We start from the raw sequence: 72,089 nt of genomic DNA on the forward strand, positions 1-72,089 counted from the left end.
TATGCTGTCTGAACGTCTCTTGACACTTCAAGATCATTTAACACTTCCAGATCATTTAGGGTGTGTTTGGATTGAGAATTTTGAAAAGAAAGAGAAAAATTTTCATTGTATTTTTTTTTACAAAAATATTATTGAAAATAAAATTTTATTTTAATATAATTAAAAATATAAAAAGTCAAATATTAGTGATGAATATAATCAAATTACTTTTCATAGATTATGTGTTTCTTTTTTATTTTTTTTTCTATTTTTCTTAATAACCAAACACAAAAAATGTGAATTTTTTATTATTTTCTTTTGTTTCCTTAGTATTTGGTGAGTTCCAAAAGCCTTATGGTGTGTTTGGATTAAGAATTTTACTTACAAAAAGAAAAGAAAAGGAAAACTATATTTTCTCCCTATACCGAATATTACTAAAAATAAAAAATTATTCTAATATAATTTAAAATTAACAAAATCAAATATTAAGGATGTATAAAATTAAAATTTTGTTAATTAATTTAATATGTTTTTTAATCTATAATGTTATTAAGAATTAAAATCAATTCAAATACCACTAAAAATTAAGAATGAAAGTTAATAGTATGCAAATTTTATTTATTTATTATATATTTTCTTTATAATAAAAATTTTATTTATTTATTTAATTGACACAATTCTGAGTATTGGGGAGAAGTGTATAGGTGTAATTTTCCATTTTCATCGCTCTCCAGGGCCTTCACTGCTCAAGTTTGGACTTTTCGGGAGAAGAAATCATCATCGGATTGGAGGAGATGCCTAAAAGGTAAGGAGTTGATTCAAACAATTCGGGCTGTTCCCCGAATTATTTCTGATGGATCATTAATGAATATTCCATTTTCGGACCCATGCTCTAGGGTTCTTAATTTTTGGAAACTTTCTTATATCTCTGCTTTTCAATGGTTTTGCACTGAATTTTGGCGTTTCAGTTTTTTTTTGGTTCTTCAAGTTTGATAGTTTTTCACGTTCTTAGTGGACGCATTTTTAGGTGCTGCTGATGATCGTTCATCACTTTTAGGTCCATATGCTGATACTTCTGGTGGCTGTTACGATTCGTCGTCGAATGCGTTCATTTGGGAGTTGGTGAATACATTATGCTTGTGGGCTATGTGAATATAGACCCGTGAGCTTAACATAGCTGATGAAGGTTATTGCGTACTTAATCTTTCTGGCCTACTCACCGCCTACATGGGCGAGTCTGGTTGCTGGTGCCTTAGTCCTTATCTCTCTTTCCCTTTCAATTTACCTTCTATTCGAGCACCTCTCAGCGTACAAGAATCCCGAGGTCTTTTTCTTTCTTTCTTTCTTTTTTTTTTTCAAAAAAAGAAAAGAAAAGAAAAGAAATCCATGTGCTGCACAATTATCACTATTCATTTTGTTTTGTAAAACTATCCTTCATATGCTTTGTTCTCATTTTTTTATTTGGCCTTTCATGACAGGAGCAAAAGTTTTTGATCGGAGTAATTTTAATGGTTCCATGTTATGCAATTGAATCGGTAAGCCTACCTAAGTGAAACACACATGACATCATTTAATAAATGTTTGGGGAAGTTATATATAGAATTATTGATATGCACAGATATAATTTTTTGAAATAATTTTGATAGTTTAATATGAGGTGTTATGCACCTGCAGCACCTCACAGTTGGTACAGAGGTGAAGTTTTTCGTAACATCCTCTGGTTTGTGTTGATTTTTGCAGTTTGTGTCGTTGATAGATCCATCAATTAGCGTTGATTGTGAGATACTGCGTGATTGCTATGAAGCCTTTGCCATGTATTGCTTTGGGAGATACCTTGTTGCGTGTTTGGGTATGCCTCTTAATAGAGCTTCTGGTTTATGAACCTTTTATCTGCACTTTTTCTGATAGATTTCCCCTCCAACTTCCAGATTCTATAATGGCATTTTTTTGTTGTCTATTATTTTGCTCGTAGTCCCAAAATCTTTGTTTTGATATGCCTTGTGACACTATTTTTGCTTTTTTGAGGAAACATTTCAATACATATTGCTTTTGGAATTCAACTAGCTCAGTTAAAGTCTTTGTGTGTGTAATCTCTTGTCATGGTTGCAAATGGAGTAGTGACAAATGACAAATTTGGCTTCTAAGCATGTCATTTTACTGATTTACTCCAAACAGTCATGTAAAACCTCTTGAATGTCTGAACCATAAAATAATTCCTTCTATGTTTATTACAAAATTGGCAGGTATATTTGAACATATTAAAGATATTGTAATATGTTCATGTGGTTGTATACATGATGGGATCAGGTCATGTCATTCGTGAATGGGCAGTGATTACAATTTAGACAGATAGCAGGACAATAAATCTGGTAGCTGCTGCTGAATTTTCATTTATTGATTATGATGCTTGCACATGTACAAGCGCATACTTATTTTTTCTGTTTTCATTAGATAGCTTCTTGATTACTTATGTTTTTTTATTACTTATTTTTATTCATTGTTTTTTTAAGGCGGGGAAGAGAGGACTATCGAGTTTATGGAGAGGCAAGGACAAATGAGTTCTAAAACTCCTTTATTAGAGCATGCTTCTGAAAAGGGAACTGTAAAGCATCCTTTTCCGGTGAACTATTTCTTAAAACCGTGGAAACTTGGTGAATGGTTTTACCAAGTTGTCAAGTTTGGAATTGTTCAATATGTATGTTTGCTTTTATATATTTACCTTTTTTTGTTGTTTCTAGAGTTAGCGATTCTGCATTTTTAGTAATCTATTGAAAACAAATTATATTTTTCTTTGCAGATGATAATAAAATCTTTTAGTGCTATTTTAGCTGTATTTCTTGAAGCTTTTGGTGTATATTGTGAGGGAGACTTCAAATGGGGATGCGGGTAAGAGAATCTCATGTGATTGTTAAAGAATTTTTTGCTCGGTTAAATCTTTTTACCGCATAATAACTTTACTTAATTATTACATGACCTTTTTAGTTGTCGCGGCCCTTTATTTTCCATCTTTTAGTTTTTACTTTTGCAAGAGTTCTTTTGCTTGGTTTTGAAGTTTTCCATCAAATGCCTTCTAACAAAAGTGTATTTTTTCTTTTTTTCTAGCAATATATGGAATGTATTGTAGTTTGTTCCTAGATGTTGTCTTGGTAAGATTTTTTTTTTCTCTTAAGGATAGAAAAATAAAGATTTATTAAGCAAGAGAGAGAGAGAGAAGGATACAAAGAGGAAGATAATGCATTACATTAATTCAGGGATACAGAACAGCATCATGAAATTGCTCCTAAGGGAGAATTAGGAGTAGAGGAGAGAAGGGAAGGGGACGAACAAGAAGAAGGAAAAAGAAGAGAGGAAGAAGGGGATGAAATTAGGGGAAAGAGCACGCATTCAATTTGCAATTGAAATTCATCAACAACTAACTTTTACATGGCTTTCACAGCAATTGAAATTCATCAAAAACTAACTCTTACATGGCTTTCACACCTTATTTATAAGGAACCTAAATTACACAAATTACACATAAACCCATAAGGACACATGTAATTATAAATGAACCCCTAAAATACATAAATGTTACAAACAAACCCCCAAAATAAACTCAGCCTAATTAATTACTTCTAGATGGGCTGAAGGCCAATAGTTCCTTATCAGCCTCCAATGAGGGTCCATCCATTGCCCCACTTCTTGTACCCAAAGAAACAAAAGTGAATGCCCTTACTTGAATTTATCATTCAAACTCTTTTGAGTCTTCGAATCAATTGAGATTTGCAATTTTGCATCTTGGACTATTAAAATTGTTTGAACTTTGTAATACTATGACTTCTGATTGCCTTTTGCAATGGTTTATTTGAACGAATTTAAATGTATTAGCTTAAAATGGCCTACAAATAGTTTAGAAATTATTTTTCATTTTCTGTAATTTTTTTATTTTTATATTTCCTTTTTTAAAAATATAATTTAGTTCTATAAAATTTTTAAATTTTAAAGAAAATTAAAATTCTCAAAAGGCTCATGCCTCAACTCCACAAAGTTTAAGCCTAATGCCATAAGCCTAAAATGTCTTGCACTTTTGCCTTTTAAAAACCTTGTTCCATATTAGCGTGCCCTCTTAAGAAGGTGGTGTCATGTGGATTGTCCCTGTGATGTGTGCATGGATCTATTAAGCCGCAACAATCTCACTCAACTTCCACTCCTCCTAAATGAATTGATAAAAGGCCATTTTGTAATGACATTAAATGAAAACCAGAGTCACTATGCATTAAATGTTTCTATCTTATCTTTTCTGGTTTCCTCTTCCCCCAAATGGCTAGCTAAACTGTCATTTTTGTGATTTTTTATTAAATGAAGATTAGAGGCACTATGAGTGCATAATATTTCCCCTGTTTTTATTTTCTTGGGGTCCTGTCCCCATCTTGTGTGGCTCTGAAGCTCTCTTTTCTTTTGCGTGTATGCACATTTTTCCCCCCTGGATAGGATGAGTGGGGGGGTGGTGTGTGGCAATAGAGGTGGGATACATAAACAGTAGCATTTCTTTGTTCTTAGTTATTGATAACTTTGTTTTAGTGCTGTCATATTATCTTGATATGGTGCAAATTTAGTTCATTATTCTTATTGCTAATGTTGAAAGTTGATAGAACTAGTGACTTTGGAATTTCATTTACTAGAGATGGTTAAGATTAGATAGTTTAGACAAAACCAAGCGGACAGACACAAGGGTTTTGAGATAATTAGGGATAGGCCAAATATATGGGATGCTGTTAAAATCCCAAGTATCATTGTAAATAATAAACAAATTAGGAAAGTGGGTAAATGTGGGGGATTTGATATTATTTGGTAAGGGGATTGTTTCCTTGTTTAGAATAGATGATTGTATAATATAAGATTGGGATGTACATATGAAAAAATTAATTAAAATGTAATTCAAGGCTTCCGCTTACATGGTATCAAAGCTAGGGTTTCTTAACCTTAGCTAACAATGGCCAGCAGCACCAGCAAAGGGGCAACCTCATTTGGAAAATGCGACAAGGATTTCGAGGTTACGTCCGTTGGGGTTTGAATAGGCTGGACAATACAACCTTTCCACTCTCAGTGGAGAAATTGAACGGGAAAAACTTTCGAGAATGGGCTTAATCCATAAAGTTGGTGATTGAAGGAAAAGGGAAACTAGGTTACCTTACTAGAGAAAGGAGGAAACTCGACCCTACTAATGCTGTCGCCTTGCAAACATGGAGATTCGAAAACTCCATGGTCACGAATTAGCTCGCTAACTCGATGAAGCTAGCAATTGGTAAAATATACTTGTTCTTACCCATGATGAAGGATGTTTGGGACGCCATTCGTGAAACCTACTCCGATGTTGAGAGCTATTCACAAATCTTTGACATCAAATCTCGGTTGTGGCGGATGAGGCAAAGTGATAGGGAAGTCACAGAGTATTTCATGGAGATGACCCATCTCTGGCAAGAGCTCGATATGAGCATCGACGAGGAGTGGGAGTGCTCCGGCGACAGCTCCGGCGACAGCACACGATGCTGAAGGAGGCTCTAAAATGAAAGGGTCTTCGAGTTTCTTGCCGGCCTCAACAGAGATCTAGACGACATGAGGGGACACATCCTTGGTTGGCAACCTTTTCCTTCAACCCGAGAGGTCTTCACAAAAGTTAGGAGGGAGGAGAGTAGGAGGCGTGTGATGCTGAGGCCCCAAGGTGACTGGGTCGGGCTAGACCTATCCGTATCCGCCCCAAATTCAAATGGGAACACTGATGGGCTTGATGTCTTGGCCCTTGTATCAAAAGGCCCAGGGGGATCCAGTCAACGACCACAAAAAGGTAAATTATGGTGTGAACATTGCCGCAAAACAGGCCATTCAAAAGATACCTGCTAGGAGATTCATGGAAAACCGGCAGATTGGAAGTTGAGACAATACCAAAAAAATCGTGGGTACCAAGCGAGCACTAACAAGTCAACTGAAAAATTACAAGGAGAGAAAACCAATAATACCTCCCCAAGTAGTGCATTCAGTCCTGAGCAGTTAGATCAACTGTATAAAATGATTTCGTCAATTCAAACATCGGGTTAGTCTTCCTCTGGTTCCCTGGCTCACCGAAGTAATTATTTGTCAGCCTTAAATACTACATCCTGTTACAAATTTCCATGTATAATTGACTCGGGCACATCTGATCATATGACTGGTTTTTATCAATTGTTTTCATCCTACTCACCATATGTTGGGAATTTGAGAGTAAAAATTGCAGATGGCTCCCTCTCACCAATTGCCTTTAAAGGAAGTATTTGCATATCTGACTCTATAAATTTAAAATTTGTCCTATATGTTCCCAAGTTATCTTACAACCTATTATCCATCAACCAATTAAGAAAAGACTCAAATTGTTCTGCTAAATTTGTTTCATCTCATTGTGTTTTTCAGGACCTGTCATTAGGGAAGACAATTGGCACTGCTAAGGCATATAAGGGACTCTACTACTTTGAGGAGGCAAGCTTGAGTGAATTATGTAATATTGCAATTTGTGATTCTACATCTATTTCTAGAGATAGTGAACTTTTGTTATGGCATTCAAGGATGGGTCATCCCAATTTCCAATATTTAAAACGTTTGTTTCCTTATATTTGTTCAAATAAAATGTCTTTTGAGTTTCAATGTGAAGTGTGTGAGCTTGCAAAACACCGTCGTACTTCTTTCCCATCATTCATGTACAAACCATTTCGCCCATTTACTATGATTCACAGTGATTTGTGGGGTCCCTCACGTTCCCTTAGTCGCACCAATACAAAATGGTTCGTTAATTTTATCGATGACCATACTCGTCTTTGTTGGGTTTACTTGCTGCTGAAAGACAAAACTGAAGTCCGCTCCATTTTCATCAGTTTTCATTCCATGATTCATACACAGTTCTAGACTCATATTCAAATTACGTACTGATAATGGTACGAAATATTTTAATACTATTTTGGGAGCTAATCTTCAAGAAAATGGGATTGTTCATTAGAGTTCTTGTGTGGATACCCCTCAGCAAAATGGGGTTGTTGAACGAAAAAATAGACATATACTTGAAGTAGCCCAGACATTAATGTTCACTACCAACATGAAAAACTATTTTTGGGGAGATGCCATCTTAACAGCTACACATCTCATTAATCGAATGCCGAGTCGAGTACTTTCCTTTGCCACCCTTCTTCAGAAATTTCAGGAACACTTTCCTACCTCTCGACTCCCCTCTAGTCTCCTGCTGAAAATCTTTGGTTGTACTGCTTTTGTTCATGTTCATGCACACTATTGAGATAAATTGGATCCCCGTGCCATTAAATGTGACTTCCTTGGTTATTCCCCTACCCAGAAAGGCTACAAATGCTATGATCTTGTCTCAAAAAGGCTGTTTGTTAGTCTTGATGTTACTTTCCTTGAAACCACTCCTTATTTCCCAAAGCCCTCTTTTCAGGGGGAGAAATGGAGTGAAGATCGATTCTTTGACTTCTTTACTACTGAATCCTTGTCATTTGAACCTGTACCACCTATTGAGCCTCCCATTGCTTCATTCCCTGATCCATCTATCGAGCCTTCCATTGCATCACTTCCTGACTTGCCAAACACAACAGAACACTTAACCTCAGGGGGAGATACAGGAAAGCAAAACAATGCAGACATACTTGTTTACTCAAGAAAGCCGAATACAAAGAAAAGGGAGAATCTCATACCTGAGGCACCAAGAGCGTTGGAACCGGTGATGGCTTCGAATAACCATGAGTCCTCGCCCAATCTTGATCTGGTAATTGAGCTTTCTTCTGATAATCCTGTACCTGATGATATCAAACCTATTGCAATCATAAAACAAACCAGGTCATGTACTCAATATCCCTGGTCTAAATACATGTCTTATAAAAGCTTGTCTATAGGATATCGTGCTTTTGTCTCTAACCTTGACAGGATGAGAATTCTAAAGAACATTTAGGAAGTTTTAGAAATACCTAAATGGAGAGAGGCAGTCATGGAGGAAATGCGGACCCTAGAAAAAAATAGAACTTGGGAGTTGATAAATTTGCCGAGAGGGAAGAAGCCAGTGGGTTGTAAATGGGTCTTCACAATAAAATATAAATCTGATGGGATAGTTGAAAGATATAAAGTCAGACTTGTTGCAAAATGATTTACACTGACTTAGGACATTGACTATATGGAGACATTTGTACCAGTGGCAAACTTAAATACAGTTCGGGTCCTCTTGTCCTTGGCAGCCAACCTAGATTGGCCACTACAACAACTTGATATTGAGAATGCATTTTTAAATGGCGAGTTAGAAGAAGAAGGATACATGGCTATACCACCAAGATTCAATGGGAAAGGTGAAGAAAATAGAGTGTGTAAACTCAAGAAGTCCTTGTATGGATTCAAACAATCTCCCAAAGCATGGTTCAACAGATTTGCAAAAGTAATAAAGAATCAAGGTTATCGACAAGGGCAATCTGATCACACCTTGTGTGACAACCCAGCCCTTTACACGGACCCAGGTGTCACTCACATACATCAATTACCTATACCTGTTCAAGATATGGAAACAACCCGCTTTAAACAGGGACATACGGGTGTAAATCATACATAATTACGATGTAAATGTTGCGGAAAATCATAAACATCCATTGGGATTTCTACTAGACTTGTACCAGAGTTTACTAATACATCCATAATTTACATAAGTTCGGACTTAGAATGCTTCTCATTATTACAACCCTCCAAAAAGGAACTTCATTTAAGTTTTTCTACAAGATTCAGATGCTTACGTAAGCTGTTCAAAAACAATCTCCTAGTCCTTTTTGCTATTAGGACTGACGCACTGATGGACCTGAAAACAAAGGTTGTATGATAGGGTGAGACACCTCTCAGTAAGGAAGAAGGAGTTACAACAGTGTGTGACTGCAATACATGCATATTTTAATTCAACATCTGAAATATAAATCAAGTATTGCTAATACAGTTGTGCATCAGGTATATCATTATTCATATTACAAAATTTCCACATCTGTCTTTCGACCATTTAATGATTTATCAGATGACCAACAGCAAAATATCCCTATAACCAGTTTTACCCCGTGGCTCGGGTTGTGCACTGATACTCGTCCAATGCCCTGTTCGTGCAGACATTGCCGAGTACCTACATATGATCCGACTGCCTCCATTGGCCCAATATCAACCAATGGTTTCACCCTGCTAGCCGACCATCTTGGTACCCACATCGTTTAATACGTGTGGTTGCACGTGTACATCTAGCTACGATATTGTGCTGTATCATATAACAGTGATTTCATTTCACCCTGCAAAGAAAGTATTTTTCAACCCTCCCGAGACTCTCAAGCTGTGGTTCCGTGTATCATAAATTCAATTTATACAAATATGATAACTTGCGCAATTCCACTATTTTTTACAAATTCAAATAATAGAATTGGGTTTAAACCGGCATCTTTCCACTCAGTTTACCCCTTTTTGTTTACTGATGCGGCTCGATGTATCACCAGCCTCTGTTTATCACATTCTCAGTATAACAAATTTGGAACTTTGTTCCTATATTTTATATCAATAGTATAGAAAATTCCATTCATTTCCATTTCAACATATATCACACAAATTTACTTCAAAAACCCGCTAAATGATAGAAATTCGATATACATAGTTTAACTGAATAAATAAAGGATTCGAGCCTCTCCTATTATAGTATAAACACAAATAAACGATGTTTGTAAAATTTGGAGATTACACGTTGAAAGCCTCGTTTTTACCGAAAACTGTAAAATCGTCAAACTGGCATCTTTGCTCGGTAGAATTTCACAAATAAGCAGTTAAATCATAGATAATAACATAAACTAGCTTTTTAGCAATTTAGTTTTCCAAAATAGCTGTTGTAATCAAATTCCCCTTACCTTATACTCGAAATGAAAGTTCGTATGAAAACGGTCCAAATTGACAACCCGAGATCTCGAAAACCTAAAACCACAGAACATAACCTTACTATGTTTTCTACTGCTATCCAAATATCCAATCAAAATTAGGATCAAATTCTTATCTCGATTCTTGGGAAAACCCGAAACTCTCCGAAACGACGATCCGATCCACTAAAAGTGTAGAGTTTCCTCTTCTGATCCACGCAGTACCCTCCGTTTTTGGAAACGGACGACAAATGGCGAAGGATCTTAGAGAGAGAGAAAAAGAGAGAGAGAGAGAGAGAGAGAGAGAGAGAGAGAGAGAATAAGAGAATTTATAGAATAAAACGTAACTTAGTCCTTAAGTAATCTAAATAAATATCTCCTCCAAGATATTTATATATAAATATCTCAAAATATCTCTTTTCAAAATATCTTCTCCAAAATATTTATTTATTTATTTATTTTATGTTTATTTATTATTTATTATTATTATTTATTTTATTTTTTTAATTTTATTTATTTATTTATTATTTTATTTTATTTTTTCTCGGGGTCGGGTTACTACACCTTGTTCTTCCAACAGTCTGAAAGAGGTAAGAGAACAATTCTAATAGTATATGTTGTTGATATAATCCTTACTGGTGATGATACAGTAGAGATGGAGAGATTGAAGAAAGTTCTGGCTGCTGAATTTGAAGTTAAAGACTTGGGATAAATGCGGTATTTTTTGGGCATGGAAGTTGTGAGAACAAGAAAGGGAATTAGTATTTCTCAGCGAAAGTATGTTACTGATCTCCTAATTGAAACTGACATGCTTGGATGCAAACCCAGCGAACCCCGATTGAAGCAGTATAGAGGGTTGAAGACTGTGGAATACTAGTTGAAAAGGAAAGGTATCAGAGATTAGCTGGCAAGCTAATCTACCTATCACATACTAGACCAGATATTGCATTTGCAGTCAGTGTAGTAAGCCAACACATGCATTCACCAAAAGAAGCCCACTTAGATGCTGTGTACAAGATGCTTCGATATCTCAAGGGATCCTCGGGAAGATGACTCTTATTCAAGAAATGTGAAAGCAAGGAAGTAGATATCTTTACAGATTTAGATTGGGCAGGATCAGTGGAAGACAGAAGGTCCACCACAGGTTATTGCACATTTGTCTGGGGAAATTTGGTTATTTGGAGAGGGAAAAAACAGAATGTAGTGGCTCATAGTAGTGCTGAAGCTGAATTCAGGGTAGTTGCTCAAGGGATATGTGAAGGACTGTGGTTACGGAAACTCTTGGAAGAATTACAGGTCTCGGTAAAATTTCCTATCAAATTCTATTGTGACAGTAAGGCAGCTATCAACATCTTTCTCAATCCAGTTCAACATGATAGGACTAAGCATGTGGAAGTGGACAGACACTTTATCAAAGAGAAAATTGAAGAAGGAATTATCTGTATGACTTATGTACCTACCAAGGAACAAACTGCAGATATCTTTACTAAAAGGTTGGAATGACAGAACTTTGATGATCTCATTAGCAAGTTGGAGATGATTAATATTTACGATCCAACTTGAGGGAGAGTGTTAAAATCCCAAGTATCATTGTAAATAATAAACAAATTAGGAAAGTGGGTAAATGTGGGGGATTTGATATTATTTGGCAAGGGGATTGTTTCCTTGTTTAGAATAGGTGATTGTATTATATAAGATTGGGATGTACATATGAAAAAATTAATTAAAATGTTATTCAAGGCTTCCGCTTACATTAACCTTATTGGAGTTTGGCCATAGATTCATCACACCTTTTAACTTCTGGTCTTGATCACCGGTCCCTCTTCATGGCCCAATGCTGATTTTTTAAAACTTGCCTGGCTTGAGCTATTTGCACTGGTTTAGGGGGGATCAGGAAAAATTTTTCATGTTGGTTTTGCTTTTCCTGGCATTGACAGTTTATAAGGGACTCCAGTAATAGGTTTCAAATCCTCGTGTTCAAAGATGTAGCGTACCAAAGATGGGGGGAAAAGTAAAAAAAAAAAAAAAGAGACGCCCCTATGGTTCTATTGCATGATTTGCAATGTAAACTTGAAACCATAGGTTCATTAGTCTTAAAGCTATTGCATACAAAATCATTGTAAGAGGATATGACATGCCTTCAGCTTCCATTAGTGGAAATCAAGTTTTTTTTTTTTGAAATAACTTCCCAAATAATGTTTGTTTATAAATTTGGGTATGTGTTACGTAAAGTAAGTCATACTAATTTTTAGTGGGAATGAACAAGTTGATGGAGAACTCTGCAGATGCACCTCTTATTTTATACATGTGCCTGTGACGGCTCCTGCTTGGTAATGCTCACAAAAATACAGTTATCACTGATTTTACTTAGTTTTAACTTTTGAGATGTTCTTATACAATTGACAAAATAACATTTTTTATTCTTAAATTTATAAAATATATGCACCTTGGTTCCTTAACTGTTCTAATTAGTAATAAGACATTTTAAAAAAAATATTTATAAAATAAGATTGGCATCCTGAGTTTTTTTTCCCCCAATTAAATGCTACCCTTTTGTCTATTGATAATTAAGAGTGAGAAAATTTGACATCCATTGCAGAATTTTTAATTCAAAAATGATATTTTGAACTCAATTTGATTTCAAATTCGTTTAAGAAATTTACAACGAGCATTTTAATTAATAAATCATATTGGGTAAAATCATTCTTTAAAATGTATGATTGTGAATTTCATCATTATACTTGGTCAACAAAAGCAAATCTCAGGGGACATTAGCTCAAAGGAAGTCTATCCAATTGCTGAAGACAGCTCAAAGAAATTGTGTGTAATTTTTATTAGATTTTTGTTGTAAATAATTACTGACAATACACATCACCATTATGAGAAAATTCTAATACTTTAGTGCACTGTGAACTGGTATGAATGTTTCCAAACATGGTGTACTTTTTCTGGTCCAAAACCCCAAGTTTAGTGCTATGAAGTCCAAAGAGATGACTTGTGCTTTTTGTTAGTAAAAATGCAGCATTATTGTATTATAATTTTTGTTTGGATTATTATCAATCAACTTTACTGAAGAAAATCTCTTTTAAAGTTAGAAACAACTCTACATTCTCTCTTAAATATATAGGTGCCATCAGACATTTCAATTTTACATTTTAATAAGCATAATCCCCAACATACTGCATTTTAGAGCATGTATCAAACTGCAATGCATGGAATGTTATGCAGGTAGCATTGATAGAAACCAATGTTTTAGAAGGCTCAATTGAGGCTTGCTTGAAGGCAAGGCATGCCTAAAATGTCTTTAGACTCAACCTAAAATGCCAAATCCCAAAAATTTTAGCACATTACACATTGAGGCTTACAAATTTGTACAAAAGGCACGCCTTTTGTTCCTTTTTAGTTGAGGCTTGTGCATTCTGGTTGTGTGATTCTGAAGCCAGATTCCGCTAGAAAAGTTTGACTCCATGTTTTCATAAAAAAGAGTGTCATAATGTGAGTTGGTTTTGAAACTCTTGAACCTTGCCCAAAATAATTGAGGATTGTATGTTGGATCATGGAAATAATTTGAACATTGTAGTGTAAAGCTATCTCTTGTCATGATTTACGTAATGAATTCAAGTTAGCAATTTTTGAATGGCCAACAAGTGATTACATTACATTTGTGATTTTCTTAATTTTTTATTTATTTTAAATATATATGATTTATATATATATAAAATTCAGAATGCTTATGCCCCAATGCCTTCTTATGACTTGCCTCTTAAGGGATAGAACGCCTCGCTTTATGCCTTCACCTTTTAAAAAATTGATACAAACCATTAATAATATAATGTATTTACCTTTTTTTTTTTTTTTTGTGTATTGGTAACCACAACAAGAAGGCACCAAACGGGATGGGAGGCCCTACCACTAGGCACGGTCCGTCTTGGTCAAGGACTGACCCTCATGCAGAATCACACCTGAGGCCTCCTATTACATGGAGATTTCTCTGCACCCCAGGGGGGGCAATCTATTAGTCTTATTGATTCTAGTGAGTTTTTTCCCTGAGGCAATCATTCCCAAATGGTGAAGACACAATATTTAAAGACAATTGGGCATACAATGGTTACTCAGAGAAAAGAACTATATTCTAGGGGTCGTACATAGAGCATAAGCATATAAATCATGTGTTAAAAGTGAAGTGGTGCATAAGCCACAATTTTTTAAGATGTTGATTGCACTCTAATATCTGCAGATGCACCTCACATATTGTGCAGGGCCCAGTGTCTGATTGCCTCTTCTTGGTAATAGCTCAATGTGGCTGCCTGTAGTGCTGCTGATTTGTGTCATTTGACTTAATTTTAATTGTGAGATTTTTTTGGGTATGTGAGAAGTTCTTTTACATGTTTCTAGGAGTTTTGATTTACTTTTAATCAGGATGGTGCATATCTCTTGCTGTATATTGTATTCTGTGACTCTGGTGGTTGAATTTTTTAATTCTTCATTCTGAACAATTCTTTTATTTTCCATTTGACAAATATGTTGGAGAATAATTAAATATTGTGAAAGGGATTTCTAAGACATCTTGATTCCTTTAACCTCCTATTTTTTGTAGGTATCCTTATATGGCAGTGGTTCTAAATTTCAGTCAGTCTTGGGCTTTGTACTGTTTAGTTCAGTTTTATACTGTTACAAAGGATGAATTGGCACACATAAAACCATTGGCCAAGTTTTTGACATTCAAATCAATTGTATTTTTAACTTGGTGGCAAGGTGTGGCAATTGCTCTTCTCTATGACCTTGGTCTGTTCAAAAGTCCTCTAGCTCAAGGCTTGCAATTGAAATCAAGCGTCCAAGATTTCATTATTTGTATAGAGGTAATAGTTGTTTTTGAAAAAGTCCAGTTTGTCTATATCTTTTGATTATTTATTGCCTTTAATAGCTCCCCATTTGATATTCACTGAATTTTTAGAGTTTTGTTTTCAAGTAATTTATAATGCTGTTAAAATAATTGTTTCTCTTCAATCTGAAGGGCTTATTGGCGTGTTGGGAGTTTGCTTACTGAATGGAGATGTTTCATCTGTATATTTTATTTCATTTGAGTCCTACCACAATTGTATTTCATACATCCTTTATTTTCTGCAATCCTGATGGTAGTTCTTGAAAATTCTGTTGCTAGTTTGCTTCTAAGACCTTTCGGAGTATCTGAATATGTGCATTACAATTGCCTTAAAGGATGATTGCTAGTCCTGTGTTCTGAATTCTGAAGGGAATATTGATATCGGAATATATATTTTCTCGACAGGAAGATGTTATCTCATCTTAATTAGGTCTGCTCTAGTCTTGGGATGTCCTCCTTGGGGTTCTAAAAAATTAGAAAATAAGAATTCTTCTTTGTATATCGAGCTTTCCTACAAATGTGGAACAAGGGGAAAGGAAGAGAAAGACACCAAAGATGGAAAGCAAGGATGTAGTTGTTGAATTTTTAAGGCCACTTATGCCTGCATATGTTAAAAACTTGGAAGGTTACGGGCATAATGGAAGTTTCTTGGATACATAAAAAATAGGATATACCTAACCGTTGTCTCTCATCTGTGTTTATTTGTTGGAAAATTGATTGATACTGTAATTCTCATACAAAATATTGAAGTTTAACAGGTTTAAATATTCATCCAGCACAGATGGGCATTGCTTCTATTGTTCACCTTTATGTATTCCCTGCAAAGCCATATGAGCTAATGGGAGACCATTTTCCTGGAAGCGTTTCGGTTCTTGGGGATTATGCCTCTGCTGACTGCCCTCTAGATCCTGATGAGGTTAGGGACAGTGAGCGACCAACAAAGTTACGTCTTCCACAGCCTGATATTGATGTCAAGAGTGGAATGACCATCAGAGAAAGTGTTCGGGATGTTTTCATTGGCGGTGGTGAATATGTAAGTCTTTATACCATTCTTACTGAGTTAAACAGGGACTTCTGTGGCCTTTACACAAAGCTGAAGTATTTAGCAGGCTTGTATCAAGAGTATCTAGTTGAGAAACAAATTATTATTATTACTACCATCATTATCATCGTCATATAATTGCAAATAGAATACCTGAGTATTGAATTATTAACAAAGTATTGGGGGCACCATTTGTTTTGATATTGGAGACCACAGAGAAGAAAACTGATGTACCATCTTGATTATCTGCCTTGAAAAGTGATGGTGAATTCCTTTTGCTCCTTTGCCTTGAAAAATGTACTTCAAAGTAAGTTATTTTGTGTTTCTATTTTCTTGTTGCTCATAAATTCCTATTTCCCATCCATGTCTGACTCCGTGCTGTCAGTGATAACTGCTTTAAGATTGTTACTTAAATTTTTACCTAATTTTTTTTTTAGTGTTTGGTTTTATTACGATATAAAACAATCCAAAGAGTAGGAAAATTAAAAAATTGTAGTTGTACACCTCTCGTTCATAGACCTGCCTGTATTTCTAGAAAGTGTCGAGAAAGAAGCACCCAATTGAAATTCAACTGGTGTCTCTGCATTTCAGTAAAATTCGAAAGACCTCGAGGGATATCTACTCCGTTTAGACTCTATCTGTTTCCTTCAGAGTGCATGCTGTTTTGACTTCAACAAATGCTGTTTCTTTCTTAAAATTTTTCTTGCACCATATTTTATTCTTTTTACACCAGTGATGAATCTCCTGTTTCACTTGTGCAGATTGTAAATGATGTCAAGTTTACAGTAACCCAGGCAGTAGAGCCTGTGGAGAAGGGAATCACAAGGTTTAATGAGAAACTGCATAAGATTTCCCAAAACATAAAGAGGCACAACAAGGAAAAGAGAAGAACAAAAGATGACAGTTGCATTTCCACGGCATTGCCAATAAGGAAGGTGATCCGTGGAATAGATGATCCTCTCTTGAATGGGAGCATTAGTGATAGTGGGGTCTTAAGGGGAAAGAAACACCGAAGAAAATCAGGGTACACTAGTGCAGAAAGTGGGGGTGAAAGCAGCAGCGATCAAAGCTACAGTGGTTATCAGATCCGTGGCCATAGATGGGTAACAAAAGATTAGTTGAGAGGAAACCATTTTTGTCTGCAAATTGGAGTAGGCCAGAATGATGTAAGTTTCTCGAAAGTAGGCTGCATGAGATATGTGTACAGCAGCATTTGTCTACCTCACAAAGGATGGATTTTGGTTAGAATTGCTCTTGTTAATGGATTTGGTTGTGGAATGCACAGGTTTGGTGCACCCATGATTCTTACATTGTTGTTACTATACACTGTTTTGAAAGTGTTGTGTAGAGAGAGCTCCTACATAGAAATTGGCTGGTTTTGATGGCCAGTGTATTGTTCATGCGTATACTTCTATATTTTGCCATTGAAGGGTTATTATTCACATTTTGCATTTATCTAGTACCATAGTACCATAGCCATAGCACCATAGCTTACAGGACAGTCTGGTCAAGTGGGATTCGTTACTCATCGAGGCACAAAACCATTTGCATTTCGACTTGGCACAATTGTGATGTTTGTTGTGGTGCAGAGTACTGCAGGTCTCACTTGTCTTGTTTAGTGTGGTATTTTGTGAATATTAGGTTGCAAATTCTACATGAAGGGATTATTCTTCTTAAGATTAAGGGCTTGTTTGGTATTGGGTTGTGGTTAGCAATTGCTAATACAGTTCCTCTTTATAGTCGGTGGTTGCGGTTGCTGTATGCATTTAGCTTTTACCAAGAGATGATTTATAAGATTTTATTAGCCTTCTGTAATTGTTTATTGCAAAGGTTGGACCGTTATTAAATATTTAGAAGAAAATTTTTGCACTTGCTCTCCAGTTCTCTGAATAATCCAATTTCTTCCATGTGGATAAGGAACTAAAATATCTACCCCCTTAATTCTTGTTTGGAAAATAGAAAATTTTATAATTGGATAAGATTACAAAATGCTTAAATTACTCAAATACTCAAAATGCTTAAATTATTCATGTAGTGACCCGAAGAAAAATGAGTATTTTAATGATAAAGAGGGAGAGAAAATAGATACAGAAACAGGAGGAGGCCGTAGACTTTGTCGACGTCATTGCAATTTGGAGAATAAAATAATTTAATTTAATTTTAAGAAATTTGCCAGGCTTCGTCGACGAACACAGGGTTTCGTTGACGAAGGTCTTCAGAATTTCGTCGACGAACATAGAGCTTCGTCGACGAGAAAATATCGAGAGACGGTTCGGGCTGCTCTGAATTTCGTCGACGAATATAGGGTCTCGTCGACGAATTTGTGAAGGGCTCGTTGACGAGGTGACGTGTCTCGTCGACGAATTTGGTCCTATAAATAGCTAAAAATCGGAATATTTCTCATTTTTACCGCGCCTCTCTCTCTCTCCTATGACTCTCTCTCCCTTATCTCTTTATTTTCGGCCCCACCAGTTGCCGGATCAACGATTCGAAGCTACCACGACGCTCCTGACGGAGTTCTCCACGCATCTACCGGAACGAATCGTCGGGAAATTGGAGTTGGAAATCATTCCAAATTCAGGGTAAGGTCTTTTATCCAGTTTTTGACTTCCTGCCAGTTATAGGAAATGATATAGGCGAAAAAATATTGATGTTTAGTTCTGACAAATATTGTTTTCAGAGTGTTTTGTAGAAGACCCTGCGGGTGTTAGGCTTGTATTCCCTAGGGGCTTTTCAAAGTTAAGGTAAGGGAAAGGAAATATACTATGTTAGGAAATTTCTAAATATTATACAGTTATTTATTTACGAAAATTATGTATGTTAGTATGGTGTGGCTTGTGATTTTGTATATGGTACAGGGATATATTTTACGAATTTAGTTTCCTAATTTTATGAATTTCAGTATTATGGTTATACGAACTTCAATATCATAATATTACGAATTTCAGTACCATAATTTTATGATATTTCAGTACCATGATTTTATGAATCTCAGTACCATAATTATACGAATTCTAGTATTACGAATATGCAGTTCCATGTTATGATTATTCAGATTTTAGTATGTTATGTAGCATCATGGTTATTTTAGTACTTCAGAATCATGGTAAATCAGTTAGTTATGTATAAAAATATATTATATGATATCAGACCCTGTTGGACTTGCAGCTACAGAGTACGGTATCGTTGCTACAGATATTATGTTACTTTATGAGTGCAACCACCTATTCAGATAATACGTGGTACGGTCGACCACCTAAGCCCTTTGAAGAGGTTGGACTCCCTATCCAGATATAGGTTGAGGTGGGCAGGTCGACTGACAGAGTTCAGTGATTTATTCCTGGTTGGCCAGCCAGGGTAAATCTAGCCTTCGGGCCGCACAACCTCGTCATGAGTGGCATGTCATGACACAGATAGCCACAGGGAACAGTTTCAGTTACTATTACTTACGTATTGATTTACAGAAACGGGGATCCTACTATATACATTAGAAATATTTTGAATTATAACCATAATACTGATATGTCAAACAATAGGGAAAAAGGGGTGGTGTACTTTATTATTTGTGATGTACTTTTGTACTCAGTTATTCATGTTTATATGAAACAAATTACATGATATATAGTAACTCATTTGCCACACACTAGTAATAACATATTTCTTCTTACTGAGCGTTGCCTCATCCCAGTGTTGAAATATTTTTCAGGTGATCCGGGTAGGCGAGCAAATTAGACTCGTAAATAGAGGGGCGTCTGTAGTACCCTGTCAGAGAGTGAGTATCATTTTTGGGAGCGTTTTTGTATATTCTAGTACAGTTGAGGGAATTTTTGAAAAACAGTTATATGTGTATATTTTAGGAAACATAGTAGTACTCTGGTATTGGTATTGTATGTAATAATTTATGGTTATGTTACATGATTTCCGCTTCTTACTGCTTAGGTTTTGGTTGGGTTTACCCCCAGCATGGTATCAGAGCATGTAGAATATTAGAGTAAAAATAATAATAATAATAATAATAATATACCCAGTTAATTAAGCAGGTCGTTACAGTTCAAATTCCATGTTTTTTATGGCCTGTTCGGAACTTAGAAATATTAGAGGAAGGGAAATAAAATTTTTAATTCACAATTATATGTTTGGTTATCAAGGAAAATCAAAAAGAAAATATAAAAGCATATTAAATTTATAAATAAAATTTTGATTTTACTAATATTTAATATTTTTAATTTTTAGTTATATTAAAATAAACTTTTATTTTTAATAGTATTTAATAGAGAAGAAAAATAAAAGGAAAAATAAGTTTCCTTTCTATTTTCCTTTTCCTTCCTTCTGCCAAACTAAATTATTGATTTAAACTGATTTTAAAGATTTTCAAAAGATTACCATAATGCTTACGGTTGCTTCAAAAGATTTTCAAAAACTTGAGAAGAAAAATTAATCATTAATCTATAATTTAGAGGATGGATTTCAAGTGTTGTATATAAATATGTATAGACAAAACTAATGGCATTATATATTCTATTCAAATTCTCACAAGTCTAACTTGTATTTTAAACTACAATATATTAAAAAACAAATTATAGCCAGCTCTTCACAGGATTTATGACATGAATTTATCTTCCCCACATTTTGGTGGAAGTGATTTCACTTGTACAAATGCTTTTGCTAATAAAATAGAGTGCACTTGTAATCACAATCGATAAAAATAGTAAGTGTAAGTAGTAAGTGTAAAAGGCACTTACCTCATCAAAAGTTTGATAAAAAAAATAAAGATTTTTCCTAAAGTTTCAAAAATTTTAGAACCCTTTCCTAACGTTTTACAAATTTCATGAGCTTTTTTTGAGATTTGTTAAAAAAACATAAACGTTCATTTATATTTTGCGAAAAGATAAGCTTTTATCAGAATATAAGTACCTTAAAATCAAATTTTAGGAGAGGTTGTGAGATTTTTAAAATCTCATAAGAGATTGATTGGATGTATCTTTAGTGAAGATTTGAAGAGGGAATACGAGAAAAGAGGAAGACAAATATAATTATGAGAACAAAAAATGAGGCAAAAAAATTTCTTGTAAAGACAAAAATCCATTAACTTATCTCATAATCCACAAAAAATTTAAGTGTTGAGAAAGGCTTCAATTTAGTAAAGGTGGAATTTGAACATTATTTAAAATAAAAAATTATCCAAATATAATTAAAAATTAAGAAAAATTAAATGCTAATTGTGCAAAAATGTAAAATTTTCGCCAACATATTTAAAAATTATCTTCGATTAGCTCCGCTCATACGAGAGAGAGAGAGAGAGAGAGAGAGAGAGAGATGATTCTGCAGAACAGGTACTGGGTGCTGAGACACGGCAAGAGCATTCCAAACGAGAGAGGTCTCATTGTTTCCTCTTTGGTCCGTCTCTTCTTCTCTTAATTTAATATTGGGTCTTTCCTTTTCTTCATCTTTTTGCATTATACCAGTCAGTCATTTCTCAAAAAAGTAGAAAAAAAGAAAAACTGAAAATGATTGTTTTCGCGTTCTATGTTCTCACTTAATGGAAAAGCTAACTAAATTAAATGAGGGAAACTTGTTCTGCTGGCCCGATTTAGTGTCCTGGAAAGATATCTGTTTTATTTACTAGCAATTTTTTTTTTTAACCGTTCTTATAACCCTGGTGGCAATGATCATGTGGGATTTTTAGCAAGGAGATTTTAGTTCACTTTTGTGCAATTCTGTGTTGTGAGTTGATATCACGCTGGTCATGTTTTAGCAAAAGAAAGAAATCAATATTTCAGCCGGTAAAGATCATTTGGGCTTTTCAGCAATAAATTGCTATTTAATTTTTGTGCGATTGTATGCTGTGAATTGATATTTGTGGTGGTAAGTTGATATCACGCTGGTCATGTTTTAGCAAAAGAAAGAAATCAATATTTCAGCCGGTAAAGATCATTTGGGCTTTTCAGCAATAAATTGCTATTTAATTTTTGTGCGATTGTATGCTGTGAATTGATATTTGTGGTGGTAATGTTTCAGCAAAAGCAAGAAAGTACTAAGCTAGTCGCCCAAATGCTAATGATCATTTGAGCGTTTTAGCTATGATTTTTTATTTTTTTGTGCAATTATGTATTGCTTAAGTTGATATTTACCCTGGTGATGTTTCAGCAAAAGCAAGCAATTAGGGGAATTCTTTTGTCTTCTTTATTTACAATATGGAATTAGTCATTCAATTCAGAAATTACCACTTTTAGCATTGGGACTTTTTTCCCTTTAATTCCTTGATATTGGCAATCGAAGAGCATAAGCTAAATTATATGGGTGTGGGGCAGTGAGTGAGAATTACCTAAAAGATGTTTTCCCCTCCTTAATTGGTTGCTATGATTACTTACATTTAGTTTATAATGTTGTGTATCTTTTAGATTTCTGGTACTCTTATTCCATATAAACCATTATTAGCATGCTAACAGGAAAATGGAATACGCGTAGAATATCAGTTGGCTTCCGAAGGAGTTAATCAAGCACAGTTAGCTGGAGAATTATTCTTAAGGGTAGTTGTTCCTATTTCATGATTTCTTGTTTTATTATTATTATTATTATTATTATTATTTTTAAATGCATCTGTATTTCAATTAACCTCTTTTTCAGTATGAAGCAACTTCAATTTTCCCTTTTCATCAAACTTTTCAAATCAATGTTTCTTGGAGGTAATTGTACATAAAATAATCCAGTTACTTCAGCTTATGTATGCTGTAGTGTGGTGGGGAAGGGTTAGTTGCCATATAATTGGTTGAACTTGCTTAGGCCATTGTAGTTATCCAATTGATACAGATATCCTGTGTATGCTTATCTTTGTTGAATACTCAAGTTATTTCTATTTTTTCAAAAATTTCTAGATTGATCTCCGATTCACCTGGCAAATACTTGAAAATTTGCTCCAGTGAATAGAGTATCATGAAGTAAGTGAGTATAGTAACAAGCGTTGATTGCTTGGTTGGATTGGTCGTATGATATGAGTTTGGAAAATTACCATGCCAATATTTTATCATTGACAATGTAAGTGTATAAGAAATGAGGAAGTTCAGATTTTCTATACATATCTCTGTGTGTGTGTGTGTGTCTCTCTCTCTCTCTATATATATAAATTTTATTTTCGAGTTGGGATGAGCATTTTGAATGAAAAAGTCTAAAAGTTGGGAAGAATTACTGCAGGAATGAATATAAAATAATAATAGTATATTTTTACTGACATGGTTGTTAAAATCGTGAACCTGACTCTGATCCCACTTTACCAAAATGGTATTGATCCTATTAAAACAAACACCAAAACAGTGGCATGAAAAGTTTGATTCTTGCATAATTGAGAATGGATATAAACAAATGAGTCTGACAAGTGTGTTTATTATAAATCTTGGGAAGATTCACATGTTATTATTGGCCTTTATGTGGATGACTTGCTTATTTTTTGTTCAAATTTGTATGTCATAAATAAAACAAGAACTATGCTAAAAAAAAATTTGGGATGAAAGATTTAAGTAAGACTAATGGTTTTTCAGGCATGAAAATTACAAATGGTGCGATGGTATCTTTCTTGATCAATAGCATTACGTTGAAAAATTTTTGAATAAATATGGCTATGATAAGTGCAAGCATGTTACTACTCTTTTTGATTCAAGTAATCACTTATTTCCTATTGAGAATGCAAATGGAGTGGTTAATAAAAAGGAATATGATAGCATTATTGGTAGCCTGAGATATGCAACTGATTTAATTAGACCTGACATTGCATATGTAGTAGGAATACTTAGTAGATTTTCGAGCAAGCCGGGTAGAGAACATTGGAATGCTTTTGAACGTGTAATGAAATATTTAGTTGGTACCAAAATTTGTGGCTTGTTCTTTACTAAGTATCCTGCTATACTTGAAGGTTTTTGTGATGCTGATTGGAATACTTTGTTAGGAGATTCTCTCTCTACCGGGGGTTATAATGTTATATTTTTACTTTAGGCGGTGGTGCTATTTGCTGGAAATCTAAAAATCAAACAACAATTGCTAGCTCAACTATAGAAGCTGAGCTTATTGCTTTAGCGTCAGCTGGTGAGGAAGCAAGTTGGTTGGGAGAAATGTTGTATGAATTTCCATTTTGGAAAAAAATCAATACCACCTATCCTAATTAATTGTAATAGTACTGTTGCAATCAATAAAGTGAATAACCGTTATTATAACAGTAAATCTAGACCCATAAGAAGAAAACAAAGTACTATGAGATCATAATTGAGTGGTGGCATCATTAATGTGAGTTATATAAAATTTTATAAGAATCTTGCAGATCCATTAACTAAGGCCTTAGCAAGAGAAAGGGTTTGGAATACATCGAGGGGGATGTGATTAAAGCCCGTAAAATCATGAACCACATATGAGGATACCCAACCCAAGAACCAAAGACCCTGTAATTGGGTTCAATGGGAAGAACAAATCATATGGTGGTCATAAGAAATGTACTATTATTTTTAAACTCATCCCTATGGTGTCAGTGCATTTATCCTATAATGGAGGAGGTTGAGTTTTTGAAACTCTTAATGATAATTTGTATCTCTTATGAGTGGGGTGTTAGTTATAGGAGCACCCTTGACAGATTTCACCTATGTGAGCATGAGAGTGGGGCCACTCTCTATGATAATTGAGCTTATTCTCAAATATGCTCATGAAATCGGGATTAGCACAAGGCCGAAACGGCTGTTAAAGCTCATGTCAACACCTGAATGATTATGTGTGAGCAGTAATATTTTATTTCCCTTAAGTAGTCATAGTTCAAGTTTGAGACTACTACTGGCTCTGGAGTAAAGGTTATTGTTCACTAAGTGAAGGTTCAATGTAGAACACACCTTCATTATGCATAATTATTCATCTTTGATTGTTAAACTCTCTACGTGCATGCTACATACATAATATTAAAATGAGGGGGGAATTGTTAGTGTATAAATATTATTATTTTATTTATTATCTTGAAAAAGAGCATGTATCTTGGAATGGGTTATGCATCTGCATTTAATTATGTCATTCATTTATGTATCTCATAAATTCGTAAGATTAATTATGTGATTGTATCTGAAAATTAGGTGTGTACCTATTTAATATATATATACATCTTATTTATTAAGTACATGGAAAATGTAAGGTCATTTTGTGCCTATAAGTAGACCCTTAAGGCATTGACACTACACACCGATCTCTTCACATCATTCATCACGTCTTTCAAGTCTAGAGAGTTTGACAAGCAAAGAAAGGAGTTTTTTTTTTTTTTTTTTGTGTGGAGCTTTGGACTCCTCCATTTGTGCAGAACTGGAGAGAGTCATACGATTCAAATTGGACTGTTGTATCCTAAGGGAGACAAGTCTTAAGGAGTTTTGTTGCACTTGTTCGTGGGCTAAGTCAAAAATCGCAGAGGGCTTGAATCTCCTTAAAGGGAGCGAGATATCCGTGCCTCAACCTATTTGTGAATTGTGTTTATGTTTGTATTTTTATTTGTGTTTAAGTTTATTGTTTTTATTTTTTAAATTTACTAACATTAACAAAAAGAAGAAGAAGCTTTTACTACATTCTTGGTGTTTGTCCTACATCACTTCTACAAGGATCGGACAACTTAGGAAGTCATTTGGTTTATCTAGTATTAACAAAAATATAGGCTCAAAAATTTGTTTTTAGATTGATGTTCGTCAAGTGGTTCACATGTCAAACATCAATATTTAGGTTTAAGGATATATATAGATATTTAATACGCTAATGCAGTGGATTACAATAATGTCAATCATGAGATGATTTTAATGATGGGCTAAATGAAGTCAACCATGATGATCTTGGGGGTTTGACGAAGCAATTGTGTTTTGAATGTTGACACTAATTTTAATTAGCTAGCTTGAGGGTTTGGCTTTTGTTATTTGTTTGCTAAATTTTAAATATATTTTCAATGTTCTTGTTGTATAGTTGTTTGTTGATTAATTTGTATTAACAATTATACTTCTCTTTTTCTTTTTCTTTTTCCTATAAGTATTTATTCTTTTTTCCTTTATAAGCCGATTTAATTGACTTAAGAATACAACAATTTGAACACTAGATCTCTTTGTTGTATATAGGCTCTACCTTATAAGCTACTTGTTATTTCCTGACAAGTTTTTACATTTATAATATTTAAATTTATGGAAAATAATGTAAATGCATTTTCTTATACTTAGTTGATATCATTAGCAGAATCTTATGATCGTCAATCCCTTCCTAAGTTCCAATCCTGGCAACCCTCTTGGCAATCCCATATTGGATCCCAATTTTAACAACCTTGTTTAGTAGTCTGATGTCTCTATGGGGTACTGAATTTTGATCAGAACACCAAGCAGAATGTGAGTGCCTGGATGGAGAATATGTTTATTGTCTTCAAGTTGAAGGCTTTTGCTAAAAGAGGAATAATAAAGCTGGAAAAGGTTGTGGCGGGTCCTAGTCACAAAAAGAAAACTAAATTAAATAAAAAATTAATTATCCTATATTTCTATTCTTTGCTTATGACATAGTGAAAGTGGTTTGATATTATTTTCACTCTATTGTGTTAGATAAATGATATAAGGGCAGAAGTGAATCTACTAGGTGGATTTTGATCAGTATGTCAATGGAACCCAAGACACTTCACTTCTCATAAAACTGCATCAGGCCTGGGCAACACCATGGCTGCATTAAGCATACATCATCTCTTTTTTCTGTTCATATTTCTGTTTGGTCATTGCACTCCACTATTAAACACGAGGGAGCCCTTATTATTCTTCTTAATACTGTTAAAAGTAATTTTTTTTTCTTGCCTCTGAGAAGAAGGGGATTGTTAGACAATCTACAGGTGAAGGTTTTAATAATTCTAGAGGGCCAAAGAGAACAACTTATGCCTGATTGTTGATTTGGGTATTGCCTTGGTGCTTTCCCACTTTGTACTCATTTTCAAAATTTGCACCAAGAGTAATAATTGTTTGGTTCCCAGGCTTCCCAGGCTAACTTAAAGATATGTGCAGGAACTGAAGGAAAATAACATACCTATTGAAAATGTCCGCATTTGCTACTCTCCATTTTCGCGAACAAGCCACACTGCTAAAGTTGTTGCATCTGTTCTAAATCTCCCATTTGAAGGCCCTCAGTGCAAGGTGAGCCATATGGACTTCGAAAGGAACATAGCTTAACAAATTACACAAGCACAAGAACATGGCAAACATATAGTGCAACTTGTAAAGATGCAGCATGATAGGTTCAGTGCATTGGCAGAGACATCCAATGTGGTAAATTTCATGCAGTATATTTCTTGTACAATATGTAATTGAGTTATCTTGTTTGTGCAAGCTGTAAATGCTTGTGATATTGGAAAGAAGTATTATTATGGGATGCAAACCGTAAGAGGCTTGTTTGTTATATGTTAGATCCATCTAATTAGATCCACTCTGGATTTAGAAATGCAGCTGCATTTGACCAGATGTTAGCCTCTTTTTATGGGTGCTACTGTATATGTAATATACCAATATATGAATTTCTATGTGCTGCCTTTATGCGTGCGTGGCTTGTGGTGTCAGTTTTGATCCTTCCACTCACTATCTTCGAGGTGCAATTGTACCTGTCAAAAGAAAGAGAAAAATCTATGTGTTGCTTTTTGGGTGTTTCAAATCTTGTAATAGCATAAAGAAAAATGAAGATTTTTCTTGTCAAATACTTTGCCAAATGATGAATATGGAATACATTGATAGGTAACTTAATTATGAGTTAGTTGCACGCTGCTTCTTGTTCTCTTCTGTTTGTGTATATATTTTAAATATTTATTTAGGGAATGGCATCATTTTGTTTCATTTAGTCTGATAGCGAACTATGTTTTGCTGCACAGGTGATGGAGTATCTCCGGGAACGTTACTTTGGTCCTTCGTTTGAACTGATGTCACATGATAAAGTCAGTAGTGTGTTAGTGAAATAGGGACTATTATTTGGTTTTAGTTAATACAGAATTTGCAGATTGAGGGATCTCTGCTTTTGGTGTACTTGGAAGAAATGCACACCAACATTATACTTGCATGCTAGAGCTCATTAATTTTTATGTTCAACAGTGATGTCCCTGTTTTTATGGGAAAAGAGCTAATGCTTTTTCTCCTCAAATCTACTAATGTTTGAATCAGAATAAGGGTTAACAGTCTTCTATCATCCACAGTATCCTGAGATATGGGCTCTTGATGAGAAAGATCCATTCATGCAGCCTGAAGGTGGAGAAAGTGTTGCTGATGTAGCTTCTAGACTTGCCATTGCTATGGAAACCATGGAGTCAGAGTTTCAGGGGTAAATATAAATCATTTGATATGTTTCTGCTGCCAGTCATAAATTAAAATTTAATTGATGAGGAATTACTGGTTAATAATTAATTTTCTTATGGAGGTTCATTTTTTAAAATAACATATAAGCTCTTCTTCAAGGGTATTAAGCCATATACCTATTCGGAAAAGGAAAACAATTAAAAATTATGAGTTTATAGATCATTGTGATAACCAAACAGCTCAGCAGACCAAAAGACAACGTTACAATGGGTTGCTTCTTTGATGACCATGTAAACGATGTATCTCCCATAAAGAATGTGAATCCAGTCGTGTTTTTTCTTTCATCAAGATCTCTTCCTCAATCGCTATCTAAATAGCCGATAAGTTTGCAATCACTTCTTGATGAATAAAACATACCATCAATGATGGTACCCTTGACATAACGGAGTATCCTTTTCACTACATTCAAATGAGACTGGTCAGGAGTCTCCATGTACGTGCTGACAAGTCCAATTCCATAGAGTATGTTTGGTCTGGTGCACATCAAATACCTCAAGTTTCCAACCAAACTATTGAAATATGTGGGGTCAACATTTCCTTGCTCATTCTTTCTCAACTCCAATTTCGTTTCAACTAGATTTATCACAGGGTTGCATTTGTCCATCCCAAACTTCTTTGTTACTTCTTTTGCATAGTGGCTCTGGGAGATGAAGATTCCCTTCTCACTTTACACGACTTCTATGCCAAGGAAATGAGCCATCTGGCCAATATCTGTCATTTCAAATTCTTTGACCATGCTCTTCTTGAAAACAGCAAATATCTCTGGATTATTGCCGGTGAAGATCAGATCATCAACATATAGGCAAGCAATCAGCATGCTTCCGTCTATCTCCATCTTCATGCATAGCGCATGCTCATAGGGGCACTTCTCAAATACATTCTTTTGGAAATAGTCATCAATCCTCATGTTCCACGCACAAGGTGCCTGCTTCAAGTCATATAGTGCTTTCTTCAGCTTGTACACTCTATATTCTTTGTTCTTCTTCACATATCCAGGTGGTCGATCGATATAGATCTTTTCTTCTAGAAAACCATTTACAAATGCTGATTTCACATCCATATGGTAAAGCTTCCATCCATTTTGTGTTGATAGTGAAATTAGTAATCTGATAGTTTCAAGCCTAGCAACCGGGGCAAAGATTTCTCCATAATCAATCCCTTCTTTCTGCTTGTAGCCCTTGGCAACAAGTTTTGCTTTGTATCTCTAAACTTCTCCTTGAGCGTTCTTCTTAGTCTTGTAGACCCATTTCACACCAATAGTTTTGTCGCCCTTCGGGAGATTTGTCAACTCCCAAGTCTTGTTTTTCTCGATGGATTGAATCTCCTCATCCATCTCTTTTCTCCATTTGTCTTCTTCGTTAGCCTCCTCAAAGCTAGTCGGGTTGCTGGTCAACAATAAACAATATATTGTAACATACTCTTCTATTGAACATAGAAGCACTTCAAGGATCAAAGATAAGAGAAAGAGTCGAGCCAAGCACTATCTGGTGTAAAATTGCTCGAGCTCCAATAGAACAAGTGTTAATAACAATATCCATGAATCCCTCTACTTCCTTCTAAAGCTCCCCCCCCCCCCCCCCTCCCTCTCAGCAGACCAAAATTTAGTAGTCTATTGTTTCTATAATTAAAGTGATTAACTAAATTCAAAATAGGCATGAAGGGGGTGCCTCCCTTGTACAAGAAATGAACATAGAAGCACTTAAAGGATCAAAGATAATAGAAAGAGTCGAGCCAAGCACTATCTGGTGTAAAATTGCTTGAGCTCCAATAGAACAAGTGTTAATAACAATATCCATGAATCATCTATTTCCTTCTAACGCTTACCCCCCCCCCCCCCCTCTCTCAGCAGACCAAAATTTAGTAGTCTATTGTTTCTATAATTAAAATGATTAACTAAATTCAAAATAGGCATGAAGGGGGCGCCTCCCTTGTAGAAATGAACGTAGAAGCACTTCAAGGATCAAAGATAAAAGAAAGAGTCGAGCCAAGCACTATCTGGTGTAAAATTGCTTGAGCTCCAATAGAACAAGTGTTACTAACAATATCCCTGAATCCCTCTACGTCTAAAGCTTCCCCCCCCCCCCCCCTCTCTTTTCTCCTCCTTTTTCTCAAAATCCACCGAGTTAAGGATCTGCACTCCACATCTTCTTAATGGTCCACTCATCCCTCTGATTTCCTAATAATGAAAGAACAAAGTCTGTATGGCATTACCCAACTGACATCGAACCATTGCCTCAAAAAGCATCAGATTTACCAAGCAACTGAGCAGTGATTCCCCACCTTCCTTTCTTTTAACACATGAAACACCAGCTATCACACGCCACCCTTCTCCTGACAAAGGATGTCTCCTGTGAGAACAGGTCCCCAAACAGCTTTCTAGGAGGGGGGAAAAACTTTTTCGGGAGCTTTTTGAACTGCTTTCTAGAGAAAATGGACACCACTTCCTCTGCTGACAATATTATAATTGCTCCTCACCAAAATTTAGAACCTTCAGCCCATCTACCTCATACTCTACATATTGGGATTAATTCTGGTGTTAAGTTTGCTAATTTTTTTCTACCTCCTGGACTTCCCAGCTTTGCATTTCGTCTGTACACCAACACAACCTTCTCTCCCTTTGAGGATAGAACATTCATTGCTGATGTGTTGTTTGATTCAATTTTCATGCAACATCTTAATGCCTACCATGCTCAACCTATTATTTATTTTCAATTTTAATAAGATATCACTCATACTGTTGCTTAGTGTCATGATCCCACTTCAGGCGTGCACTAAGGAGATCTTGACCATTTAAGGATGGTTTAGGCTCTAACCTTCTAACCTCATCTTTAATGGGACAAAACCATGAGGACCAAGGCCAAAGCAGATAATACCTAACCAGAGTTGGGATGTGACCATTAAATTTGGTATCAGAACCACTCTGGGGGTATTGCCATGTCGGTGGATCTTACATGGAGATGTAGTTTTCACACAAAGGCGTGGACCACTTTGACAAAGGTGTCAAAGATTGGACGTAAGAGCTTGTCATGATCCCACATCGTTTATGTACTAGGGAGATCTTTGCTTATAAGGAGAGCTAGACTTCAACCTTGTGAGGCGCCTTTTACCAAAGCAGACTAGCTCATCAGAGTTGCGAAATAGTTACATTTTAACTTATTCAGCAGTTTGATACATTTTACTGCATAAGCTATGCAGTGAAACAAATTTAATTGTTATGCAGCATTCATACTGGCATCTGCAAATTAATTTGTAGTTGAAACAATATAACTCTCGCGTGGTTTTCTTTTTAAATTGCAAAAGAAGAAGTATATTAATAGAGAAAGAATATACAATACAGGAGAACAAGGAATCCTCCAAAATGAAGGAAAAATAAAAACAGAAAAATTAATGTAGAAAAACAAAGAAATTACTACAAAACAGCAGACCAATCACGCTGAACATCTTCAAGACATAATCCCTTGAAACAACCAGCAGCAACTGCCCATAAAGAAGCCAAATACTGAATCTTTTCTCAAACAAATACCAATAGGACTTCTTCCCCTTAAAAATGCGAGTATTTCTTTCCATCCAAATACCTCACAACACAGCAAACAAAGCACATCTCCATAGAGCAGCCTTGCCTTTGCTCCTTCTGAACCCCAAAAAAGAAATAGCCGGCATATCCTCCATTCACTCTGGACAAACCTAACTTTTTAAACAAAACCAAATAACTTGTTCCAAATCCTTGAGGGAAACAACAATGCAAAAACAAATGAGAGGCAAATTCAAAACAATGAAAACAAAGGTCACACACGTCTGAGGATGATGCCTTAGAAAGCCTCCTATTTTGCATTAGATTGTTACTTGTTAGTTGTTAGTGTTAACTCCATTAAGAACAACTAACCAAATAAAAGCATTTGTGTAATATATGATAGGAGTGTAGGTGAATGAAGCCACTCGTAAGCTACTCAAGCTCTACTGTATTTGAGTTTGAATCAAGGTTGAGCTACTTGGCTATCTTGACAAGTCGAGTTAGAGACTTCATAGTAAAATCAGGCTAATCAAGCTTAATTGAGTTATTTATTTATTTATTATTTATTATTTATATTAAATATTATATTTTTTATATTTATATCTGGTGTTATTTAATAATCAAATTGAGCTTAATGAAGCCTCTTCAGGCCAACAATTATAAGATCCATGAAGTTCAAAGTTGAGTTTTGAGTTAAAAATATCCAATTTTAGTTTGAGTGTCCCACTTCATTAATTCAACTTAACTCTGATACAATCCTAGTCTAACATTATATCTGCATATATTTAATACGAATGGTGATTTATTGTTGGGATTCTACAGATGCACAATTCTGGTGGTCAGCCATGGTGATCCCCTGCAAATCCTGCAAACAATGCTTGGTGCACTAAAGCAGCAGACAGATTCAGCTCTTTGTAATGACTTGCAGGCTGTTTTAGTCCCTTCCATCTTGTCACAACATCGGAAGTTCGCTTTGCTTACTGGAGAACTCCGGGCGGTTATATGAATTCGAGCTAGCTCGGATTAAGTGATTTTTTTCAAAATTATTAGTATTTACATGATTGTTTCTGATGCAATACTGCAATTCTTGATCTATTTTTCCAATGATAGATTATCAGGAACATCAAATAGCAGTATTAATTGAGATGAATTTATTCCAGAAGGAATTTACTGTATTGGAATAAAGTAGATACTGTGTAGAGATGTTATAGTTTATAAATTAAAGTTCGTGTTATTCCATAGCATTTGTTTTTTTTTAAATACTTATGATTGAGTTGCCACTAGCAGTCACGAGTTCTTGCTAAAATTGGAAATGTACACAGTTTTGTGCGAGAATATTTCACCAAAAGGGTTTAGTTTTTGTCACTACATTTTTCGGTCGGAAAATTTTCGAATTCTTTTTTTGGTTCAGCCCATATACAAAATGAATGAGCTTACGATAAAACTAAAAGCAAAGCAACCCAAATGGCTACTATAAATAACAGTAGATGTATGCAAGTTATTTGGTTTTGTTTTGTTTTTGTTATTCGAAAAGTAGAGCTTTACTAAATCGAAGATGAGTTTTTTAAAATTTAAAATTTTTAATAATTTATCATTAATATTTAAGGTTCAATAAATATTTAACTAACTTTTTTATGCTTAATAACTAAAAAATTAGAACCTATTCGGCATTATTATTATTTTCTATTTTTTTTTGTTTTCTGTTTCTACATAGTAAAAAAACATGTTGTAGAAACGTGTTTGTTTATGTTGTTAATTTTCTATTTTTATTATTAGTTTTCAGTGGTTTGTGAAAAAAAAAAACTGAAAATCAGACTTTAAGATTTTTAGTATTTTTGGCAAACTGTTATAAAAAAATTTTTATTTCTAAAAATAATTTTTTTTGGATTAAATCACTCATTTTATACACTACTAAATTAAAATTAAATTTAAAATAATTAAAATAAAAAAATTATATAAATTTCAAAAAATAATAATAAAGTCAATTACAAAATATTTTTACTATTTTTTCAATTGTCATGTCCAATAAAATTTTATTGTAAAGTAAAATTTGAAAGTATAACAAGTATAACAATCTTTATTTTTATTATAATATTTTTTTATAATATTATTTGATTTAAAGATAAAAAAATGAGTATTTTTAATTAATTTTTTAATTTGCGTTAGTTTTATAAATATTACCTGGTGCTGATTTCTTATTTTTAATGGAACTTTTTTCCCCAAGTTTATGTAGCTTGAATAATTATTTTAAAATTTTAATTAAAATTTAACAGTTCTAAGATCAAACCAGAAACGGCGTCGTTGACCATATCGGGAAATCATATTTACGGAAAGAAAACCATAGACACTCTGCAAAGTCGAACCACTGGCAAGCTTGAAGATCTCTTGGCCGCGACGACGACGACGGCGACGACAACGTAGACGAAGATCCCTCTCCGCCCACGTATCCTTCATCCATGACTCTCAATCTCCGCCAGAAACAAACAGGTATCTACTCACTCTCTCTCTCTCTCTCTCAATCCGAAATCTCCGATCTGATCCGGATCCTTTCGAACCAGAATGCATCACAAGAATGCTGAACCTGAACCAGCCGGTGAACGCTGCCGGAACGGCGAACGAAGAGGTGTACAAGATCCTGATTTTCGACAAGTTCTGCCAGAACCTCCTCTCTCCGCTCATCCACGTCAAGGATCTCCGCAAGCACGGGGTCACTCTCTATTTCCTCATCGACAAGGACCGCAAGCCCGTACACGACGTCCCCGCTGTCTACTTCGTCCGGCCAAGCCCTCAAAATGTCCAGCGCATAATTGCCGACGCCTCCAAATCCCTCTACGACAGCTTCCACCTCAACTTCTCGTCCTCGATTCCTCGCTCGCTCCTCGAAGATCTCGCCTCCGGAACCTTAGGTTCGGACTCCGTGCATCGAATTTCCAAGGTACATGATCAGTACTTGGAGTTTGTGACCCTAGAGGATAACTTGTTTTCACTTGCTCAGAATAATATTTATGTTCAATTGAATGATCCTTCGGCGGGTGATCGCGAAATTGAGGAGATCATCGAGAGGATTGTAAGCGGATTGTTTTGTGTTCTGGCCACGCTCGCCGTGGTTCCGGTGATTAGGTGTCCCCGGGGAGGGCCGGCGGAGATGGTCGCGGCGGCTTTGGATCAGCGGTTGCGCGACCATCTTTTGACGAAGAATAATTTGTTTTCGGAGGGTGGGGGTTTCGCGAGCTCGTTTCAGCGCCCAATATTGTGTCTGTTTGATCGGAATTTTGAGCTTGCGGTGGGTATACAACACGATTTTAGGTACCGGCCGCTTGTGCATGATGTTCTCGGGTTGAAGCTCAATAGATTGAGTGTGCAGGGAGAGAAGGGCGGGATGAGATCATACGAGTTGGATGGTTCAGATCCTTTTTGGGTTGCCAACGGGGGTTTGGAGTTTCCAGAGGTTGCTGTGGAGATAGAGACCCAGTTGAATAAGTACAAGAAGGACGTTGAAGAGGTGAATAGGCGGACTGGCGGGAATGAGGGGGCTGAGTTTGGTGGTGAGGATTTGATCGGGAATACAAAGCATTTGATGAATGCAGTGAACTCGCTTCCAGAGCTGACTGAGCGGAAACAGGTGATTGATAAGCACACAAACATTGCCACTGTACTGTTGGGTGAGATCAAGGAGAGATCTCTTGATTCTTATGCTAAGAAGGAGATGGACATGATGATTAGAGGAAACATTGATAGGCATGAGCTGCTTAGTGTGCTCAGAGGGAAGGGGACGAAACTGGATAAGCTAAGGTTTGCAATCATTTATCTAATTTCTTCAGAAAGCATTCAACAGTCAGAAGTAGAGATGGTGGAAGCAGCACTTAGAGAGTGTGAGGTTGATTCTAGTGCGTTTCAGTATGTGAAAAAGATCAAATCGTTAAATGTGTCATTGGCATCAGCAAACTCTGCTAGCAGAAGTAACATTGTTGATTGGGCTGAGAAACTTTATGGTCAGTCAATTAGTGCTGTGACCGCAGGGATGAAAAACTTGTTATCTAGTGATCATCAACTTGCAATGACAAGGACTGTAGAAGCCTTGATGGAAGGTAAGCCAAATCCTGAGATCGACTCCTATGTCATGTTTGATCCTCGTGCTCCCAAGTTTAACTCTGGAATTGGTGGCAGCCATCTAAAAGGGCCTTTTAAAGAAGCTATTGTGTTCATGATTGGTGGTGGTAATTATGTGGAATATGGGAGCTTGCAGGAGCTTGCGCTCCGTCAGCAGCCGGTCAAGCATATAGTGTATGGAACAACAGAAGTTCTCACAGGAGCAGAGTTTATTGAGCAGCTTACACTGTTGGGCCAGAAGATGGGACTGGGCGGCAGTGTAGCGCCCCAAACCCAGTGAGGATGCATGCTTGATGTGCTTCTTGAAGCAAGCAATCTGGTGGTGTATGTATGAGTGAAGATGTACAATGGGAAGCTAAAAATAGTTAAGGACCCTTTTAAGCAACTGCATCATATATCCTATCCGGTGTTCCTGAAAGTTGAGCAGGGTTTTCTTTTTTCTATGCTAATTTTTCTTCATTTTGGGGTCGGTATTCTGATTTTCTAGTGAGATGCAAATTGACCCTCCTAATGGTTATAGAAGAAATGAAGAATGGTTTTATTATAGGTTTCGTTATTTTTTTTACTGTTATTAACAGAAAAAAAAAAAAAAAAAATCTCCTTCTCGTGTATTTGGAGCTTTAACTTTTGATGTTCAAATTTTGATGCTGTCTGCATATTGGCATTTGAATTAGTCACTGGAGGGATGTCAATTAACACTACTTATGATAGCTATTCCTGTACCTGCAGCAATTGTTGCCCTGAAATATTCTGTTCTTGCTTGGATTTGTGCTTTGGCCATATAGCTTGGATGTATTTTATCAATTTCAATATTAATTATAATCTATTGGAGTTCAGTCTTCACCTTTTACAGAAACGAGCTCGTGAATGGTATGTATGTGATGAGGCTACTCTGGTAATTTCAGGCCTGCCTTCTTTCTCCTCTAAAGAATTCTGTTTTGTACATTGATTGGATGGAGTGGGTGAACACAATTAAAGTCACTTGACAGCCTAGAAGTTTTGCCTGCAGAATTCCCTGTACTAACTATTCTTTTGGAGTTTTATGGTTATTTTCCTGATGACTATCATATGGAAACAGTGCAGGTATGTAATGAGCTTATTGGTTTTTATTTTGTTTTTGTTGTTTTGTTGTCAGAGTTGTTGCAGTTGTTGTAGCAGTTGTTATTCTTATTAGTATTCTTATTTGTTATGTTCATTACTATCACGTTCTTCTTCTTTTACCATATTTTTATTTGTACTGTAGAGAGTTGGTCTAATGCAATACACACTTGGGTAATGTCTTACTCTATTTGATTCAAATAGGATGCTGAATATCTTCTTTGCATTGTGAAATAAACAAGCAATTTGACACGCCAAACCTATTGCTTTATTTTCTGAACAGCCACAAACTATTATTATTATTTTATTGCGAAATCTACTAGGCTGCCGAACTAGTTGCCCTCATATTTTTTTTGCAATTTGAATCTTGTCTAATATTATATTAATGTTTTCATACGCATAATTGCACAGAAGTTTGTAGATCTATGTTTTATATTATTATATCTAGGATATTTTAGGCAGTATATTTCCATCATGGGAAGAGCTCCTTTTCCCAAATGATTTAAAGTCAGGATTATAGTTGCTCATTTGCTTCCTGTTTCTGACAACTTATGCTCCCTTGCTTGATATCTCATTGAAATAAAATCTTACATTTACAGCTTGATATGCAATGGTTTTCCGCAAGTTGAAATTGTGGTTTATGGTTTGAGGTGGTCTTTCATACACTAATTGCCTCTGATTTTTTAGTATAATCTGATCTTACATTTGGGAGCATAGAATTCAGACCTTGATTTGGATTTGCGTGTATTTAAACAAAATGTGGTATAAAATTGTATTGAATTTCTATCAAATCCACACAAATTAAAATTCAAGTCCCGAAATCCACACTTCCGAACTCTATCTTGCGAAATTATGTTGTCTTCGGAGAACTTAATCAACGAAAATTTCCTGCACTTTTCAGGTGTAGGGAATCTCTATTCAATCCAACTTCTTTACTTGGTTTGAGTGTAGTTCATATCTATTTCTAAATCATTATTCATAAAACCCTTGTTTCTTGCATGTTTACTACTGAGGAATGACATGGAATCAGGTGGAGTGATCAAATTTTCCGTTCAAATTTTCATTCTATTCCATTTCCCTTCTATTCTACTCTGCAAACCAAATGGTTACTGCTTTTCATTATTTCACCATGGCTTTTGAGATCCCAAGAAGCGGGATATAGGGATCCTAGGGATCAAAATTTTGGTTTAAATGCCAGAATTTTTTAGCGTGGGAACTTACTAACACCTCTAACCACAAATGGAGAAGAAAATAAAAATGAAATTTGCCAACTGATGCAGTTGGATATTTCCAGATCCACATTGATGTATTTGTATCTTTTTGATGCATGCTGTTCTGACATCAGAATAATGATAGATGTGAACTCATGGCAACTTCCAAGCATATCTTTGGGACATAGTTGCCAAAAAATGCTGACACCCTAACAGACCTACGTATTGGTACCCATGTTCCAAAAATGTGGAACATTTTCGTTCTGGAATGCTAAGTCTAAGGACCCAAAGTTTTAATTCAATATTTTTTACATAACATAACTTATAATTCTATATTTTTTTTGGTTGTTTATAAAAAAAAAAGAAATCTATTTGTGTTGTTATTAATCTGTTTCTAATCAGAAAATCTCTTCTACATTTAGAAACACTTCACCATCCTCTCCAAAATATACAAGTGTCATTACACTTTTTTCACCAAGATATCTATTTTTAGATACCCGTTTTCACTGCAACCCCATTCCTTTTCCACGAACCAAAACATTCCAGGATTTAAGTAACATTGGTTTGGGATGTTGCTTGAGAGTTATCTTTGTTAATTCCTTGTGTTTGTGTACATACAGACTTTGAAGAACTGCAGTGATGCCTCAAGCCTGGTTTTGCAAATGCATGATATCGTTTGCAGAGGAAAGTTGGTCATGGCATGGGGCAAGAGGTTGTAGAGGAAGCTTTGTTTGGAGCATTTACCGTCAATCGAAGTTTTGCGGGGCTATAGGAACGTTGTGGTTGTATGTCGAGGCAAATTTCAGGTTGTCGTGGATCAAGAATATGGGAAATTCTCCCATTTGTGCATAGCTTGCATTCTTGTCTGTTCAGTATTTGAATGATGACTTTAGAGATGAAATTCTGCATAAAAATGTTTGTTTTGCTGGTACTTAAAAGATAATAAATATCATTAGTGCTTATACTCCTCAAGTTGGCTTAGCAGAAAATCTTAAGAGACAATTTTGGGAAGATATGGATAGTATTATACAAGGCATACCAGAGACTGAGAAAATATTTATAGGAGGAGATCTGAATGGACACGTTGGAAGAGATAATAAAAATTATGAAAGGATACATAGAGGATATGGATATAGAGACAAAAATGAGTTTGGAGAGATGATCTTAGACTTTGCTATGTCATATGATTTTAGTATAATGAATACTTGCTTTAAGAAGAGAGAAGAATATTTAATAACCTTTAAAAGTGGACAAAATAGAAGTCAAATAGATTTTTTATTAACTAGGAGGGTAAATCATGTATCATGCAAGGATTGTGAAGTTATTCCAGGTGAAAGTCTAATCACACAACATAGAGTCTTAGTGTTAGATATATGCATTAAAAAGGGGAAGAAAAAGGAGAAAATAAACCAGTGTAGGAGAACTAGATGGTGGAACCTAAAAGGAGAAAATATAATAAAATTTAAAGATAAAATGATCAAAGATCGGGATTGGACCTTAGAGGATGGGATAGATTCAAATACTCTTTGGAATAGATTAGTTAGCTCTATTAAAAAGATAGCAAAAGAAATTTTAGGTGAATCAAGGGGAAGATTCTCAAATAGCAAAGAAAGTTGGTGGTGGGATAAAGATGTACAAAAAATCATAAAGACAAAAAGAATTTGGTATAAAACGTGGCAAAAATGTAGAAACAGCGATAACTTTGAAAAATATAAGGAGGCAAGAAAAGATGCAAAAAGGGCCGTTAGTGAAGTTAAATATAGATCATTTAATAGTTTGTATGATAGATTAGGTACAAAAGAAGGGGAAAGAGATATATTTAAACTTGTTAAAGTTAGAGAAAGGAAGAACAAGGACTTAGGAAATGTAAAATGTATAAAAAGTGAGGATGATATTGTCTTGGTTAAGGACGAAGATATTAAAGAAAGATGGCGAAGTTACTTTAGTAAGTTGTTTAAGGAAAACCAAATAGAAGGCTTAAATTTAGAATTGTCAAATGAGGAAAATACTAAAAATATAAGATTTATTCGAAAAATTAGAATTAACGAAGTTAAGTTTGCACTAAAAAAGATGAAAAATGGGAAAGTTATGGAACCAGATAACATCCCAATTGAAGTTTGGAAATGCTTGGATGATAACGGAATTATATGGTTAACTAATTTATTTAATACAATTGTAAAAACTAAGAAAATGCCAGATGAATGGAGGAAAAATACTTTAATACCTATATACAAAAATAAAGGAGATATTCAAAATTGTAATAATTATCATGAAATTAAACTTATGAGTCATACGATGAAACTATGGGAAAGAGTATTTGAACAAAGATTAAGGTTAGAAACGAAGATCTCAGAAAATCAATTTGGTTTTATGCCTGGGAGATCTACCACAGAAGCTAATTTATCTTTTAAGAAGATTAATGGAAAAGTTTAGGGAAAAGAAGAGGGACTTGCATATGATATTTATTGACCTTGAGAAAGCATATGATAGGATACCTAGGGAAGTTCTATGGTGGGTTTTAGAAAAAAAGGGTGTATGTTGTAAGTATACTGATATCATTAAGGATATGTACAATGGAGTAATGACTAGTGTAAAGACTATATATAGAGAAACTAGAGAATTTTCAAATACCATAGGTGTACATCAAGGATCTGCTTTGAATCCTTATCTTTTTGCTTTAGTGATGGACCAATTGACTAAGAGTATTCAAAAGGAGGTTCCATGGTGTATGTTGTTTGCAGATGATATTGTATTAATTGACGAAATTAGGGATGGAGTAGAGGCTGAGTTAGAATTATGGAGAGAAGCTTTGGAATCTAGAGGCTTTAAGATAAGTAGAAATAAAACAGAATATATGAAATGTAATTTTAGTAATGATAGGTGGAATATTGGAGACAAAGTTAAACTTGATGATGAAGAAATAAATAGCACTTGTAGATTTCGATACCTTGGATCTATTATGCAAGCTGAAAGAGAAATTGAAGATGATGTAATGCATAGAGTTAAAGCAAGTTGGGTAAAATGGAGAAGTTCTTCAAGTGTTCTATGTGATAGTAGAATAACCTTAAAATTGAAAGGGAAGTTTTATAGGACAGTTATAAGACCAGCTATGCTATGTGGATCAGAATGTTGGGCGACGAAGAAACATAATATTCAAAAAGTAAAAGTTGCCGAGATGAGGATGCTTAGATGGATGAGTGGTATATCATTGAAAGATAAATTAAGGAATGAACATATTCGTGGTAAATTAGGTGTAGCTCCTATAGAAGATAAGATAAGAGAAGGACGACTCAGATGGTATGGACACTTGCAACGTAGGCCTTATATGCACCTGTGAGGAAGAGTGACTTAGTTACTATAGGGGGCAATAGAAGGGGTAGGGGTAGACCTAAAATAACTTGGGAGGAGATAGTGCGTAAGGATTTAATATCTTTGAATCTATCAAAAGAAATAGTCCATGATCGCATAAATTGGCGGAAAAGGATTCATATAGCCGACCCCACTTAGTGGGACTAAGGCTTAGTTTTGTTGTTGTTTGTTGTTTGCTGGTACTTAAAAGCTGCAATTGTGTTGCAAAAATGTGAAGGATATAATTGACATTGTTCTGATATATCATGATCTGAAATTGTTTGGGTAACTTTCTTTTCACCCATTTTCCCCCTACTTTTGGAGGATTGATTTTGGAAGATCTTCCCTTTAATGGGTAATTCTCTTTTCTGTTGTGTTATCAATATAGTTTACTGTATGTGCTCCTGAAGTTACATAAAATATTACCCAGATTTTCATTTAATGGGAAATTCTCTCTCTCTCTCTTTGGTTGCATTATCTATGTATTTTTTATACTATTATGGCCTCCAAATGTTGCATAAAATTTTATGGAAGAGTTTCGAGTTTTGACTTTACATTTGAATGTGTGTGGATTTTAATCAAGTGCATTCATGCTCCTAAATACAACTTTAAGGTAATTTTAGTCAATCAATTATTCATGTTCCCTAGTATCTCCTACCAAACTTAGGCTTCATTATTGATGCATGGATTATAAATATTGTGGCTTATTAAGCTTTAAGAATAAGTTATAACTACTGTCTTTCTTTGAGTTACTTTGAGGAAAACAATTATTTGAGTTGGTAGTCACAAATTAATATTATAAGTTGTTTCATGCAAATCTTATGGCTTGTTTGGAAAGATACCCTTTTGACTTGGAAGTTATTGGGGTGCGTGCCTGTGTTGTTTGAATTGTTTCACTGTTGCAAGTGTTTATTCATTTCATCACTTAGTAGTAACTAGAAATGAAAAATTAATTTAGAGAGTTTTGGGAAATACATATGCTTGGTTCTCTTAATTATTTTTTTAAACAATAAATTATTCTGAGTGCTCTTGATTTGTTCCACTCAATGACCCTTATCATCATTTAGAGTCATTTTTTGTGTCCCATTTATTTTAATTTGACCAACAATATGAGTAATGTCTCATGTCATCTTCGTGTTGATTAACCATCTTCAATTATTTGCATTATCCAAATTTTATTTGAGCTCATATTTTTCTTGATTAAAATAAAATATTTTCTAAAATAATGTGATTCAAAATAAACAACAACAACAATAATAAAACCAAACCTTAAGTCTCATTAGGTGGAGTCGATTATATGAATCATTTTTAGTTAATTTATATGATCATGAACCATTTCTTTTAACAAATTTAAGGTTATTAAATCCTCATTCATTATCTCATTCTAAATTATTTTAAGTTTATACCTACCCCTTTTACTAGTCCCCATAGTAACTAACTTGCTCTACCCTACTGGTGCACTATGTGACCTACGTTGTAAGTGCCCAAACTATTTGAATCGTCTCTCTCTTATCTTATCTTTTATAGGAGTTACACCTAACTTATCGCGAATATGTTTATTCTTTAATTTATTTTTCACTGTGAAATTATTCATCCATTTAAGCATTCTCATCTCAGCAACTTTTACATTTTGGATATTCTATTATTTCATTGCTTAAAATTTTGATCCATATAGCATAATTGGTCTTATAGTCGTCTTATAAAACTTCTATTTTAATTTTAAGGGTATTCTACAATCACAAAGCACACTTGAAGTATTTCTTCATTTTATCCAACCTACTTTAACTCTATCCATCAGATCATTTTTAATTTCTCCTTCAGCTTACACAATAGATCCAATGTATGGAAATCTATAAGTGTCATTTGTTTTTTTTTCATCATCAAATTTAACTTTGTCTCCAATATTCTTCCAACCATTACTGAAATTACATTTTAATATATTTTGTCATATTTCTACTTATCCTAAAACCTCTAAATTTCAAAACTTCTTTCCATATTTCTAACTTAACCTCTACTCCGCTCTTAATTTCGTCAATCAATAGTATATCATTTGCAAACAACATATACCATGACATCTTATTTTGAACGTTCTTAGTTGGTCCATTGCTAAAACAAAAAGATAAGGGTTCAAAGCAGATCCTTGATACACACCCTTGGTGATTTGAAATTCTCTAGTTTCTCTATCTATAGTCTTTATACTAGTCATTACTTCATTGTATATATCATTAATGACATCAGTATACCTACTATATACATTTTTTTTTTCTTCTAAAACTCACCATAAAACTTCTGTAGTTACCCTATCATATCTTTTCTCAGAGTTAATAAATATCATATGCAAGTTCCTCTTCTTTTTCTTAAACTTTTTCATTAATCTTTTTAAAAGATATATAACATCTGTGGTAGATCTCCCACGTATAAAATCAAATTGATTTTCTGAGACTTTCATTTCTAATCATAATCTTTGTTCAACTACATTTCCCACAGTTTCATCATATAACTTATAAGTTTAATTCCACAATAATTATTACAATTTTGAATATCTTTTTTATTTTTGTATATAGGTATTAAAGTACTTTTCCTCCATACATATGACATTTCTCTTAGTTTTTATACTTGTGTTAAATAAATTAGTTAACCATATAATTCTGTTATCATTTGAGCATTTCCAAACTTCAATAGGAATGTTATTCGACTGTTTACCTTTTCCATTTTTCATCTTTTTTAGTGCAAACTTAATTTCATTAACTCTAATTTTACGGATAAATATCATATTTTTAGTATTTTCCTCATTTGTCAATTCTAAGTTTAAGCCTTTTATTTGGTCTTCATTAAACAACTTACTAAAATAATTTTACCATCTATCTTTTACGTCTTTGTTCTTAACCAGGACAATATCACTTTCACTTTTTATACATTTTACATTTCCGGAATCCTTACTCTTCATTTCTCTAACTTTAATAAGTTTAAATATATCTCTCTCTTCTTTTGTATCAAATTTATCATACAAACTATTAAATGATTTGTATGATTCTAAATAAAAAGAATTTATAAAATAATAAAATAAAAAATTATAAAGTCATGAGGTTGGTCACTTCATTTTACATAGATGGATATATTTTTTTTTCATTTACAATACAGATAAATATATATTATTATATAATAATAAGTTCCTTTAATATATAAAAAAATACTTACTAATTAATAAAATTCAAGTTCATTTTCTGTCGTGAATATGTGGCAAAAATATGGTGGCCAGGCTAGTGCCAAAACGCAAAAAAGGGAAAACTAGGGAGGTCAAACTGAAAAACTAAGAATTTGAGTGGCATCAGCGCAAAAAGTTTACACTCCTTTCCCCAGCCCATCGTGTTTGCCTCTGCTCTCTTTCATGGCTTCTCTGCAACGCGCAGTTTCCCCGTTGATCATTCTTCTCATCGACGGCGTAAAACCTTCCCTGTAACAATTCGTACACTTCGCCACCTCAGAGGACCCAGAAGACCCTGAGAAGATCTAAAACATGGCGAGAAGAAACCTCCTGATCCTAAAACAACTCGTTTCCCGTTCAACACCTTCCTCGTCTACAGGAATAGGGCAGCGATTCGAATTTAAACGATCCGTGACCTACATGCCTCGACCTGGTGATGGTGCCCCTCGCGCCGTAACCCTTATCCCGGGCGACGGCATCGGCCCTCTGGTCACCGGCGCCGTGGAGCGGGTCATGGAGGTGATGCATGCGCCGGTGTACTTCGAGCGGTACGAGGTTCGCGGCGACATGAATAAGGTGCCGCAGGAGGTGATCGAGTCGATTCGGAAAAACAAGGTGTGCTTGAAGGGTGGCTTGGCGACTCCGGTGGGTGGTGGTGTCAGCTCGTTGAACGTTCAGCTGAGGAAGGAGCTCGATCTCTATGCTTCGCTTGTAAATTGTTTTAACTTGCCTGGTTTGCCAACGCGGCACGAGAATGTCGATATTGTCGTGATTCGGGAGAACACGGAGGGAGAGTATGCGGGCCTCGAGCACGAGGTTGTTCCTGGCGTTGTTGAAAACCTTAAGGTATTAATTGTTATCAAAATCCTCTTTTTTTTGGCTATTATTGTTGTTTTGCGCATTGCAAGTACTGGAATTGGTACTACTGTTACTTAGAACGTGGAACTTGCTGGCTGGTACGGTGGAAATGGATCACGGAATCGTACATGCTCTAAATTGCTGTACAGTAAGGGTATGTTCGTATAGAATATAGATATACAGATGAAAAGTGTGTAATGGCAGTTCTGTATCTAAGATAGAATGTTGAAGCGTTCTTTACATTTTTTTTTGTTAGCGTATTTGTACTATATACGGACACCAAGTGGGTACCAACCCAAATGCAAAAATGGAGAGCAATTAGAAGATTCAAAAGAATCCCAAGTCAAAATATTCTAGAACTCCAGGAGGACAAAGTCTGTAAAACTGTATCCTCTTCTACATAGGTTGTTTCTTACTCTCTAAATAATCTGCAAGAGTCAAGAGGGATGCAATCATTCACACCCTTCTTGAATTCTAATCGGAATCCCTTCTTTTCTAGCAATGAAAAAAGGAGGGAATGCTATTCTGCCTGACCCAAGCAACAATGATCCACCGCCAATTGAGACTCCATAGCCCCAAAGCAAATGAACAGTGAGTAGCAGATGTCCCATTTCTTTGCACATGAAGCACCTAATAACGAGGACCAGTCCTCATCTTCTAAGATTGTTCCATGTGAGGATAGCTTCCCAAACACAAAGGCAAGAAAAATAGCTTTTAACATCGCTTCTTTCTCTGGTTTGCAATAGAAAGATTTGATGAGAACTTTGAACATTTATCCCTCAGCCATCCAATCCAATAGAGTCCTCAATATTAAGATTAATCCAGGTTCTATATAAATTGCCCTGAGAATCTTGGTTCTACATTACCACTTCATCCTTTTCTCTCACTGACCTGAACAAAGCGGGAGAAGAATATTTTAAGGCAGCATCTTTGCATCAAATATCAAGCCAAAATCTGATTCCTATGCCATTCTTGACCACAAAACCAATAATTTCAAGGAAACCCATTTTCCAATCACAATGCCCTTCCACAGGCCAAACCCATCAGAGAGCTTCACATCCTTTATGAACCAACCTCTAGCTTTGTGCCAATAATTTCCCAATGGTTACTTCCATGAACCCTCCTTTGCAACAGCAAACGCTGCAAACCTGCACAGCCACTTGCCCTTAGCAGAAAACGCTGCAAATCCGCGACTCCCGCTTCCCACTACATCAGTTTAAAACCAAGCTTGAGTCTTTCATTTAGGATATTATGTCCTTGTCTTTTTTAAATATATGGGTGGCTTATCAAATAAATAGATAGATAAATGGAACTTTGTTTTCAAGTGGTGGATGACAACTTTACAAGCTAGGACTGCATTAGCGTCTACCACCACTGGGCAGAAATTTCTCTTCTTATCTAGTATCATCTTTTCAAATCTTTCAACAACACTGTCCCACACTGCTTTAGACTTTCTCAAGAGGTAGCCTTGAGTAAGAGGTCAGGAGTTGTTTTTCAGAAAAGAAATTTTATTAACAAAACTAAGAGTATTGAAGTAGGATAAGAATCCTCCTAACACAAAACAGGGGAAAAAAAAGAAGAAACAAGTATAAACAATAAACAAAAAGAAAAGCAGGCTAATAGAGCCTTCCAATTGCATTGAAGATAAAAGAAAGCAACAAAATCCATAGTGAAGCAAAAAAGACAATCCTGTCCAAGAACTAAATCAGGAGACAAAGTGCGATCACAAAAAATGAGCATTTCTTTCTAGCAAAAGCTCCCCAAAATAGCAAAAACTGTGCACCACCATAAACTTCTGCCTCCTTATTCCTCGCAAAATCTCTAAAAAAATGCTTCCAAAGAATTAGGGCACACCCAAGATTCTCACATAATAAAAAAAACTTGTTCCATGAGATCCAAGCTGTAGAACAATTAAGAAATAGATGAGTGCGAGTCTATTTAATGACATGACATCTGACACAAACATTAAGAGATAGAACCATGAAAATTGTCTTACCTGCAACAAATTAAGGATGACAATTCCCATAAAAGCTTTAACATTAGGAGGAATCTTAACTTATTCACAATCAATTGTTGAGAGGAAAAGAATGAGCAGAAAAAGTCAGATATGAATAAAAGATTTACAAGAAAAAACACTGGAATCATCCAAATTCCAAGCCCGGACAGCCCCATTATAAGAATAGCGAAAGGAATCCAACAAACTAAGAAGCTAAGTGAGCTTCTCAGCCGCCCTATCTTTCAGATCTCTTCAAAAATGAAAATCGCAGGAAACAAAATTACCGTCAATACTCAAAAATGAAAAAAATAGGCACATCATGTTGCTAGGTGAGGTGTTGACAGACAAGAAGTTTTGTGGACGCTAAATTACCAAAACCTAACCCCCCCTCATTCTTAGGATGAGTTTTGTCCCCTCATTTTTTGGATGAACTTCTAAAAGTTGGGTATAACATATTTGGTGATCAGCTTTTTCAGCATTTAAAAAGTTAGATTTTAGCTTTTTAGAGGAACTTCTAAAAGTTACAAATTTGGAATTTTTAAAAGCTAAAGGTAGCTTTTTCCAAAAGATTATTTTATCCCGAAAATGTCCTTAATTTTTTCAAATATTAAAAAAATTATCCACAAATTAATTACATTTCGTAAAGAGGCATATCCATTTGGGTCATTTAAACAATTGAGTCATCTCATAGCTTTTTACCAAAATTAACCTTTTGGTTCTACCAGTTCTTTTTTCATAAGGGCACATAACATTTTTTACACAACCTAAATCAACTCCTTTTGATCAATTCCTTCATAAAAGTTCCTTTTCATTAGCCATAGGTGGTCCAAACTAAGCCTAGACCTGCAAAGGACTTCCTAACTCACAAGATGATTCTTCCTCACACACACACTTGACCAAAGAAAATCTCTCGGAAGTTTTAAGAATCATTGTGTAATGGCCGTTATGGATGTTACGTAATGGTATTGGTGGCTTCTGAGACAATTGCAGGGTGATATCTTAGATGTACTCTGATTCACAACCATAATGGGCTTGTGGTCCATTATAGTACTGTAACAGCCATTATGGGCTGTGACAGGTTGTTGCACGCGGTTATGGGCCATTATAGTGCCAAACTAGTTGTGGATGACTGAAACAGGTTTTTGAGTCTTTTTCTTTTTTTTTTACTTTGCATTTTCCTTCTTTTTCCCTTTTTGAGTCCTTGATGGTGCCCCATCCGTCAAGCCTCAAGTCTTCATTTTATAAGGAGAAGTCTCAAGTTGACGGGATATTTAGTACCTTTTCACGTCTGTTACCAATATGATTTCAGGCTTTAACGTTCTGCAATCGGTGCTGAAGGGGAAGAAGCAAGCTTCCCTTGGCACTGCAACAACTGCTTCTCTCATTCTATGGACACCTGTAGCTTCAGCTTGGGCTTCTTATTTATACTCGCGCCCTTAACCATTCTCACTGTTTGGTTACTGCTCTGGCTTTCCTTGCTCTCGTGATGGTTCTGTCTCACACACAAAGAACTCTAATTTATTCGTCTTGCTCTCTCTATCGTTATCATGGTCTCTTAGTTGACAATGGGTATTGTTCAGTCCAGATTGAAGGGAAATCCTTTGATCCAAGATTGGATAATGTAGGGAAGGTTGAAGCTTTGTTTGTTCTTAGGAAGAAGCGGAAGCACAATAGGTGGGTTCGATTTTCTTCAGTTGCAGCAACATGGTTTTCACGGGGGTTCTCATCTTTTGCTGCAATTTTAAGCAAGGGTTTTTGTAGCGTTCAGATGGATGGTGATTCATGCGGCGAGGGCAGGGAAGTTCTTGGAATTAGGGCAAGATGGAGAGACAAAAAATTCTATCTTTGTCCCTGAAGGATCCAAAGGTGATGAGTCTTGTTTTGGGGGAGGAGTTGGTGCTTTGGTGAGCTCTTGTGCTTCAGGCACTGATGGAGTTGGTAATAAAAGAGTAATGATAATTTATCTTGGAGTCATATAGTTTCAGTAAAAACTAATGCTGATGGAGTTCGCTCGACTCCAAAAGATGAGTCAGAGGTGGTGTGTGTTCGATGTTGGGGGAAAGATGCAGGAGGAGATCCTATGGACAGCTCTGCAATCAAGTTATGTCGCTATGGGAAAAGGTTCCTGCTAAGGAGGTGAGACTAGAGGTGGCTAGTGTTTTCTGCTTGGGTAATGGGATGATGAAAGTTGGGTTGGCTGGGCATGGGTGTTCGATGATTAATGTAGACATGGGCCAGTTGTTTTAGAGCAATAAAGGCCTTTTAAAACTTCTGATGGACCTGTTGGTTATGGAGCCCCTGGAGCAGAATTTTGAATTTATATGGGGCTAGTTTAGAGAGAAAAATATTCAGCAGCGCAAATCGCATTTGGGCCAATTGAATGGATAGGCTCAAATACCTAGTCAGGTTTGCAATTAAAACGATGGCCTTCTGTTGAAAAACTGCGAGGCTATGGGGATTAATCTCTCCTTATAACAGAAGGAAGGTGTGTGCAGTTCAGTGCTTTGATTGTCTTTGAACAAGATCTATTGTTGTAAGAGGAGAGCAGTAGTTGCTCTGAAAATAAAAAAGAAAAGGAGGCAGAATTGGATAGGTGGGTTGCAATAAATTCTACTAATTTTCTAGAGAGTGATGTGTCTCCTATTCAAGAGAAGAATGATGGTAGGCAGGGTTCTAGGTTTGTGTTTGGGGGATCTTCTTTAAAGAGTTTTAATTCTTGTGGAGTTGAAAATCAGGACTTTATTGTTGATTCGTAAGGGAATTCAGCTGATAAGGGAGTCAATTCAGATAATTTGAAGATTCGAAAAGGTTTATCCTTGTCGTAAAGAAGTGAAATTGGGTTTTGAAAGAAGGAAAGATTTTGAAGATAATCAGGATTCGTCTGGTGAGGGAAAAAAAATTCTTAAGTGAGATCCTGAATGTGTTGAAGTATAGTGGAGGAGCCAATTGATGAGAGGGGTAATTTGACTAGGACAGTAAGAGATTTGGTGGGGGGGGGGGGGGTTTGGGGGATGATAGTGCAGGCAGTAGTGATTTTGAATGTGACAAGGTTTTACTTTTGGATAAAATTCGGGAGCAGAAAGGATTTTCTTCCAACTCTTATTCTGATTGTCTCGGGGATTTATCTTATATGCACCACCTCCTCTAGAACATTTAGATGGAATTATTATATTTAAAGATGATGCTTCTACAGAAGAACTGGAGGTAAAAGGTTGAATTCTGCCCACTCCAGTTCAAGAAATTTCTGAGAAAGACATTAAATGCAGAGTTGGTTGGATTAGTTGGGCCTTGTGTTGTCTGATCATGGAGGAAATGAAGTTAAGGCTTGATGGGGGTAAATCTAAGGCAAAGAAGGGTCAGAGGGAATTATCAAATTTGAGGTGTTCGATGAACTACGATGGGAAGGGTTTAAAGAGGGGCTTTCTTGGGCGATTTCAGCTTTTATTTATTTATTTATTGTTTTTTTTTTCTTTTGTTTTCCTTTTCCTTTTTGAGGATTTAATGTCCTTGCTAGTTGTACATTCTCTTTCTTAATATATTTCCATTTTTGGTAAAAATAAAAAATAAAATGCAAAACTAGATCCGCTTTTTCCATCTGATACTGGATCTCTTGTTTAATATTTATGTAAAGAAATTCCAACACATGATCATAGGCATGCTACACATCCATCTTGCAAATCAAACTAGGTTTTGCCCTTATAACCATTTGCTCCACAGACTAACTGGCTACTCCTGTGCGTCCAAGAATTGTCTCCCAGACAAAAAGGCATTTTGCACTTAATCACCTTGGTGGCATCATCTGTGACTTTCTTCTGGCCAAGTGCAAGCACCTTAGCAAGCTAATAGATCTTAAAGCACTAATGTCCACCGCCTCTTTGTTACAATAGATTTTCTTTGATGATGAGGTAGATTGGAAAAGTATAACGCAATGAAGCTCCACTTTTATTGATAAAAGTGTTTGCCATATTGAAATAAAGGGCAGCCCGGTGCACAATGCTCCTATATCTGCAGGGTCAGAGAAAGTGGAGCCTTGGTGCAACAGTAGGGTTGTCGCCATGTGGCCTCGAGTTCACAAGTTTGAGATGTGGAAACATTGTGTTGCAAAAATGCAAGGTAAGGCTGTGTGCTATGGATTTATCATGAAACATTGAATTAAAAAATTCTATAGAATGACTTTATGTTTTAGAACCATGTTTCAGAAAAGAGCACGTAGGAGAACCATTCATATATATGTATGTGTTGTGTATATGGATAACATGTAGATTTTAAGCTCCATTCTTGTACAATATTTTAGGCCCACTTTCAGCCCTTTGTAGAACTTCATTCAACCATTTTCCTTTGCAACCAAGTTAGAGCCCCCACAATGGCCACAATTATGATGAGATCATATCTCCCTGCCTTAGTCCTCTTGAACTTGGGAAAAAAGCCTTTCAAGGTTTCATTGATTACAATAGAGAACTAAACTGAAGAAATACCCAACTTGATCTACTTTTTCCATCTGATACTGAATCCCTTGTTTAACACGTATGTGAAGAAATTCCAACACATGGTCATAGGCATGCTACTGATCCATCTTTCAAATGAAATTAGGTTTTGCCCTTATAATAATTCAGCCCACGCATTCACTAACCACTAGCAGGGCATTCAATATAATTGTCCCCCTGACACACAGGCATTTTGTGCTTTTGAAACTGCCTTAGTGAGTTAGTGGCCTTATCTACGACTTTCTTCTGGCTAAGAGCAAGCACCTTAGCAATCCAATAGGTCTTAAATCACTAATGTCAACTGCCTCTTACTTACAGGGGATTTTCTTTGGTGGTGAAGTAGATTAGAAATGTATAATGTGATAAAGCTCCACTTTTACTAATAAAAGTATATGTCATATTGAAATATTGGATTAAAACTTCTATAGAAAGATTTGATGTTTTAGAACCTTGTTTTAGAATGATGATCACTGTGGTATAAGTTTTTTCAGTCAAGTGTTTGCTACATGTACTGTTGTTGTAATGCAAATAGGCCAATGGTAAGGTTTCTAGGACCAAGTTTGGAGGTCACATGTTAATATGACAGAAATAGACTATCCAGTTTGGGGGTAAAATTGCGTGCATCATCCACAAATTCCAATGTGCTGTTGGAGCCTTTTGGTTTGTGTTCTTTCTTTCTTTCAATTGTTCTGTTTGATTCAGGAGTGTCCCAAATAATTTGTTCTTTTGACCCATAGTTGGGTGATCCATTGTTTGATCATACTTAACTATCATTACAATGGTAACATATGAAGAAAGTAGATAAGGAGGAGCATGGTTAGCTCAGTGACAAGCACTCCCAAGTCCCACCTAAACTATTGGTCGTTCCCCAAGGCCTTGGATTCGACTCATTCCATCCCAGGGTTTTGCGATCCCCTGCGACAAAAAAAAAAAAAGAAGTTGAAGATTTTTTTAATAGGCGAAGAAAGAAGATAAGGATGAAGGGCAGATTATGAAGGAAATCCATGAAGGCAGGGTACATAGATATGGCATGGCGTTCATAGGGAACTGGAATAAGTTATTTGTTTATTTTTTTTTCAAAATATATTTAAAATTTAAATAAAGAATAAAATTCTTGAAACAGCTTGAGTTAAGGATATTGTAACTCCCATTACTGTTAGCAGTATGCACGTTTTGCCCATAACAAAAATTTTCTTTTCCTTGTTTTTTGGAACCATTTGAATTCTTACATGCCAAAAAAAGACAGATGAAGAGTTTTATGAAATGAGAAATGGGTAAGGAAGGAGGACGCATGGGAATAGAACACACTTGTCAGTTAGGTCCCATTACAAGCTTTAAAATAATTTTGTATGTGTATAATTGAAACTATTTTGAGTGTCTTATCAATTGATAGAGTTTGAAAGACGATGACAAAATATTTTTTATTCTTTAACATAGAAATTGCCATTTTCATTTACAGCAACAATAGAGTCATCATGCATGGCAACAAGGCTAACCACTTTTTAAATCTACATTGTGTGTGGAAAAATCTAAAATTATTATAATAACGGTTACTGGCCACTTAACTATGCAAAAGCTTCTACCTAACTTCCTGTGTTGCTAACAAATTAAGCTACATAATAGATTAAAAATGGATGTGACTCTTGTAAAATATCCTCTATTAAATAACAACCTACTGGTAGAAAAATCCGCAGTTAAAATTTAGCCTAAGTAGAAGATTTATTATTCATTTTCTATTCCTTGACTTCTGAAATGGTTTAAGGCCTTGATGCTGGGGTGCTGCTGTTTTCATTTAATATATACTCTATTATATATATATATATATATATATATATATATATATTGTATTTCAAGTAGTTTGGTATATTCTTACTGAAAAAAAGGTGTCATATTGTGAATCACATACTGAATGGACATAACTTCAGCCGAGGGAAAAACATTTTTTATTCACTTTTGATTCCTTGTATCTTTTGATACCTTGGGTCTATTATGTAAGCTAAGGAGAAATTGTAGAATAAGTAATGCATAGACTTAGGTTGGGTAAAATGGAGAGGTGCTTCTTGTGTGTTGTATTGTTGTAGAATACCATTAAAATTAACAGGGAAGTTTTAAGGACAGCTAGAAGACCAATTATGCTACATGGATCAGAATGTTGGAAAATTAAGAAACAACTTATCTAAAATGTAAAAAAGTTGCTGAAACAAGAATGCTAAGGCGGGTGATTGTTTTAACCTTAAAAGATAAATTTAGGGTGATTGTTTTAACCTTAAAAGATAAATTTAGGAATAATCATATTTGAACTAAGTTACGCATAGGACCCATAGAAGATAAGATAAAGGAGGGGTGTCTTAGATGGTTTGGTATGTGCAACATGGGCCAAATAGGATGCCAATGAGGAGGAGTGAGCTAATTCCGTTGGTGGCAGTACAAGGGGTAGGAGTAGACTTAAAATAACTTGAAATGAGATAGTAAGGAAGAATTTAATATCCCTCAAATTGTTGGAGGAAATTGCCTACTATCATATAAATTGTCGAAAAAGGATTTATGTAGTTGATCCCACCTAGCGGGGCTCAAGGGTTGGTTTGTTGTGGTTGTTATTATTGATTCCTAAAATCATGAAACAATTAAGTCATGGGTATTGGGATGATGGCATGTTTTGTATGATGTATATTATATAATTTTTATATTTTTGTATTTCAACTTTCAAGTTGTGTCAATCATGGACGGAATGAACATAACTTGTCGGTGCTCTCTCTCTCTCTCTCTATGCATTTTTTTTGTGCACATGCTGTTGTGTTTATGTTTAGCTCTAAATACGTGATTAAGAAATTTTGCTTGAGATGTAGCTTCTAAAATTGAATTCTTGATCCCAAGTTTATACACAGACTTAGTTTTCAGTTCATGCATACCTTGTGTTTAGATAGTTTTCTTTTGCCCATAGTTTTTTGCAAGGTTTTGAAAGTTTTCATTAATATGTATCTAGAAATCTGTTTCTCATCCAGCCAATTTGCTAGGTGATAACAAAGTTCTGTTCAGAACGAATTGCGAAATATGCATTTGAGTATGCTTACCTCAACAACAGAAAGAAAGTTACTGCTGTGCACAAAGCCAACATAATGAAACTTGCGGATGGTTTGTTCTTAGAATCTTGCCGGGAGGTTGCTACAAAATATCCAAGTATCAAGTACAATGAGGTTATTGTCGACAATTGCTGCATGCAACTTGTTTCAAAGCCGGAGCAATTTGATGTCATGGTATGCCAGTTTACTTGATCTTAAAGTATTCAATGCACCTATAGCTGCTCTGGTGGTCCCTGATCTGTTCATTCTTGATATTTCTGCATTGATAAACAGCTTGAATTCTGTGGTGTAATATTTTTGGGTAAATCTTAATATGATTCATACTGAATTATGCTTTTGTAGAAGTTGGATCATTGTCTTAAACATTATCCATCAGCTTTTGAAAGACGAGTTTTGTTTTGGAGATGATTTTCACCCTCTTTAGATGCAAGTGATGAAAGGCAATATATTTTTTGTAGGTAACTCCTAATCTTTATGGGAATTTAGTGGCAAATACAGCAGCTGGTATTGCTGGAGGCACTGGTGTCATGCCAGGAGGTACTTATAGTTTACCAACTAATCTTAATTCTTTATTACTCTCTTGGATTGAATTTTATGACTACTTAAAGACTTGTCTAGTTCACTTGCTATTGTGGGACCCCCGCAAGTTTTTACATGGATTTGTCTGGGTTGACAGAGTCAATTCTTGTAGGCCCTGTTTTTATAGCGCATTTTAAAGATTAATAGCATTTTACACCCTATTACTGAAAAATCCTAGACTTTTTTGAATTCTTTGTTTGATTAGGAGAAAAAATAAATGAAAAATTCCTATGTAGCATTGTTAAATCCCATCACTTAGGGTTTGTTTGGATAAAGGGTTTTGTTTAGGGAAAGGAAAGGAAAAGAAAATAGGAAGTAATCTCATTTTCCTTTATATTTCCTGTCAATATTAAATACTATTAAAAATAAAATTTTATTCCAATTAGATATAAAATCAAGAAAAGTCAAAAGCTAATGGTGTATAAAACAAAATTTTGCTCATTAATTTCCTACGTATTATATTTTCTCTCTCACTTGTTAACCAAACATGAAAAGTGAATTCCTTCATCTAATATTTTTCTAGTTCCAAACAGGCCCTTAAAGTTGTCAATGAGAGAATTTCCAAGCGAGATGTATGTAGTTGCCATTTCATTTGAAAAGGGGATTTGTATTGTATGGTCCAAATAACCTTTCTAAATTCCGAAAGATTTCAAATCTTATTTGCAATTTATCCAAACAAGGAATTTTGTTGAGATTAAATATCAAATCTCTCTTCTAACTCTAATTCCCATCTGATTTGGTTGTCCTGGTTGCAGGCAATGTGGGGGCTGATCATGCCATTTTTGAGCAAGGTGCGTCAGCTGGAAACGTGGGAAATGAGAAGCTAGTGGAGCAAGGGACAGCAAATCCAGTAGCTATGCTTCTATCCTCAGCCATGATGTTGAGGCATCTCCAGTTTCCTTCATTTGCCGATAGACTGGAGACGGCTGTGAAGCGGGTAATTTCAGAAGGCAAGCATCGGACAAAAGACCTCGGTGGAAGTAGCACTACACAAGAGGTTGTTGATGCTGTCCTTGCATTTTTGGACTGATCCACTCTGGAAATTTCCTTGGCCCTTTCAACTTTAACTCCCATTTTTGGCTGGAGATTTTGACCCGCTTATAGCCAGGGATTTATTTTCTTGTTCTAGATCATTGTCAGAAAACTAGATAATTTTTTCAAAATAATTCGCATTAAATATAAGTTTACAGCGAGTTACAGCTTTTTAGGGATGCTTATGCTATTTGCTGTATCAATGTGTCACACGTGTGGGGGATACAGACTTCTACAAGTTTTATTAAGATTTCAAAATTTTGAATACTTCCTTCACTCTTGAGAATGAGAGCAGGGCATTTTGCATTTTGCATTTTGCATTTTGCATTTTCTGTTTCCCCTCATTGATGTTTTATTTTTATGCATGGACCTGGCAAAGCCTAATCTGAGCGCCATGTGCATTATATATATGTTGGCCATTTAGTGCATTTTCGCAACGCCTAGTAGTTTCTCATACCCCACATGGATGATGCTTCTAATGTTCACCTTCATGATGGGCAAAAAGACCACTAGATGAATGTTCAATGAGTATTTTCTAAATGAAAGTTCGATAAAGTTGGAAATGATAAGTCTACTTTGCATTTCCCTACAGGTAAGGTCGGGTGGTGCGGGGGGCTTTTTCTAATTTTTTTTTTTTGAAAAAAAAAGTGTATTAAATAATATTTTTTTTAGGAAAATAATTTTAGAATAGTTCTAACGTAATATCGTTTTTTGGTTAAGTATCCAAGCAAATCTCGCCGTGATTTGCCTGGAGTGTTAAGGCTTTGATGATTACGCTTTCCATTCCCAGGAACAGTTTGAACCCACGAACGGCATTGCCACCAAGAGAGGTGGGCTTGGCAGGAATGACTGAGATATTTGATGGTACATGGCATGGCGCAAGCATATGACACCTTGGTGCCCAATTTTTTTTTTTTTTTTTGTTTTTTTTTGTTTTTTTTCTGTTTTGGCCTTTGGGGTAAACATGCATGTGACCCTGCTAGTTAGAATTTTTTCCCGTTTTATTATTAAAAATAAATAAAATATTAAATAATACTCTAATGAGAAAAAATTTTTCCAAACTAATACTCACGTAATCTCGCAGTTTGATGCTACGAGATTTAAACTGATGTGCTGCTGGGAAATTGACGCGTGGCACGGAAGGGAGCAAATCTCGTAGCCAGCAGGAAAGTGACGTGTGGTAGGGGCTGGAGCAAATCTTGCAACTTGGAGCTGCGAGATTTAAAGGGAGCGGCAGCTCGAAGGCACAAGTGATTGCGTCCGAAGCAGCATGTGAAGCGTCGATGAAGTGGCCGCCGGCGGAGGAGGTTGCGGTGGAGGAGGAGAGGGTGATCTCGGTTGCGGGTTCATGAGAAAAAGCTGCATGGCAGCAGCCGAGTCCGCAACATTAATGCTTGAAATCTAGCTGTGATGATGATGATGATGGGCGGTGGCGGCGGCAATATTACTGTTGTCACGGCTACTGACGATGTCGTTCTAGGTCTTTGGCTCTCCGAACCCACCCACCATCCCTTGCCGTTTTCCGTACCAGTAGTCGGTCGTCGGTGGCAGTATGGGGGATGCACCAAGAGGGAAATTGAACATCTCGAACAGCATTCCGCCGGTCTCGTACATAGCGGGAAGCCCCCCAGTCTCCTCTTCTTACCAAAGCCACAAGCGGCAGCGGCGGTTCGAACCCACTTGCTTGCACTCTTAGTTTATCCCACCGGATCTACTGGGCAACGTGGTGTTGTTGCTGCTGCTGCTGTTCTTGATGTGCAGCCATGGCAGATCTATCGAATGTAAGAAAATTTTCATAAATATATTGCAACCAAGGATTTTCAATTATCACGAACTTTACATCAATTACTTTATGTGGAAAATAAATAAATCATAAACTATAAACTTTACATAGCGGAATCGGCCATACCAAACTTATTGAGAAGAACACCCGGAGAATCCAAAGAAATCGTTTCTCCCACTTCTCCTCTTTCTCTTTCCTTCCTTCACCAGATCTATGGGATCTCCTGATGTTTAGAGAAGTAGAGGCAGAGAGAGGACAATTCCTTTCTTCCTATGCCCTTATTGCTACACCCATAAAAGTAGCTAATATATATTTTATATATGTATATATGTATATATATATATATATATATATATATTATATACATATGTATCTATAATATTTATGTATAGGAATCTTTTCAAACTTCCACCATTAATTTCTCATATTAAATAAGCTAACCTTTTAGTTAACCCATACAATCTTTAATTCATATCCTTATCATATGAGATACATTCCCTATATGTGGGACACACATCATTCATGTGGTACATATCCTTTGGGATATAAATCCTACATTCTCCCACTTGGCCCATATGAATGATATTAATATGGATTAACAAATATTCATAATATGCACAAAACATTAGCTTATTTATACTTTTCAATGAGATTAACATAATATCATAATCAAGCAACCCATTAGTATGAGTCATGGCGGTAAATATCATTAGAGCGACATCTTCCCTTCCATGTACCATAAAACTAATAAACTACTTAACTATGATCTATAATAGGAAGTTACCATACTGTCCCTTTAATGTTTTTGTCAAAGACCATTTCTGTTTAACAGTGAACCATCTCTATAATCACGTGATTTATGGTAAACAGAAATAATGTTCAGAAATACTTTTATTGATATCATTATACATATTATAGAACAAAACATAAAGATCCACTATTATACATCAAGGATTACAACAAAGACCCATGTGATCAGCATGTTCTTTAAATACCTTTGGTGTCAATCCTTTCGTTAAAGGATCTGCTATCATGAGCTCGGTCCTTATATGTTCTATAAGTACTATCTGTTTCCGAACTTCCTCCTTAACGGCCAAATACTTGAGCTCCATATGTTTAGCGCTATTAGAGTATTTGTCATTTTTGGAGAAAAAGACTGCTGCGGAATTATCACAATAAATTCTCAACAGCCTGGCTATACTGTCAACAATCCCAAGTCCTGAGATAAAGTTCCGCAACCACAAAGCCTGAATCGTGGCCTCAAAGCACGCCACAAATTCAGCTTCCATAGTAGATGCTGCTATGATAGTCTATTTGGCGCTTTTCCATGATATTGCTTCTCCAGCTAACAGGAACAAATAGTCATACGTTGACTTACGACTATCAATGCATCCATCAAAATCTGAGTCAGAGTAGCCAACCCCCTCCAACTGATCTATTCTCCTATATGTGAGCATACGGTGTCTGGTTCCTTTTAATTACCTCAAGACTTTCTTTGCAGCTTTCCAATGCTCCATTTCGGGATTACTTTGGTACCTCCCGAGCATCCCAGCTGCAAAACTAATATCTGGTCTCGTACAAGTCTGCACATACATCAAACTCCCAACAACAGATGCAAAAGGAATATTTTCCATACTTTTATTTTCGAATTCATTATGTGGACAATCTTTTAGACTAAACTTGTCCCCTTTACAAATAGGAGCAGGAGTTGGTTTATAATCAGCCATATGAAATCTTTCTAGAACTTTATTAATATATCCTTTCTGAGACAACCCTAACAATCCAAGTGCTCTGTCCCGGAATATTTCAATTCTAATCACATAAGTTGCCTCACCCATATCTTTCATTTCAAAGTTCATAGAAAGAAATCTCTTGGTATCATTCAATAAGCCAAGATCATTACTGGAAAGTAAAATATCATCAACATATAGAATCAAAAAGATAAACTTGCTCCCACTGACCTTTAGATATATACACCGATCAACAGTGTTTTCTTTTAAACCAAGGATCGTGATGGTATCATGAAATTTAAAATACCATTGCCTGGAAGCTTGTTTAAGTCCATATATTGATTTCTTTAATTTGTAAACCATGTGCTCTTTTCCTTTAATTATTAAACCTTCAGGAAGATCCATATATACCTCTTTATCTAAATTCCCATTTAAAAAAGCAGTTTTCACATACATTTGGTATAACTCTAAATCAAAATGAGCCACCAAAGCCATAATGATTCTAAGAGAGTCCTTTTTAGACACAGGAGAAAACGTCTCTTTATAATCAACACCTTCCCTCTGAGTGAAACTCTAGTAACAAGTCTAACTTTATATCGTTCAATGTTGCCATTACAGTCGTGTTTGGTCTTAAAGACCCATTTACACCCAACTGTTTTAAACCCTTCATGTAATGACCTGCTTAATTAAATGGGTTTTTTTTTTTTTTTTTTTAAACACTGTAGCAATTAATATACTCTGATACCACAATATTAACCTAAGCAGCGAGAAGCAGAATCATATAAACATAACCATAACTATTATATACAATATAGAACCAATATCACTCAATACCAGAGTACTACATGTTTTCCCTATATACACATATATCTGAATTTCCCAAAATACCCTCAACTAGCTAGGGTAATACAAAAATCCTCCCCCAAAACATACTCACTTTGCTGAAAGGGCACTACAGACGCCCCTCTATTTGCAAGTGTGATCTGCTCGCCTACCTGGATCACCCGAAAAATGTTTCAACACTGGGATGAGCCAATGCTCAGTAAGAAGAAATATGCTATTACTAGTGTGTGGCAAATGAGCTACTATATATCATGAAATCGGTTTCATATAAACATGAATAACTGAGTACAAAAGTACAACACAAATGATAAAGTACACCACCCCTTTTTCCCTACTGCTTGACATGTCAGTAATATGGTTATAATTCAAAATACTTCTAGTGTATATAGTAGGATCCTCGTTTCTGTAAATTAATACGTAAGTAATAGTAACTGAAACTGTTTCCTGTGGCTATCTGTGTCATGACATGCCCCTCATGACAAGGTTGTGCAGCCCGTAGGCTGGATTTACCCTGGCTGGCCAACCAGGAATAAATCACTGAACTCCGTCAGTCGACCTGCCCACCTCAACCCATATCTGGATGGGAAGCCTAACCTCTTCAAGGGCCTAGGTGGTCGACCGTACCACGTATTGTCTGAATAGGTGGTTGCACTCATAGAGTAACATAGTATCTGTAGCAATGGTACCATGCTCTGTAGCTGCAAGTCCAATAGGGTCTGATATCATATAATACTTTTCTATACATATCTATCTGATTTACCATGATTCTGAAGTAATCATATTAACCATGATGCTGCATAACGTACTGAAATCTGAATAATCATAACATGGAACTACATATTCATAATACTGGAATTTGTGTGAACATGGTACTGAGATTCGTATAATCATGGTACTAATATCCGTAAAATCATGGTACTGAAATTCATAAAATCATGATACTGAAGTTTGTTTAACCATAATACTGAAATTCATAAAGTCAGGAAACTAAATTCGTAAAACATATCCCTGTACCATATACATAATCACAAGCCACACCATACTAAAATAGGTAATTTTTGTAAATAAATAAACTGTATAATATTTAGAAATTTCCTAGCATAGTATATTTCCCTTACCTGACTACTGGAAAGCCCCTAGGAAAAACAAGCCCAACACCCGCAGGGCGTCCTACAAAATACCCTGAAACCAACATATGCTAGAACTAAACATCAGTATTTTTCCATCTATATCATTTTCTATAACTGCCAAGAAGTCAAAAACTAGATAAAAAACCTTACCCTGAATTTGGGATGAATTCCAACTCTATTTTCCTGACAATCCACTCCGATAGATTCGTAGAGAACTCCGCCAAGAGCATTGTGGTAGCTTCAGATTGTCGATCCGATGACTGGTGGGGCCGAAATCGAAGAGAGAAGGGAGAGGGAGTAGTAGGAGAGAGAGAGAGAGAGAGAGAGAGAGAGAGAGAGAGAGAGAGAGAGAGGAGAGAGAGAGCGGCGAGAGAAATGTGATAAAATCTCGGGTTCCACTATTTATAGGGTCAGGTTCGTAGACGAGACACGTCACCTCGTCGATGAGCCCTTCACAAAATTCGTTGACGAGGCCCTACGTTGGTCGACGGAATTCAGAGCAGCCCGAACCGTCTCTCGGTATTTTCTAGTCAACGAAGCCCTGTGTTCGTCGACGAAATTCTGAAGACCTTCGTCGACGAGACCCTGTGTTCGTCGATGAAGCTGAGCAATTTCCTGAATTTATGATTATTTAATATTATCTCCAAAATGCAATGTCGTCGACGAAGTATACGGCCTCCTTTTGATTCTGTTTCTATTTTCTCTCCCTCTTTAATATTTAAAAATGCTATTATTCTTCGGGTCACTACACTTTAGGCAAATCAACAATGTCCCAGACTTTATTCTGTTCCATAGATTTCAACTCATCATTTATGACATTGATCCACTTTTCAGAATCATCACTTTCAATGGCTTGTGAAAACGTAATCGGATCCTTACTAGTTCCTAAATCATAATCAGCCTCTTGCAGATATACTGAATAATCATCAGAAATAGCTGGTTTCCTTACTCTTTGAGATCTCCTTAATGCTATTTCTTGTGATTGTTCTGCAATTGGCTCGATGGTGACATTTTCATTACCAAGTGATACATCATTAGACTATTGTTCAGTGTTATCATGTCTTTCAACAACTAAAGGAACAACAATGTCTGTTAAAGGTCTAGATATCGGTATAGGAACCTGAATTTCTTTAATGACCACATTTCGCGATATATCACTCCCACTGATTTCACCATTTTCAAGGAACTTTGCATTACCAGATTCAACCATTCTCATGCTATGATTAGGACAGTAAAATCTATACCCTTTAGACTTTTCTAGGTATCCAATAAAATACCCACTCACAGTCCTTGAATCCAATTTCCTTTCATTTTGATTATAAACTCTAATCTCTGCTGAACAACCCCAAACATGAAAGTGCCTTAAACTCGGTTTCCTTTTCGTCCACAGTTCAAAAGGAGTTTTCTGAACTGCCTTACTAGGAACCCGATTTAGCACATACACTTCTGTTTTAAGAGCTTCCATCCATAATGAAATGGGTACTCAGGAATTACTCAATATCCTCCTAACCATTTCTATAAGAGTACGATTCCGCCTTTCAGCTACACCATTCTGCTGAGGCGTACTAGGCATTGTGTATTGAGCACAAATACCATGTTGTTCTAGGAATTTAGCAAATGGTCTTGGACACTGTTTTATGCCATCATACCTACCATAATACTCTCCACCTCTGTCAGATCTAATGATTTTACTTTCCTATCTAATTGTCGCTCCATTTCAGCAACATATGCCTTTAAAGCATCTATTGCTTGAGACTTTTCATGCAACAAATAGATATAGCCATATCGTGAAAAATCATCAATAAAGATGATAAAATATTTTTCTCCACCTAAAGATGGTGAGTCAAAAGGCCCACATACATCAGTATGAACAATTTCTAGTAGATTCTTACTTCTTGTGGCTCCTTTCTTTGTATGTTTAGTTTGCTTTCCTTTAATGCAATTAATACATACATCGAAATTAGTAAAATCAAGGTTCGTGAGAACCCCATCCTTTACCAATCTCTCCATTCTTTCCCTGGATATATGACCCAGTCTTTTATGCCACAAGAAAGAGGAATTCTCGTTTATTCTACTACGCTTAGTTCCAATATTATGATGCATAGTGAGGAGTGTTTCAACAAACTTTTCATTAAGATTAAATTTATATAACCCCTCATACAGAATACCAGAGCCAACACATAAGTCACCTTTCGTAATACGGAAACCTTTATGTTCAAAATACAAACCATAACCGTCATTATCTAATCTAGACATGGAAATTAAGTTCCTAGAAATATTTGGAACATACAAAGTATCAAACAGGTCTAAACAATGACCCGATTCAAGATACAACCGAACAGTTCCAACACCCATAACTAGCACATGACTTCCATTCCCCAAGACTATCATGTGTTCATTTTCCTTTACGCTCTGGATCGTAAGGTATTCCTGCATCGAATTGGAAACATGAACAGTAGAACCAGAGTCAATCCACTAAGTGTTAGAAGGAACTTGTGTCATGTTTGATTCAAAACATACATAAGCTAAAGACTTACCTTTCTTTTCGAATCATGCTTTACATTTCAGGCAATTTTTCTTTAAATGCCCATAGCCACGACAAAAGTAACACTTGGGACCATAATGTTCCTTCCTACGAGCCTTACCACCATATGAAGTACTCGCCACCTTCAATGGATCTTTCTTTAAACCTTTCTTTATTTTCTTTCCTTTACTTCCAGCTGCGTGACTCTTGACATTTACTGAATGTTGTCCCTGTTGTTTGAGTCTTACCTCTTCTTGAACTAACATGCTTGCCAATTCATTCACATTCCATTTTTCTTTAATTGTGTTATAGTGCATCTGAAAAGGTCCGTATTGAGGAGGCAAAGAGTTCAAAATAAATTGAACAAGGAAGTTTTCATTAACATTCATTCCCAAAGTATTAAGTCTAGCAGCCAGATTAGACATTTCTAGGACATGTTCATTCATTCCTTTGTTGCCATCAAATTTCATTGTGGTTAGTTCAGCCATCAACCTTCCTGCAAGGTACTTATCAGCTGAACGAAATCTTTCTTCCACTGCCTTAAGATATTCCTTTGCGTTGTCTAGTTGAGGGAGTGTTGATTTAATATTATTTGCTATACACATTCGCATAAACATCATACTTAATCTGTTGGACCTTTCCCATGACTTATACAAAGTTTGTTGTTCCGAACTGCTGGTTTCAGTAATAGTAGCCGGTTTATCCATTCGCATAGCTAAGTCCAGATCTAGAACACCTAGGTGAAACTGAATCTGTTCATTCCAGTTAGAGAAATTTGTCCCATTAAAGATTGGAACAGAAGAAGCCAGTGAATGCAATGAAACAGGAACAGACACTGCAATAACACAAAATGCTCACTACATTAATGCTTTGAGTTTAGAACATTTCATTAGTAAATTGCGTTCAATCTTTGGATCAACTTATGTAATATACTAATCCTTACACTTACTGGTAATTTTCATTTATCAAGACATAATTGATAACCTTTATAATGTTTGATTGGTTTGTCACCTTTGGGCAGACATCCCAATCTTACTATTATTCATTAATTATCCTGATTAAATTAATGATTATTTGAAAGTTGGCGCACCTTTGGGTCAGCTATAATATTCAAATAACCATTCTATAATAATTTTGCAAGATTATATCTCAATACAATGTTTATAATTTTTCTAAACGAAATCACTTTGGTGATAACAAGCTAGTTATAATATAAACATTGATTGACTCCATACTCGGCAAAATTAATCCAAGTTTAAAGGTGATAATTAATTTGTCACAATGACAATTTTACTTAAATTAATATTTTATTTTATTTTATTTTATGTAAAATTTGGCAGCCCATGAATTAAAAACACTGCAGCCCGTACATTTAAAAACTAGTCGCCCATAAATTAAAAAAAAAAAAAAAAAAACTGGCAGCCCATACATTCAAAAAACTGGCAGCCCATAAATTATAAAAAAAAAACTGGCAGCCCATACAATTAAAAATTGCGGCCCATATATTAAAAAAACTGGCAGCCTATACAATTAAAAACCAATTAAAAAACTGCAGCCCATATATTAAAAAAAACTGCAGTCCAACATTCATTTCAAAATACCAATCCATAATACACAACATGTAGTGACCTGAAGAATAATAGCTTTTTAATAATAAGAGAGAGAAAAAATAGATACAGAAATAGAAGGAGGATGTAGACTTTATCGACGAACGCTCCGCGTTCGTTGACAACTTTGTAATTTGAAGAAAATATTAAATAATCAAAATTTCATAAATTTGCCAAGCTTCGTCGATGAACACAGGGTTTCGTCAACGAAGGTCTTCAGAATTTCGTCGACGAAAATAAAGTTTCGTCGACGAGAAAATACCGAGAGAGCGTCTGGGGCGGTCTGAATTTCGTCGACGAATTTTGTGAAGGACTCGTCGATGAATCCGGTAGTATATAAGGAGGAAAAACCGGGATAATTTCATTTCTCTCGCCGCTCTCTCTCCTCTCTCTCTCTCTCTCTCTCTCTCTCTCTCTCCTACGACTCCCTCTCCCTTCTCTCTTCATTTTCGGCCCCACCGGTCATCGGATCGACTATCCGAAGCTACCACGACGCTCCTGGCGGAGTTCTCTACGTATCTACCGCAGCGGATCGGGGGGAAATCAGAGTTGGAAATCATCCCAAATTTGAGGTGAGGCCTTTTAGTCTCCTTTTGACCTTGTGGCAGTTAGAGAAAATGTTATAGACGGAAAAATACTGATGTTTAGTTCTGGAAAATATTGGTTTCAGGGTGTTTTGTAGGAAGCCCTGCGGGTATTGGGTTATAGTACAGTAGGGGCTTTTTAGAGTTAAGGTAAGGGATATATGCTATGCTAGGAAATTTTTAAATATTATGTAGTGTATTTATTTAAGAAAATTATGTATTACAATATGGTGTGGCTTGAGTATACGTATGTAATATGGGAGTATGTTTTATGAACCGTAGTTTCATGATTTTATGTATTTCAGTGCTATGATTATGTGAATTACAGTACCATAATTTTACGGATTTTATTACCATGATTATATGAATTACGAATATAGTATTATGATAATGTAATTCCAATACTATGATTTACAGAGTTTAAAGCATGTCATGTTTTCTATTACTATAACATACAAAGTATACAGACAGAGCATTTACAAAGTATATATATAGATAGTTATACAGAGGTAGCATCGAGATGCTACAGTTACAGTATGTACAGAATAAAAAAAAAGTGTTATAGTAATTTTGAAAACATGATGAAAACAGTGAAAGAGTATATATAAATATGTATATAGTATCAGACCCTGTTGGACCATACAGTTTACAGAGCATGGTACCGTAGCTACATGCAGCGTACAGTTTACAGAGTGCAACTGCCTATTCAGATAATAGGCTATAGGTCGATCGTATAGTGCCCTTGACATGGATAGGCTCCCCATCAGATATGGGTAGAGGTGGGCAGATCGATCAAGGGAGTATAGTGATTTACCTAGTTGGCTAGCCAATGTAGATCCCACCTACGGACCGCACAACCCTGTCATGAGGGGTTAAATCATGACATACAGATATCCACATGGGAAGTTTTACAGTTATTATTATGTATATTATGATTTACAGAGAGAAGGAAATTACTTATGTATGTTAGAAGTATTTCGAATATTAACTTAAATACAGATGTGTTAAATGACATGAAATTGGTAATGAATATCATGATTTATACTGTACTTATAGAACCAGATGTACATGATTATATGGAAACAGATTTTTATGATATGATGACTCATTTGCCACACACTAGTAATAGCATATATCGCCTTACTGAGCGTTGGCTCATCCCAGTTGATTTAACATTTTTCAGGTGATTCAGGTAGGCGAGCAGATTAGGCTCGCAGGTAGAGGGGCGTCTGTAGTGCCCTAACAGTAAAGTGAGTACAGTAGAAGATTTTTGTTTACCCCAGCTAGCTAAGAGTATTTTTGGGAAAACAGTGTTATGTGTATATTTTGGGGAAAATGGTAGTACTCTGGTATTGGTTTTTGTATTGTGTATATACTTTCATATGGTTATGTCTATGAGATATGCTTCTTGCTGCTTAGGTTATTAATGTGGTATCAGAGTATGTTAATTATTACAATGAAAAAAAAAATCATGTTAATTAAGCAGGTCGTTACACAACATGTAACGACCCAAATTTAAAAATGAAATTTAAATAATAAGGAAAGGGAAATGGAAACCGAAAACAGAAGGAAGTCGTAGACTTCGTCGACGACATTGTATTTCGGAAGAGAAAAACAAAAAGGGGGAGTTTCAGGGCTTCGTCAACGAATCCCCTATATTCGTCGACGAAGGCTTAAGAAAATTCGTCGACGAACACAGGGCTTCGTCGACGAGAAAATACCAAGAGGGGTTCTGAGGCGACCTGAATTTCGTCGACGAATACAGGGTCTCTCGACGAAATTTGTGAAAGACTCGTCGACGAATATAGGGTCTCGTCGACGAAATCCCCTGTTCTATAAATAGGTGAAATCTGGGATTTTTTATCATTTACCTCCGAGCTCTCTCTCAACTCTCTCTCTCTCTCTCTATGGTTCTCTCTCCCTTCTCTCTATGTTTCCGGCCCCACCAGTCGTCAGATCGACGATCCAAAGTCACCACAACGCTCCTGGCGGAGTTCTCTCCAAATCTGTTGGAGCGAATCGTGGGAGAAAGCTAGTTGGAAATCATCCCAAAGTTGAGGTAAGGCTTTTTAAGCCATATTTGGTTTTGCGCTAGTTAGAAGAAATGTTGTGCGCATGAAAATACTGAAATTTAATACTGGGGGTTTTCAGTTTTGGAGTATTGGTCAGGAAACCCCTCAGGTGTTAAACTTGAATGCTTTTGGGTGAAAACTTTCTACCCAATATTTGAGTTTTTGACAGTTGAGGAAAATATTGTATGCTTAGAAATACTGAACTTTAATTCTAGGATTTTTCATTTTTAGGGTATTGAGTTAAGAACCCTGCGAGTGCGGGGCAATTTTATTAGGAGCTTTCCAGGAATCATGTAAGGGATTAAGCTAGTACGGTTTTGAAAAATTCTTATAAATATATATAGTTATCATTTGATTTATGGAAAATGTATATGTTTATATATACGTATGTTTTATATTTGCAAAAATCCTGTGAAAATGATCGTATGTTGAGTATGTGGAAAATCTACTGTGTGGCATGAGTAAAAATATTGTGTAATGTTGTTTTCTAGGAATGTGGATGATATGGATTTTTATGAGGGAAAACCGGCGTACGGGCCGAGATGTTTTTGTACATATATATATATATATATGTGTGTGTGTGTGTGTGTGTGTGTGTGTGTGTGTGTGTGTGTGGATATGTTTACCGGCGTACGGGCCGTACTATGTGATTTGCCGGCATACGGGCCGTGCTATGTGATTACTGTTTGCCAGCGTATGGGTTGTGCTATGTGTAGCTGGCGTACGGGCCGTGCTATGTTAAAATAAGAAATACCGGCGTACGGGCCGATGATTTTTATGATACATGTATATATGTGAAATGATATGATTGATGTGAAAATAAATGAAATGAGATATTTATGTATCACAGTTTCAGTATATGTATATGATATCAGAACCTGATTGGCTTGGTCTAGGCTAGCACTTGCACGGTACCGTTGCTATATGTCCATGGTCCTCGTGATCATGATATCTGTGTTAACGCCGCTGTACGGAGTGGTGTGAGATTGGATGGTCGATGTGGTTATGTTTGAGGAGTGTGTTGTTATCGCCCTTGGTGTACGGACCAGTCTGGGTAGACCCATCGGACCTACAGACTAGACTATCGACTTGACAGTGGTCGGCCAACCATTGTCAGGTCCCGTCTTCAAGCCACACAACCCAATCATGTGGGGGTAATACATGACAATAGCTAGCTAACCCACCAGGATGATTTTAATGTTATTATTATTATGACATGAGTTGAGATATGTTATGAGAATGCAGTATGTTCTGCTTTGTTGAGATATATATATATATGTTTTCCCAGATTTGATGAAACAGTACTAAATGTGTTATATATGATATATGTTGAACGCGAATTACTCATGTTGCCACACACTAGTATTAGTTTATATCCCTTACTGAGAGGTGTCTCACCCCTAAATTTTATTAACTTTTCAGGAACCCCGAATAGGAAAGCGGGAAAAGCACCACAGAAGTAGTATTATTTATCTACCCTCTGCGAAGGGTAAGTTTTTAGTAGGGACAGTTAGGTTTTGTGGGAATTGTCCCTAAATTCCATTTTTGAGATGTATATACTGTGAGATAGTGATAGTAGTAACTCTGGTATGTGTTATGCACATTATGATGAGACGTATATGATTTTATATTTTCTGCTACGTAGACTTCTGCTGTATGTTCTGTTATATCCCTATTACCCACGGGTCCAGGTGGATTGTGACCTGCTGAGCGGGTATGTGTGATGTGTGGATTTGGTTTGATGTTGTTTGATAATAATAATATATATATATATATATATATATATATATATATATATATGTGTGTGTGTGTGTGTGTGTGTGTGTGTGTGTGTGTGTGAAAAATGAGCGAGTCGTGACACAACAGATAATTAATTTCCCAATATAAGAATTTTACTGACTTACTTTCATGTAAAATTATCTTACTTATGTATGTATAATTTGTGAGTATTATATTATTAATAAAATTATTTGCATGCATATCATTTAGTAGCCCTACTTTAATATTACTTTATAAGGGAAAACCGTCAACAATCCACATGAAAGAAAATTTTCAAATCAACAAAAAATCTCATAAATCCATTAAAGGAATCATTTATCATATGAATTCTTCAGTTCGATTCCAGTAAATATTATGAATACAAATTTTCACATGAACCCATAACAAGATTGTAAGGGGTTAATTGAAACGATCTTTATCATGAAAGGAAGATCATGATAATTTCAAACCTTGCTCTAATACCACGTGTAAGAAAATTTTCATAAATATATTGCAACCAAGGATTTTTAATTATCATGAACTTCACATCAATTACTTTATGCGGAAAATAAATAAATCATAAACTGTAAACTTTACATACCGAAATCGGCCATACCGAACTTATTGAGAAGAACACCTGGAGAATCCGAAGAAATCGTTTTTCTCACTTCTCCTCTTTCTCTTTCCTTCCTTCACCAGATCTATGAGATCTCCTGATGATTAGAGAAGTAGAAGCAGAGAGAGGACAATTCATTTCTTCCTATGCCCTTATTGCTACACCCATAAAAGTAGCTAATATATATATTTTATATATGTGTGTGTGTGTGTGTGTATATATATATATATATTATATACATATATATATCTATAATATTTATGTATAGGAATCTCTTCAATTCCACCATTAATTTCTCATATTAAATAAACTAACCTTTTAGTTAACCCATACAATCTTTAATTCATATCCTTATCATATGAGATACATTCCCTATATGTGGGATGCACATCATTCATGTGGGACATATCCTTTGAGGTATAAATCCTACATCGAACCCATTTGAGAAAGAAGTGAAGATGCCTTAATGGTGGTAGTCTTGGGACGTCGACATAGATGAATAAATTGTAGTAGAATCAATTGCAATCGGGCTTTAAATCTCGCAGCTCCAAGCTGCGAGATTTGCTCCAGTCCCTACCACGCGTCACTTTTCCGCTGGCTGCTCCTTTTAAATTTCGCAGCTTGGAGCTGCGAGATTTGCTCCCCTCCGTGCCACGCGTCAATTTCCCAGCGGCCCATCAGTTTAAATCTCGCAGCATCAAGCTGCGAAATTATGTGAGCATTAGTTTGAAAAAATTTTTCC

At 35.7% G+C, this 72,089-nt stretch overlaps 4 protein-coding genes across 8 annotated transcripts; all 4 read left to right on the plus strand.

The window, feature by feature from the left end:
* Positions 1–658: 658 nt before the first annotated feature.
* LOC131156562 (protein LAZ1) lies at positions 659–17,282 on the plus strand. 3 transcript variants are annotated; one of them, XM_058110355.1, is made up of 9 exons: positions 659–784; positions 1,007–1,303; positions 1,458–1,514; positions 1,720–1,828; positions 2,490–2,674; positions 2,777–2,865; positions 14,503–14,764; positions 15,569–15,820; positions 16,591–17,282. In XM_058110355.1, the coding sequence occupies exons 2-9, from the start codon at positions 1,160–1,162 to the stop codon at positions 16,945–16,947; spliced, it is 1,455 nt and encodes a 484-aa protein (XP_057966338.1). In that variant the 5' UTR covers positions 659–784; positions 1,007–1,159; the 3' UTR covers positions 16,948–17,282. The 3 variants fall into 3 exon arrangements, with proteins under 3 accessions (XP_057966338.1, XP_057966337.1, XP_057966339.1); XM_058110354.1 differs by having other exon boundaries at positions 1,037–1,303; XM_058110356.1 differs by having other exon boundaries at positions 783–920; positions 1,037–1,303.
* Positions 17,283–21,044: 3,762 nt separating this feature from the next.
* On the plus strand, positions 21,045–32,938 carry LOC131156563 (uncharacterized). Of its 2 annotated transcripts, XM_058110357.1 has the most exons (6): positions 21,045–21,226; positions 22,279–22,359; positions 26,857–26,985; positions 27,711–27,773; positions 28,029–28,153; positions 32,522–32,938. In XM_058110357.1, exons 1-6 carry the CDS (start codon positions 21,146–21,148, stop codon positions 32,703–32,705), a joined length of 663 nt encoding a protein of 220 aa, XP_057966340.1. In that variant the 5' UTR covers positions 21,045–21,145; the 3' UTR covers positions 32,706–32,938. The 2 variants fall into 2 exon arrangements, with proteins under 2 accessions (XP_057966340.1, XP_057966341.1); XM_058110358.1 differs by lacking the exon at positions 27,711–27,773 and having other exon boundaries at positions 21,082–21,226.
* Positions 32,939–33,955: 1,017 nt separating this feature from the next.
* LOC131156564 (SEC1 family transport protein SLY1) lies at positions 33,956–36,574 on the plus strand. The gene is made up of 2 exons (XM_058110359.1): positions 33,956–34,186; positions 34,258–36,574. Exons 1-2 carry the CDS (start codon positions 34,156–34,158, stop codon positions 36,087–36,089), a joined length of 1,863 nt encoding a protein of 620 aa, XP_057966342.1. The 5' UTR covers positions 33,956–34,155; the 3' UTR covers positions 36,090–36,574.
* Positions 36,575–44,673: 8,099 nt separating this feature from the next.
* LOC131156565 (isocitrate dehydrogenase [NAD] regulatory subunit 1, mitochondrial-like) lies at positions 44,674–56,967 on the plus strand. 2 transcript variants are annotated; one of them, XM_058110361.1, is made up of 4 exons: positions 44,674–45,517; positions 55,024–55,263; positions 55,548–55,626; positions 56,424–56,967. In XM_058110361.1, exons 1-4 carry the CDS (start codon positions 44,984–44,986, stop codon positions 56,696–56,698), a joined length of 1,128 nt encoding a protein of 375 aa, XP_057966344.1. In that variant the 5' UTR covers positions 44,674–44,983; the 3' UTR covers positions 56,699–56,967. The 2 variants fall into 2 exon arrangements, with proteins under 2 accessions (XP_057966344.1, XP_057966345.1); XM_058110362.1 differs by having other exon boundaries at positions 55,036–55,263.
* Positions 56,968–72,089: the final 15,122 nt, after the last annotated feature.

This window comes from Malania oleifera, chromosome 5 (assembly GCF_029873635.1).
Source record: "Malania oleifera isolate guangnan ecotype guangnan chromosome 5, ASM2987363v1, whole genome shotgun sequence".
Lineage (NCBI taxonomy): Eukaryota > Viridiplantae > Streptophyta > Magnoliopsida > Santalales > Ximeniaceae > Malania > Malania oleifera.

Coding starts and splice junctions, on each gene's coding strand:
- LOC131156562 (XM_058110355.1), top strand. CDS start 1,160: ATGAAGGTTATTGCGTACTTAATCTTTCTGGCCTACTCACCGCCTACA. Junction 1,829..2,489: donor ATACCTTGTTGCGTGTTTGG/GTATGCCTCTTA, acceptor TGTTTTTTTAAG/GCGGGGAAGAGAGGACTATC. Junction 15,821..16,590: donor TCATTGGCGGTGGTGAATAT/GTAAGTCTTTAT, acceptor TCACTTGTGCAG/ATTGTAAATGATGTCAAGTT.
- LOC131156563 (XM_058110357.1), top strand. CDS start 21,146: ATGATTCTGCAGAACAGGTACTGGGTGCTGAGACACGGCAAGAGCATT. Junction 22,360..26,856: donor CTGGAGAATTATTCTTAAGG/GTAGTTGTTCCT, acceptor AGATATGTGCAG/GAACTGAAGGAAAATAACAT. Junction 28,154..32,521: donor ATGGAGTCAGAGTTTCAGGG/GTAAATATAAAT, acceptor GGGATTCTACAG/ATGCACAATTCTGGTGGTCA.
- LOC131156565 (XM_058110361.1), top strand. CDS start 44,984: ATGGCGAGAAGAAACCTCCTGATCCTAAAACAACTCGTTTCCCGTTCA. Junction 55,264..55,547: donor CGGAGCAATTTGATGTCATG/GTATGCCAGTTT, acceptor TATTTTTTGTAG/GTAACTCCTAATCTTTATGG. Junction 55,627..56,423: donor CACTGGTGTCATGCCAGGAG/GTACTTATAGTT, acceptor TCCTGGTTGCAG/GCAATGTGGGGGCTGATCAT.
- LOC131156564 (XM_058110359.1), top strand. CDS start 34,156: ATGACTCTCAATCTCCGCCAGAAACAAACAG. Junction 34,187..34,257: donor TCTCCGCCAGAAACAAACAG/GTATCTACTCAC, acceptor CTTTCGAACCAG/AATGCATCACAAGAATGCTG.